Source organism: Homarus americanus, unplaced genomic scaffold (genome assembly GCF_018991925.1).
Source record: "Homarus americanus isolate GMGI-L3 unplaced genomic scaffold, GMGI_Hamer_2.0 scaffold18703, whole genome shotgun sequence".
NCBI lineage: Eukaryota > Metazoa > Arthropoda > Malacostraca > Decapoda > Nephropidae > Homarus > Homarus americanus.
The window spans coordinates 9,995,070-10,067,158 of NW_024749779.1; positions in this window are offsets into that span (position 1 = coordinate 9,995,070).

Below are 72,089 nucleotides of genomic sequence, written 5' to 3' on the forward strand. Positions count from 1 at the left end.
CGCACACACTCCCGCTCGAAGGCATTTAGATGGTAGGGACGCTGTCTGATTGGCTTGGCTCCCCTGGTCTCAACGTCATGCTCCAGCACTGAACAAGAGAGTGGGTAATCACCAACTATAATAAGATACTCCTATAATAGAGGCTTTATATTATTGGCTTGGTCACTAGAGAGATGGCACAACTTAGCACTGGGGTCCTCCAAGATAGTCGAGTTTTCCACTTTTATATTAGACCCATTCATTATTTCAGAAAAACACTGATCTTTATCATCCTTACACTCTGGCACAATGATACAAGTTGGCAAGGATTGATCAACACAAGCAACTGCTTTTCCCAGGGTTTCGTTACGAACATGATATGACTTTAAAAGATTGACATGGATAAGGCGTTTTTTCTTACGCCGTTCAGGGGTGCTAATCACATAATTCACGGACCCCTGTTTTTCTAGTACTTCATATGGACCACTGTATTTGGATTTAAAAGGGTGATCATGTAAGGGCAGGAAGGCCAACACCTGCTCCTCCACTTGGAATTCTCTAGGTTTTGCCTGATGGGCCTTATCAAAATGCAGTTTCATTTTCACCTGAGCACACCTTAAGTTGGACTGGGCAAGTTCTACAGCCAGACGCAACTTCTCCTTGAATTGGGCCACATATGAAGCTAAGGGCGTCGCGCTCTGATCACTCAACCAACACTCTTTTAACACCTTAAGAGGCCCTCGCGCCTCATGTTCATTGACGAGCTGGAAGGGCAAGAATCCTAGCGACTCTTGTTTACTGTCCCGAACAGCAAACAAAAGCAGGTCAACTCCCTCGTCCAAATCCTTCCCAGTCTCCAGACAGAAGGTGCGCAACATGAGTTTTAGTGTCTGGTGAAATCTCTCTACCACCCCCTGTGACTGAGGATGATAGGCCGAAGACCTCAACTGCCGGACTCCCAGGGTTTGCATTACCTGATTAAACAACCGGGAAGTAAAATTGTGATCTGACTGCACCACTGTAGGAAGGCCTACTTGAGTGAAGAAGTGGGTTAAGGCTTTGATAACATTCTTTGCTGTGATGCGGCGCAAGGGAATGGCTTCAAGATAACGGGTTGCACAATCAATAATGGGTAGCAAGAACTGATGACCACGAGGGGTCTTAGGTAAGGGACCGACACAATCTATGACCACCTTACTAAAGGGCTCTTCAATAACTGGGATAGGCTGCAGAGGGAATGGTTCAACACTGGGGTTCGGTTTCCCCACTACCGACAATCATGGCAAGTGCGACAGTAAGAGCTGACGTCTTTCTTCATCCTAGGCCAAAAGAACTGGGATAAAATTTTTGCATAGGTCTTCCTAACTCCTAAATGACCACCCACCCCATCATGAGCGATACTAAGTACGTCCTGCCGCAAAGGTTTGGGAATAACAACTTGATGATGAACTAACCAAGGGTGATTGGCAGGAAAATTGGAGGGACGGAACTTCCGCATTAATACACCAGACCTAGTGTAGTAGCAATTTGATTCTTGCTCAGCTTCTGTCTCAGTAACTGACCTATTGAGAAAACCTACTAGCTCAGGATCCCCTGCTTGTAGCTCAATAAACTTACTCCTAGTGATGGGAGAGGAACCAAAACTAGTGACATCTGGGTTCCTATCTCCATTAGAACTAATCTGGAGGTTACCTGGTTGTGGGGAATCCTCAAAAAATCCACTGAGACCAAGATCAGTATGGTCCGGCTGGACAAGATTATCCTCGGACTTCTCACAGTCCTGGAGGGAAACTTCATCAACTTCACTAGTCTCTTCTACCTCTGTACTGCGGCTCATGCTACGGGTCACAGCACACGCAGGGAACATCCCTGGAAAGTCTACTTCTAACTGCACAGTATTATTCTCGGCAGTGGGACAAGATGAGATCACAACATTAGGGAACATCATGTCGCCAACGAGGTTATTTCCTATCAATAGAGAGACCCCTTCTACAGGTAAGCTATCTACTACTCCTAACGTGACATAGCCTGACTTTATGGATGACCGCAGGTACACTTGACAAAGGGGAATACGCGACCCACCGGTCAAACCGTTCACAAGCACCCAGCTACCAGTATAGCATGAATCCAGGAATGGAGCAGCTTCTTTAGTAACAAGAGATAAGGCTGAGCCTGTGTCTCTAAAGAGTTTAACAGAAGTGGGTTGACTGAATTGATCCAAAGCTAAGGAACCAGGAGAACAAAATGGTTCAAAGGTTGATGTCATAGAAGAGGGGGAAGCATCCAGGGCAACAGTCTGACTGAGGGCAATGACACAGGGCTCCAATAATTTCTCCGATTGCTCGGCCACCCTGACCAAAAGAGCGGGGGATCCTTGGTGAGAGGAATTTCTTTTCTTTAACTTGAGACAGTCGCTGATGACATGTCCTGGCTTCTTACAGTACCTGCAACTAAAGTTTCTCTCACCAGTAGGGGTAGATCCACCTGTCCCATGGACCATGGGCTCACCCGGGGTAGATGATGCAGAACCTGAGGGTCGGGTCGGTATGACAAGAGGCAGGGACCCCGGTGTAGATGTTGGTGTGGGCCGCTTGAAGGAAGTGAAGGACTGGGACATGGGAGCACAAGACCTGGAATTTACATTTCTATTAGTTAAGGAATAATGGTCAGCCACTGGACCAGCATCAGCCAGGGTACAGATACCTCTCTGATCCAAGTGTGCTCGAATGTCTCCTGGGATACACTTTCTAACATCCTCTAGCAGGATTAGTTCAACAAGCTTGTCATGTTCTACATGGGCAGACTCACTTTCAATCCACCTCCGTTAAAGGACCTGTTTCTGCCTGAAGAACTCCACAAATGTTTGTTTGTCAGTCTTCCGGCAGTTACGGAACTGTTGCCGGTAGGCTTCAGGAACAAGTTTATAAGCGCTCAAAACCGCGGACTTAACAAGGGCATAGTCTAGACATTCATCCTCAGAGAGGGCAGAAAACACATCTAATGCTTTACCAGTGAAAGATCTACAAATAAGTTGAGACCATTGAGAAACAGGCCACTTGTTAAGTCGGGCAATTTTCTCAAAAATAGAGAAGAACTTGTCTGGTTCTTCCTCATTAAATTTAGGAACACTATTGAGACATTTGTCTACACTGAATGTTGAAGTATTACTACCCTGAGCCAAACCTCGTTTTTTGAGAGTTTCCAGCTCCACCTAGAGTCTCTTGAGTTCAACTTGTAAGGCCAAATTACTTGGTGTAACAATTTCCTCTGAATTTCCCAACGGTTGGGCTATGATTTCATTGTCAATAAGGTAGTTGAGGGCAGCCTCTTCTAACCTAGCCTTATTCATGGAAGAGCGGCCTTCTACTTCATAATAAGCAGCGAGGGATTGCCACTCTGCCTTAGTAAGCCCCTTCAGTACTTCGGCTGAAGGTGAAGCCAAAAAGCTTTTCAGGTCAAACATGTTGAACTCAAAATCGAGTAGCGAAAAAAAAGTAACCGTTGCAGCTACGCTAACTAGCTAGCTAATTAATAATATTAAAATACAATCAACTGTGAAACACAGCAAGGGATTAACCAAACACCTGGTACACAAGATAAGGGTTAACTCACCAGTAGCTTAAGCAATAACAGGAGCAATATAAATTAACACTGTGAACACAGCAACTTGCATCCAAAAATACTTAGCGATAAAACAACACCTGGCGAGTAACAACACTTGATATGACACAACAATGGTGGTTAGCTCCGGGACACAGGCCCCCACTTGTCGAGATCCCAATATCCTTTATACCTGGGGAGTGAAACCTACCCCAAGTTATTAACAAATAAAGGAACAAATAGGGAACACGGCAATAATTATCCCCACAAAAAACCTACTCAACTAATGTACTTGAATAAGTATGAACAAATTGAAGTAAGTAAGTCACAAAAGGGAAGATAATTAATTAATTCAATTTATGTTCTAAAGGGAGTACTGACTATAGCAAACAAGAATTTAAGGGAATAAGTAATTGTATATAAAAATAAGAGTGATGCCGGAAAGGTGAAAATATACCGTAAGGAGTTAGACCAAACGAATACTACTTAACATAACTATATTACATAGACATACAATAAATATATATATATACAGCAATCACTACAAAATGATTATTTCCTACCAAACAGGAGATTCCTTACCACCAGGATCCCTTCCTAGGCCTAGCTGAACGTGTCACTAATACCTGATACCACTAGGGCATTGCAGAAGACTGGACAAAGCACTAGACAAGGGTCAAGGCTAGAGAACGAATGGACACATCTACACCCTATGCCACGGTTTTTCTCTACTGGGGAAGCGTCACCACACTGTAGAGGAGAGCGTCTCATATCACGTGATCCAGGACATTTGATGGATAGTTTATATAATTAATTAATACTACTCTTGATTTGACTTAACAGAGTAACACAATGATGCATAATAATAACATACATAAATATACAATTAACCTAAGTAACTAAGAACAACAATAATATAATAAGTACAATTAACAAATTATTAATAGCTTGTGTGAAATGGAAGCGTGAGCATATGCCTCACGCCACGCGAGTTCCCGAGCGCTATAGGCACGTGACAATCCACCACACCATACCTCAGAATGCTGAGACCATCTCTCGTGATCGGAGATGTGTCATCCCTGGTGGGGGGGGGGGTGCTGGGGTGCTGGTAACTGGGGATTACTCACGCCATAAGAATTAATTTTGTTGACAAGATGTTGATTGATGACTAGACACCAAAACTGTAGTCACGTCCTGTCACACGCTGGGCAGTGAACGAATCATTTGCAGAAACTAATGTTCACTTCAGCCCACAGGATTGTTGCCATATTTCAGCAACTATCAATAACTCAATATTGGTTATCGATATAAAAAAAAAGATTTTGTACATCATCTTTGGATGACAAAACTCAAATCACTCAACGTATAACGTCTCACTACGGGATATTATTATTATACACTTTGGGAGAATATATCACGTCACTTTTTTTGTTTTTTTCTGGTTTCGTAAAACACTTATGATTTGTTATGTAGAATGTGTATATAGACCGGAATGTTGTTATCCGTTACTGATTTCTTTGATTGTTGTAACAGATGTAACATTAGTATAACGGTTTCTTTGTAGATCCTCTGCCAAGTATATAGCGATTCTTCTTCCTTCTAGTTGTAAATGTAACACATATAGCAATATCTTTGATTGTTATTTCATATTTACGTTTACGTTCTTCTTCTTTACCAGTATGCCACAGTAATGGGGAGAACCTGATATCTTTACCTTTACCAACTGTGTATATGGTGAGATGACTGTTAGTGTGGTATAACAGTTACCTGTGAAACTGTAATATATGCAACAACCTTCCTGGGTTGTCACCACTTGTAACAATTAATTGAGAAGATATTTCGGATGCACTTCCAAGGTGGGTATCGCCGTAAGTTCACCTCAGTCTCTATGGAAGTTAAGAGAAGGGCGGAGGCTATGTAAATAGCTCTGCTAAGTACGTTCTGACGATATGATAATTGAATGAGGGTGAGTAGTGACCCATAGAGGGAGAATGGCAATATATCCGCCATCCTCCCTCGAGGGAAGACGGAACCATCCACGATGGCTCTCAAATAATGTCTTCCTCTAGTCAAGGATATCAAACTACTGCCCGCATTAAGTGGCCAGGGAGCCGGTTACTTAATGCCTTAACTCAGGATAATACTACGCAGCTTCCCGTGGGCACACCTTATCACGTGCACTGAACATGTCACCTCATAGCCAGTGGAAAGTTACAGGGGATGAATCAGTATATAAATCAAATGTAATTAACCCATTTGTATAATCCTTCTGTTTATGTAACAGGGGCCAATATAGGTGTATCTGCAGGTTTTTGTCATAACAGTGTTGAGAGTATCCCATTCGGCACTGGGATTCGCTTTGTTTATTGTTGGGTTGTTTATAAGCCCATATTCGAGCTGCTCTCTGAAAGCATGTGCTACTGTTGGGTCCTCCAGACGCTTAGTATTAAAACCTCTTCTGGAGGAATCATTTATCACTCTGCAAACTTGTTTTTCTTATCACATGTGTGAAGAACACACAACGAGAGACTGCCCAGAAAAAGAGAAAAAGTACTGTTCAGATTGGGCAGGCGACTACCATACCTACACTGAATGTAAGATCTCACATGTTGGCTGTCTCAATTGTAAGAAAAACGGGAATGCTCATAAAGGACACAGGACGTTAGCAATGGCATGCCCAATAAAAAAAGCATATGATAAGGTACAAGGAACAAGAAACAAGGAAAAAGGAACGAGAAAAGAAAGTCACGACGTACGTTGAAATAGCCAAGAGAGGTGTCCAAGAGGCTCACAGACCAGAATCCACCATCTTAAACTTAAGCAAACCAATACATGACAAGGTTATGATCAGTATGATCCACGCACATCTGCACAATATCATTGCACCCGGATCATACATACAATGATGAGTTAAGGAAAATGTTTAAACTGGATAACCTTCCGGACATGATATTCCCAGAGAATCAGGGAATCCGAAAAAAAATTTCAGGTAACATACTCAAGTGAACTGAAAGAAATACTACAGCTAGGAAAAGGGTATGAGCAAGGAACAACAGCTGATACATAAGAAATACAAGCGACTGATAGAGACCCAAGACAAATGACTAAAAGTGACAAAGAGAAGAAGGAATCATCAAAAGGACAGTCTACAAGACAAAGGATAAAGTGGAGAGAAGAGAAGATGGAGACTGGTCATAACAGACAACCTGAATGTGCTGAAGATATTGGATTAAAAGTGATCACGACACCAAAACGTGGAATCCCACCATCGTGACTAACAGGAAGGACAATAGCGAAAAACTGTGAAGGGGGATATACAAGTGGATATATCACGAAATATCCCTAAACGAAGAAAACATTTGGACACTAATCATTATAGAAAAATTAAAGATTACGACCAATGACTTTAAAATACTAGACACGTCAGAGTTTAGAAGAGTCAGAAGCGAGAAACAAACCAAGTTCAGGAAATAATGGACAACAGACAAACAGTAAGAACCTTAAGAATACTACAACACAACGTAAAAAACTGGAAGACTGAGGGAAAAAGTAATATATATCAAGAAATTGATCCTGACATTATACTAATAAACAGTCACGGTGAGAAAGACCAGAACAACATGTAACTCTACAACTATTATGTAAACCAAAGAAATAAATCGGCTGAGAACAATGTCGGAGAAGCTAGAGCGGTTAAAAGAAACTTAAAATATAAACTAATCGATGACTTCCAGAATGAATTTCTAGCAATAAAAAATAAATAAAACTCAAGGAGACGTAATCATTGCTAATACTTATCTGCCACCGAGACGACCCTATTAACCTATAGAAGACCTATTGAAATTGGTTAACAATAGTCACCCTTTGTATATCTTAGGAGACTTTAACGACAGACAGGATTTTCGACAATACAAATAATAACGCCGTGGGAAACGCCCTTAATCAATAAATAAACCTAGGGAAAATCAATCATCTAGGTCCTAACTTTTCAACCTGGAGAAATCACAATACACAATCGATACCAGACAAAATTTTTATCAACAACAAAGCCTTTTTCAATTACTTTATAAAACAAGGACCTCTCACAGGCAGAGACCATCTACCAATTATATTAACAGTGTCAACAAGCCCCATACAGATACCAATAAAAAAGAGACTGAAAATGAGCAAAACAGATTGGGACAGCTACAAAGACGACTTACAGTAGGTAATCATCATTCGATTAACCTACAAGGGAAAACAACAGAAGACATAGACTCAGAAATTGACATACTGCACTCAGCAATAAAAACATCTATAACCAAACACTTTCTTATTTCACACTTCAGAACATTACCCAACAATAGACTAACAGAAGAAGTAAAATTAATCCAAACCCATTACAATGAAATAAAAGGTATATGGAAAGACACGGTAGTAACAGATGGCTATATTCGACGCAGACAGCACTATCCGATAAAATTCAGAGACGCTTGTAAGGAAACAAACTAGAAAAAATGGAATGATATTATAATGGCGGCCGACAAGACTAAAGACACAAAAAAATTTCGGAATTACATAAACAAGATGATGGGCATAACAAGTAAAAAACACCATACATAACAGACCATAATGGAACAAAAGTGTATGAGGAAAATGAACAAGAGTCAGCATTCAAAAGGGAATGGGTAAAAGTTTTTTAAAATATCATATGAGGAAAATGAGGATTTTGATAGTGAACACGAAGAAAGGATAGAAGATGAAATGGGAAGACACATACATAGTAATCACCCTAAAGCAATATATACTGTAGACTATAACTTAATACCTAATAATCAAATAATAGCTATGGGAGAAATGATGCACTGTGTGAGGAAGTTTAAAGAAAAGACGGATATTACAAGAAATATGATCATAAATTTACCGGAAAAACTCTTAAAAACGTTTTGAACATCTATAAAGCATGCTTAATAACGGGTTACTTTCTAAACAAACTAAAATATGCTAAAATTATCCTTATTGCCAAGGAGGGTAAGGACAATAAGGAAATATTAAACTACAGGCCAATATCTCTATTAGAAATTACCGGAAACTACCGGAAAAAAAATTAAATTCAAGACTTATAACGTTTTTAACATAACAGGGAAAAACAAACAATAGACAACACGGATTTATGCCCAATAGAAATACCCTAACTGCAACAGCTACAATAACGAAAATAATTGCAATAGAAACAAGAAAGGGGAACCCGATCAATATAATTTTAGGGGACGTTTCTAAGGTTTATGATAAAGTTTGGCATTTGGGCTTAAATTATAGAATATTAAAATTAGGATTTAACGAACACTTGCTAAGAATATTGTGTGACTATTTAGATGATAGGAGAGCACAAATTCAAATTGGAAACTTTATGGGAACTATGTTTAATCTCGAGAGTGGAGTACCGCAAGGAGGATGCCTTTCCCCAACACTATATACAATTTATACCTCAGACACACCTCAACCAACCCCGTTTAGCGAAATTGTACTGTTTGCTGATGATATCACTCAAATAGTATCATACCCTGGAAAATCAACCTAATTTATGACACGGTACACGGCAACAGCGATAAAAAACAGTAATGACTTTGATAAAAAATGGAAAATAAGGACAAATATGAACAAATTTAAGATAATACCAATAGCCAAGAACAAAACAAGTCCAGTAATAGTCGACGAGGAGCTATACCCATACGACACTGAAGGCAGAATGCTTGGACTAAAACTAACAAAAAGAGGATATATAACATACATAAACGATAATGAACGACAGGCAAGAATAAGATTATAAAAAATAAAACGTTTTAAGAACCTTAGCATAAATAACAAAAGAAAGATATATATGGCCCTTGTCAAATCAATTGTGGACTACCCACCCATCCCATTGAATACCCTGAGTAAAACGAGCATTAAAAGGTTACAAGCAGTACAAAATATAGCCCTTAGATTTATTTATAACATAAAATATACAGACCGCATCAATGATGAACAGCTTCACAAGAAAGCAAACCTCCTAGCAATCAATGTAGAAATACATACAATGCCGCAAATGTTTGGAGCAAAGTGACTGAACTCAACACAGAAACTTACTAAAACTGAATAAATAATAAAGGTAATTAGGAAATCCAAGAACACAGTTGGTTTAAATCTGCAGGAAAGAAAGTAACTGAACCATCTCCTGCCCCAATATACACATAAAACATTAATAGAGAGAATAAAAGATGAGAGTGACCTACCAGCTCCACAAGAACCTGGCAGGCCTCTCCATACAGTGCACTTTTAGACTAACACAACTAACATTTAACTAACACATTAGAAAAAAAATGACTACCCTCCCAGCCACACAAGGACCTGGGAGGGCTCACTAACTCCATCACATTATATATATAAAAAATAAGCTAAAAGTATAATAGGCAGCATCATATACATAAACCAATACTAATACAAAGGTCTGACGACCCAAGAGAGCAAAACGAATATAAAAAAAAAAACAATAAAAAAAATGAAGCGATCTGGTTGAGCCCAGATTCTTTCTACTCCTCGTGTATTTCAGTTTCACCACTTTTCATCAATCCCTAATAATCTTCTTTCACCTCATAACTCATGAGTCCTAAGCGAAGCTTGCTGCCTTCTCCGTTTTGGGGTGACTGAAGTGAGAGCTTGGCTCTGACAAGTCGATGATCAGTGTCACAGTGGTCTGAGCCACGCATGGCACAGGTGATGAGGACATCTCGCCGATCTGTTTCTCTGACAATGATGTAGTCAGTAAGATGCCAGTGTTTCGATCCTGGATGTTGCCACGAACCCTTAAACTTGTCTGCCTGCCGAAACAACGTATTGGCAAAAGTGAGGCTGTGTGCAACACACTTGCTGAGGAGGAGTAGGCCGTTGGCATTACACCTGCCAAGTCCATTTCCCCCTATGTCTCCCTGCCAAATGCTAGCATCTCTGCCAATTCTGGCATTGAAGTCGCCAAGGAGCACAACCTTGTCTTCTCTGGGAATAGAGTCTTGCACTCTGTCAAGGTCTGCGTAAAAGTCCTCCTTGATATCATCCTCTGTATACAGTGTTGGGGCGTATGCACTGATGAAAAAGGCATGGCTTGAGTGATTCAGTGGGACTCGAAGCATCATGAGGCGCTCGTTGATTCCAATAAGCATTTCAGTTACCCTGTGTAGGATGCGTTGGCGGATGGCAAAGCCAACTCCATAAATGCGTTTTCCCTCCGCAGCAGGCTTACCCTTCCAGAAGAATGTATAGCCAGACCCCCGTTCTATGAGCTGGCCCTCATCTGAGAGCCGGGACTCACTGATGGTTGTTGTGTCGATTTTATACCTGCCAACTGTTCTGCCACAGGGGCAGTTCTTCTTTCAGGACGCTTATTTGTGCCAGTATCCAGAAGGGTCATGACATTCCATGCAGCGACCATAAGAGGTTGTATGTTTTTTTTCTTTATCTGTGACTTTGACTGTGTTTTCCACCGCATAAGGATACCTTACTGGGTGCGGTTGCCCAGTCAGGATGGGTTTTTAGGCAGGCTATGAGGGACGCACTAGGGGAGAGCATCAGGAGTGTATATAGCCACCGCTATATACTTGTCTTACCTGCATGCCTATCACATGAATATGGTTCATCTAGGTTCATCCTCGAAACGTCTCGAGGTGACACTAACCAAGAACGACATTGCATCTGTTGAAATAAGCGACGACGTCCCCTTAAAAGAAATCATGAATGTATTAATATTGATATTGAAACAGTTTATTTAGCCAGAAAAACACAGATACAGAGTCGATAATCATAACAAAATTAACATGGCTGAGTTAGTTGAAAGCCTGAACTCTCTTGAAGACACCTGGTATATACTGTACATTCATCTCAAGGAAGTATTATGCCACATTTAGTACCATCTGGAATAGTACACGTAACATGGTGGCAATAAAAGCATATCAGAAAGTTACCACAGTTAACACTTCGTTATTTATTTATTTTATTTATTTTTTACATTTATATTATAAGTATATACATAATTTACAGTGATGTTGATATACATACAGTAAATATGATAACGGAGGGAAGCAGTACAACATGGCTTGTATTACGGTGGAACAAGAGGACAGAGCTGTTAGTATCATGTCTAGTCGGCAAATATAATTTTTGCAATTGTAATTTATATCTATCTACATGACAGTTTATGATAAAATGGCTTTGGTGGTATAATAAAGGCAAGAATAAAAAGTAGGTTTTACAATAATATTAAAACTTAGACAGTAGATTTTTTTCTTTAGAGATGATTTAAAAGAAGGGAGCGCTGTTTTTGCTCGGATGGGTAGGGGTAAGTTGTTCCACACCTTCACACAATGATATATTTTACGGAGGTCTGGCATGAGGGGATCGTATTAGGGGGGGGGGTGGTCTTAGTAGCTCTGGGTGTCTTAAGTTGTATCTCTGATTATTCCGGAACTGGAAATAATTATTGTCAATCAAGTGATTGACAGATTTGTAAACAAATTGGGCATAGCAGTGGGTGTTAGTATCCTCGAAGATAAACATTTTCAATTTAGCAAATTGTTCGTTAGTTTGATCAATTTTTTTTTTTAAAGTAATCATTGTCTGCACAACTCTCTTCTGGGCAGTAATCAGGGGTGATTTTGAAGTGCCAGAGGCTTTCCCCATAGTATGTGACAGTGTATCAAATGTTGGTAAATAAGATTATATTAGATTTCTTTCATTGCTGCAAGAGTGAGCGGCTGACTAGTGTGACACAGGATACTGCACTGTTTATTGACTTTACTGTGTATGGATGTATGTGATTTCTCCAGTTAAGTTTCTCTTTAACAATAACCCCAAGGAATTAAATATTTTGTTCACGCTTAGGGGTGACCAAATCTGGGGGCAGATGTGTCCTTCTATGAAAGATTGTGTAGTATTTGTTTTCCTGGTTTTAGGTCAGTTTATTACCTTATTACACAGGTAATAGTATTAATTAAGGAATGGAGATCTGAGTTTCTGGCATAGAGATTACTATCGTCTGCAAATAAATTGTAACATATGAGTGTGCGTGAGTGGAGTATATCGTTCATGTACAATAAGAACAGTTCAGGACTGAGAATGGAGCCATGAGGGACGGCATGCAAAATTGGTGGGGAGTCAAATTGATGATTATTATAGCAGACATACCGTTTCCTGTTAGACAGATATGAGGTAAACCAATTGTGGAATTGACCCCTAACGCCGTAATGTTCAACCTAGATAGGAGGATGGTATGGTCGACAGTATCAAAGGCTTTAGAGAGGTCAAGGAATGTTCCGACTGTGAACTGACTGCCATCAAAGGACTTTAAGATGTCACTAGTACAGGATAGCAGAGCACTCTCAGGTGATCTTCTAGCTCTAAATGCAAACTGAGAGTCTGTAAGGCTGTTATTGACACTGCAGAAGGAGTTTAATATACTACATGCTAGCTTCTCCAGTATCTTACTTAAGGCTAGGAGGACGGTAATTCTTGAAAAGACTTTTATCCCCACTCAACGACTACACGACGACATCAACTCACGCCAGAATTGGACCATGACCTCCCTGACTTAGGCTAAATTCAGCTTAATCGTAGCCTCGATGTGTCCAGTCAGTTCCCCTGGGATCACAGCTCCACCAGCGACACCATAAATCTCCATAATCCTAAGACATGTACTCCCATCGACGACAACGACCATCGGGTTGCAATTACAGTCAGTGGTTGCGACCAGGTGATGGCGACACATTGGAACGACACCCTCGAGCTGCAGGAGCCAGTAGATGACTTTGATACGCAGGCATAGGCCCTGAACATCTCCCTGTACACGGCTGACGGGAAGTTCGAGGGCCCTTCATTAGCTAACAAGTAGATTTTCGAAGGTTCTGCTAAGAAGTTCCGGCCCCATAGAAATGGCAGAAACCAAGCAAATACTTCAAGCGACGTCCCAAACTAAAGTCTCCGAAATGGCAGTCGTTAGCAGGAATAAAATTTTCCAACATAATGTCCTACAATGGTCCCATAATAGACGTAACGAACTGTCTAACTCAGGGGTATTGAATTACCATAAGTAAAGGTCCAGTCACACCAATTGTCTAGATGGCCAAGGTCCGGATGAGACTTCATTTAATATGAGGCAATAGCAGACAAAGGAAGAGTACACATATCAGTTTATTTCCATCTACATTTTATTTTTTTTTGGGGGGGGGGGGGGGGAATTAGCCCAACCGAGCACTGGAAGAACGACCCACAACGGGGCCTAACGAGGCAAGAAATAAGAATATAAATAAATTAAAAACAGAAAATAAAAAGGTTATATTAATCTACACCACGAAGATGCTTGAAAACGAGCTTTTTAAAGTGAGACAGAATGTATGAGTGTGGAAACACAGAAGAAGGCAGAGCATTCCACAGTTTGGCTGTGTGAGGAAAGAAGGATGTACTACAATGGGTTATTCTAGTATGACCGACATCCACAGAGAAATAGTGGGCATCGCTGGCAAGAAGAGCGTTACGAGCCCACGGCCTAGCCGGCGGTACACAGGATGCCAAATCCACCCAACAATGCCTGTTAAAGTACCTGTAAAAGAGAGAAAGTAAAGCAACATTGCCGCGAAGAGAAAGAGAGAAAGATTGTCAACTAAAGGAAGAGAGTTAATAAGACGAAATGCCTTTGATTCCACCCTATTTAACAGTTGGGCAGTGTCACGTGCCTGAGCGCACGGGAACTCGCATAGCGTGAGGCATATGTTCACGCCTACATTTCACACAAGCTATTAACTTGTTAATTGTACTTATTATATTATTATTGTTCTTAGTTACTTAGGTTAATTGTATATTTATGTATGTTATTAATATGCATCATTGTCTTATTCTGTTAAGTCAAATCAAGAGTAGTATTAATTAATTATATAAATTATCTAGCAAATGTCCTGGATCACGTGATATGAGAAGCGCTCCTCCTACAGCGTGGTGACGCTTCCCCAGTAGCGAAAAACCGTGGCATAGGGTAGACGTGTCCATTCGATCTCTAGCCTTGACCCTTGTCTAGTGCCTTGTCCAGTCTTCTGCAATGTCCTAGGGGTATCAGGTATTAGTGACACGTTTAGTTAGGCCTAGGAAGGGATCCTGGTGGTAAGGAATCTCCTGTTTGGTAGGAAATATCTATTTTGTAGGGATTGTTGTATGTATATATTTTGTATGTCTGTGTAATATAGTTATGTTAAGTAATATTCGTTTGGTCTAACTCCTTACGGTATATTTTCACCCTTCCGGCATCACTCTTATTTTAATATACAATTATTTATACCCTTAAATTCATGTTTGCTAGTCATTACTCCCTTTAGAACATAAATTGAATTAATTAATTATCTTCCCTTTTGTGACATACTTATTTGAACTTGTTCATACTTATTCAAGTACATTTAGTTGAGTAGGTTTTTGTGGGGATAATTATTGCCGTGTTCCCTATTTGTTCCTTTATTTGTTAATGACTTGGGGTAGGTTTCACTCCCCAGGTATAAAGGGTAGTGGGATAGCGACAAGTGGGGGCCTGTGTCCGGGAGCTAACCACCATTGTTGTGTCATATCAAGTGTTGTTACTCGCCAGGTGTTGTTTCATCGCTAAGTATTTTTGGATGCAAGTTGCTGTGTTCACAGTGTTCATTTATATTGCTCCTCTTATTGCTTAAGCTACTGGTGAGTTAACCCTTATCTTGTGTACCAGGTGTTTGGTTAATCCTTTGCTGTGTTTCACAGTTGATTGCATTTTGATATTATTAATTAGCTAGCTAGTTAGCTTAGCTGCCACTGTTACTTTTTTTTTCGCTACTCGATTTTGAGTTCAACATGTTTGACCTGGAAAGCTTTTTGGCTTCACCTTCAGCCGAAGTACTGAAGGGGCTTACTAAGGCAGAGTGGAAATCCCTCGCTGCTTATTATGAAGTAGAAGGCCGCTCTTCCATGAATAAGGCTAGGTTAGAAGAGGCTGTCCTCAACTACCTTATTGACAATGAAATCATAGCCCAACCGTCGGGAAATTCAGAGGAAATTGTTACACCAAGTAATTTGGCCTTACAAGTTGAGCTCAAGAGACTCGAGGTGGGGCTGGAAACTCTCAAACAACGAGGTTTGGCTCAGGGTAGTAATACTTCAACATTCAGTGTAGACAAATGTCTCAACAGTGTTCCTAAATTTAATGAGGAACAACCAGACAAATTCTTCTCTCTTTTTGAGAAAATTGCCCGACTTAACAAGTGGCCTGTTTCTCAATGGTCTCAACTTATTTATAGATCTTTCACTGGTAAAGCATTAGATGTGTTTTCTGCCCTCTCTGAGGATCAATGTCTAGACTATGCCCTTGTTAAGTCCGCGGTTTTGAGCGCTTATAAACTTGTTCCTGAAGCCTACCGGCAACAGTTCCGTAACTGCCGGAAGGCTGACAAACAAACATTTGTGGAGTTCTTCAGGCAGAAACAGGTCCTTTGTCGGAGGTGGATTGAAAATGAGTCTGCCCATATAGAACATGACAAGCTTGTTGAACTAATCCTGCTAGAGGAGGTTAGAAAGTGTATCCCAGGCGACATTCGAGCACACTTGGATCAGAGAGGTATCTGTACCCTGGCTGATGCTGGTCCAGTGGCTGACCATTATTCCTTAACTAATAGAAATGTAAATTCCAGGTCTTATGCTCCCATGTCCCAGTCCTTCACTTCCTTCAAGCGGCCCACACCAACATCTACATTGGGGTCCCTGCCTCTTGTCATACCGACCCGACCCTCAGGTTCTGCATCATCTACCGCGGGTGAGCCCATGGTCCATGGGACAGGAGGATCTACTCCTACTGGTGAGAGAAACTCTCGTTGCAGGTACTGTAAGAAGCCAGGACATGTCATCAGCGACTGTCTCAAGTTAAAGAAAAGAAATTCCTCTCACCAAGGATCCCCCGCCCTTTTGGTCAGGGTGGCCGAGCAATCTGAGAAATTATTGGAGCCCTGTGTCGCTGCCCTCAGTCAGACTGTTGCCCTGGATGCTTCCCCCTCTTCTATGATATCAACCTTTGAACCATTTTGTTCTCCCGGTTCCTTAGCTTTAGATCAATTCAGTCAACCCACTTCTGTTAAACTCTTTAGAGACACAGGCTCAGCCTTATCTCTTGTTACTAAAGAAGCTGCTTCATTCCTGGATTCATGCTATACTGGTAGCTGGGTGCTTGTGAACGGTTTGACCGGTGGGTCGCGTATTCCCCTTTGTCAAGTGTACCTGCGGTCATCCATAAAGTCAGGCTATGTCACGTTAGGAGTAGTAGATAGCTTACCTGTAGAAGGGGGTCTCTCTATTGATAGGAAATGACTTCGTTGGCGACATGATGTTCCCTAATGTTGTGATCTCATCTTGTCCCACTGCCGAGAATAATACTGTGCAGTTAGAAGTAGACTTTCCAGGGTTGTTCCCTGCGTGTGCTGTGGCCCGTAGCATGAGCCGCAGTACAGAGGTAGAAGAGACTAGTGAAGTTGATGAAGTTTCCCCCCAGGACTGTGAGAAGTCCGAGGATAATCTTATCCCGCCGGACCATACTGATCTTGGTCTCAGTGAATTTTTTGAGGTTTCCCCACAACCAGATAACCTCCAGAGTAGTTCTGATGGAGATAGGAACCCAGATGTCACTAGTTTTGGTTCCTCTCCCATCACTAGGAGTAAGTTTATTGAGCTACAAGCAGGGGATCCTGAGCTAGTAGGTTTTCTCAATAGGTCAGTTACTGAGACAGAAGCTGAGCAAGAATCAAATTGCTACTACACTAGGTCTGGTGTATTAATGCGGAAGTTCCGTTCCTCCAATTGTCCTGCCAATAACCTTTGGTTAGTTCATCATCAAGTTGTTATTCCCAAACCTTTGCGGCAGGACGTACTTAGTATCGCTCATGATGGGGTGGGTGGTCATTTAGGAGTTAGGAAGACCTATGCAAAAATTTTATCCCAGTTCTTTTGGCCTAGGATGTCGCACTTGCCATGATTGCCAGGTAGCGGGGAAACCGAACCCCAGTGTTAAACCATTCCCTCTGCAGCCTATCCCAGTCATTGAAGAGCCCTTTAGTAAGGTGGTCATAGATTGTGTCGGTCCCTTACCTAAGACCCCTCGTGGTCATCAGTTCTTGCTAACCATTATTGATTGTGCAACCCGTTATCCTGAAGCCATTCCCTTGCGCCGCATCACAGCGAAGAATGTTATCAAAGCCTTAACCCACTTCTTCACTCACGTAGGCCTTCCTACAGTGGTGCAGTCAGATCAGGGTTCCAATTTTACTTCCCGGTTGTTTAATCAGGTAATGCAAACCCTGGGAGTCCGGCAGTTGAGGTCTTCGGCCTATCACCCTCAGTCACAGGGGGTGGTAGAGAGATTTCACCAGACACTAAAACTCATGTTGCGCACCTTCTGTCTGGACACTGGGCGGGATTGGGACGAGGGAGTTGACCTGCTTTTGCTTGCTGTTCGGGACAGTAAACAAGAGTCGCTAGGATTCTCGCCCTTCCAGCTCGTCTATGGACATGAGGCGCGAGGGCCTCTTAAGGTGTTAAAAGAGTGTTGGTTGAGTGATAAGAGCGCGACGCCCTTAGCTTCATATGTGGTCCAATTCAAGGAGAAGTTGCGTCTGGCTGTAGAACTTGCCCAGTCCAACTTAAGGTGTGCTCAGGTGAAAATGAAACTGCATTTTGATAAGGCCCATCAGGCAAAACCTAGAGAATTCCAAGTGAGGGAGCTGGTGTTGGCCTTCCTGCCCTTACATGATCACCCTTTTAAATCCAAATACAGTGGTCCATATGAAGTACTAGAAAAACAGGGGTCCGTGAATTATGTTATTAGCACCCGTGAACGGCGTAAGAAAAAACGCCTTATCCATGTCAATCTTTTAAAGTCATATCATGTTCGTAACGAAACCCTGGGAAAAGCAGTTGCTTGTGTTGATCAATCCCTGCCAACTTGCATCATTGTGCCAGAGTGTGAGGATGATAAAGATCAGTGTTTTTCTGAAATAATGAATGGGTCTAATATAAAAGTGGAAAATTCGACTATCTTGGAGGACCCCAGTGCTAAGTTGTGCCATCTCTCTAGTGACCAAGCCAATAATATCAAGTCTCTATTACAGTAGGGTGTGTCATACGGAGGCGAATTTTTTTTTTTTGAGTTTGAAAAATCGGCCCATGGTATTAATGATGTAGTTCTATGTGCAGAATCATGTGATATCTTCAGATTTGAAAAGTTTTCATTTTTTGCTAGGTAAATTGTAACTTGAAATCTTATGAAAATTCAGTATTCCCACCCTTTTACCAACACCACTAAATAGCTTATTTAAAGTAAAGTAAATGTATCAGGTTAATTTATTAGGATGAAAATGATCCAGAATAGTGAGACGAATGATCTTGACACATTTATTAAATTTAATATTCCTTTAGAAAACAAAATCATCAAATACAAAAACCGGTTTTACTACTACGACCCGGTGTTGCTGCACACCATAGAGAACATGTCTTTCTTGCTTCTGTTTCTACTCATCACCTCCCTGCTGACCACCTGAGCTCGGATGTAGCCTTCCCTTCTCTCCTGGCTGTACACGTGACTGCTAGCCTCGCTCACTTGCTGTACACAACGCTCTATACTGGGTGTGCGAGGGCCAGGCAGGGACATGCATGGGGTTGTCCAGGAAAGCTCTGACTTGAACTATGGTGAGGCTGCAGGTAAGAGGGGGCTCACTGCCAGCCTGGATGTTATCCAGATCTATGAGATCAGTGAGGGTCTTGGCACCTAGATTGACTTCAGGAGTCTTCCTGACCCTGAAGGAATCGTCACCAACTGATTCGTCATGCCCAGATCCTCTCATAAGTCTCATATCCAAGATCTTTTTGACTGCCACTCTTCTCTCCTCCTCATCCTTACTACAGAGCATTGTCTGCAGAACTGCCTCGGGATGAGCATACCAGGAAGATCTCCTCACAGTCTGCTCCACAATCTGAACAACCTTCCTTGGCTGACTCCTCAGGAGCTCAAGCTGGAAGAGAACATGCCTCGGACTTTCGGAGAACGATGACTTGACCTTGGTGTTGAACCAATTTGGCAAGTAGACACTCACGATGAATTGGACAATAAGTCTCAGGTTGTGAAGCTGGTTCCCTTTCAGTTTATGATGAGCGACCCAAATTCTGCAGAACCCGAGAGCCGTTGTGAGCCACCTAGAATGTGAGACTGGACCTATCTGCAGGTAAGCAAGTCTATCAGGCATGACCCCAGTTTTGATGGCACTGTAATCATGTAACCATAGTACTGGTCAGTACTCAGGTCGTCAATGACAGTATGTGCAAGCTCAACGAGTGGAGGGCCAACTGTGATTTTTTCAAAGCTCGGATTTATTTCTAACTCAGTGGCAGAGTCCAGCATCTTGCCAAGAGGACCAGACCATCTGTTGTTTGAAAGAGTCTTGCCATCCAGCTCCTGGATCAGATGTCTGAGTGGCAACTCGTTGGTGTGGAGGTCACAAACAATCCAGACCAGCTTCCTCCCAATCTTCCGCTCTATCCACTGTATGACCCCCCCTTGCCACCCTGTGTTCGTGTTGGTGCTGTCCCCTCCAATGGCCTGCAGTGTCTGGTCTACGTTCCTCTCTCTGAGCCAGTTCACAATGTTATCTGCCACTATCTCAGCTGGTTTCCTGATGTCATCTTTCTCTGGAGTGAAATGCCCCAAATACTTCCCTCCTGGTTCACTGCAGCAGGAGTAGTGTTCCTCCTTCACCATGGCAGGGAACAACTTGTCAGAATCTCCAACTTTCATGAACACTTTAGTGTCATCCCTTCTCCCATCAAAGAACAAACAATTGATTCCATTTTCTCTTATCCCTTATCAAACTCCTCTTCTAGGTTACTGACAAGTTTCTCCTGAGCTCTCCTTACTTTGTTATGATCTATCACCAGGTGAACATCATCAGGTGTTATCAAACCACCGTCAATCCAGGCAGCTGTTGCTATCTCTGCAGTTTCTCTGAGACCAGTGTGGTGTCGCATGCTGGCCAGAGCTATGCTCGGGATATCTTTCCTATTTCGAATCTTATGCCTGGAAGGTTTGGGATCATTATTTTCTGGGTTAGGGACAAAGTCACCATTCTCCTGGTCAGCACTCGGATCAGCCATGGGGAAGTCATTAAACTCTGAATCAGCTTGACTCCAATCATCGGCCTTTTTTACCTCACCCTGGGCCTTCTCAAGTCTCTTTTCCTCGGCAACTCTTCTCCTCTTCTGTCTCTCTGTGGCAGCCTCCTGTCTCTTGGACTCCGGAATATCTTGGCTAGAAATCATGAGAGCCCCTATACTGCCAGTCTTCTCTCTCTGTGCTTTGACAAATGCCAGTTCGATCACAGGAATCTTCAGTTCACGCTTGCAAATACAGGAGATGTGGGCCTCGGATTTACAGTCACGATCGCATCCAAACTCAGGACAGAGAACAATTGGGCACTTGCAAGTAATTATGTCAAATAACTGGTCCAGTTGCTTGGCAAAGCTGTCCTAACTGCAAGTTTTCCTCTCCCAAGAGAGATATCTCTTGCCTTTTCCCAACTGGCTAGCAGTCTCTCACTAATCTTCTTCTGACTTGTTATGACTGGAGGCTTGAACTGAGCGTTAGCCAGAGTGTACTGTGCCAAGACAGCTTTGGTCATATCACTGGCAATGTCTTTGTTTGTGTAAGTTCTTTGGTTCTTTTCACTGATTTGCCTGATTAAAACACCGTATCTCAAAGCATCTCTCAATGTAGGCAACTCCGACTTCAGGAGCTCTCTCCCAGACCCAAGATAGTGACTGAGATGGCTGGATTTTTGGTTCCTCGTCCTGACACAAGCAGCCATCGCAAATATTTTCAACTTATAAATGCATCAGAATCTGAAACAGAAAAAAATATTGTTAGTTGGGTTGTTAAAGAATGAAGTCAGAAAGCAATGTTCACTATTTAATTGTAATGCACTAATGCAGCTGTACGTTAGATTTTCGATAAATTTCACGCTAAAATTTACCTAGCAAAAGGTTGCAAAATATTGAAACTGAAATTATTTTCTGTTTATATACACTAAAATCTACCAAAAAAGTGATGGGCCATTAGTTTTAGCTGATCTTCCCTCCTATGACACACCCTACTATTACAGGAGTATCTTATTACAGTTGGTGATTACCCACTCTCCTGTTCAGTGCTGGAGCATGACGTTGAGAAAAGGGGAGCCAAGCCAATCCGACAGCGTCCCTACCGTCTTAATGCCTTCAAGCTGGAGTGCGTGCGAGCCGAGGTACAGCGTCTTCAAGAGCTAGGCCTCGTCGAACCCAGCATCAGTCCATGGGCATCCCCTGTTGTTCTAGTTCCAAAGCCGAATGGGTCAATGCGGCTGTGTGTGGATTATCCAAGGTGAATGCTGTCACTGAACCCGATGGTTATCCCTTGCCACGCATCGACGACGTGATCGACGATCTTGGACAGGCAAGGTACGTGACCAAGTTGGATCTCCTCCAGGGCTACTACCAGATAAGACTGACTGAACGCTCCAGGGCCATCTCTTCTTTTGTCACTCCTGAGGGGTTGTACCAATTTACAGTCCTTCCGTTTGGTATGCGGAACGCCCCTGCAACCTTTCAACGCCTCATGAATTTCATCACGTCTGGTCTGGAAGGTGTCCGCTGTTACCTAGACGACCTCATCGTCTTCAGCAGTTCCTGGGAAGATCACACGAGTCGTCTACAAGCCCTCTTCTCCGTACTGGCTGCAAGCAAGCTGACGGTGAACCTCATCAAAACTGAGTTCGGCCATGCCCACGTCACTTTCTTGGGCATGTGGTCGGACAAGGGGAAGTCCAGCCTATAGCAGCCAAAATTGAGGCAATTCAACAGTATCCAGTGCCAGGCGATAAGAAGAGTGTGATGAGGTTGCTGGGTATGGCGGGGTACTACCGCCGTTTTTGTCCAAACTTCTCCTCTGTTGCCTCTCCCATGACTGACCTGCTGAGTGGCAAGAAAACCTTCAAGTGGACTACGGCTTGCCAGGAATCTTTTGAGAATCTCAAATCCCTGCTGGCAAATGCTCCTGTACTACTTGCACCTGACCTCCAGAAACAGTTCACTCTCCATGTCGACGCCAGTGAAATTGGCGCGGGTGCTGTGCTTCTGCAAGAGGGTGAGAGTGATCAAGTGCTTCATCCACTGTGCTATTTTTCTTGAAAATTTAACAAATATCAAAGAAACTAAGCCACCATTGAAAAGGAGGCTTTATCTCAGATCATGGCACTAGAAAACTTCAAAGTATATATTGGTAGCACTGCTTTTCCCGTTCAAGTGTTCACTGATCATAACCCACTTACTTCTGTTGACAAGATGAAACATACCAACCAAAGACTTTTGAGGTGGGCTCTATCACTTCAGCCCTATAACTTGAACATTTCCCATATCGGCGGAAAAGAGAACGTGTTGGCTGATGCACTTTCTTGAGTCTGATTATATAGAAACTATGTCTATATGCAAATTATTTTTTGTTTTATTGTCATTGAGTACCTTGTGTTTATATTATGAATTATTTTCCTTCATATTGATTTAAACTGATTGTGTTAGTTATTACTTTCACTGTGTAGCTGTATATCCATTTTCGCTTCCAGTTAGTTGTAAGCTCACTTTTTTGGGGGAGGTGTCACGTGCCTGAGCGCTCGGGAGCTCGCATAGCGTGAGGCATATATTCACGCCTACATTTCACACAAGCTATTAACTTGTTAATTGTACTTATTATATTATTATTGTTCTTAGATACTTAGGTTAATTGTATATTTATGTATGTTATTAATATGCATCATTGTCTTATTCTGTTAAGTCAAATCAAGAGTAGTATTAATTAATTATATAAACTATCCAGCAAATGTCCAGGATCAAGTGATATGAGAAGCGCTCCTCTACTGCGTGGTGACGCTTCCCCAGTAGCGAAAAACCGTGGCATAGGGTAGACGTGTCCATTCGTTCTCTAGCCTTGACCCTTGTCTAGTGCTTTGTCCAGCCTTCTGCAATGCCCTAGGGGTATCAGGTATTAGTGACACGTTTAGTTGGGCCTAGGAAGGGATCCTGGTGGTAAGGAATCTCCTGTTTGGTAGGAAATATCTATTTTGTAGGGATTGTTGTATGTATATATTTTGTATGTCTGTGTAATATAGTTATGTTAAGTAATATTCGTTTGGTCTAACTACTTACGGTATATTTTCACCCTTCCGGCATCACTCTTATTTTAATATACAATTATTTATACCCTTAAATTCATGTTTGCTAGTCATTACTCCCTTTAGAACATAAATTGAATTAATTAATTATCTTCCCTTTTGTGACTTACTTATTTCAACTTGTTCATACTTATTCAAGTACATTTAGTTGAGTAGGTTTTTGTTGGGATAATTATTGCCGTGTTCCCTATTAGTTCCTTTATATGTTAATAACTTGGGGTAGGTTTCACTCCCCAGGTATAAAGGGTAGTGGGATCGCGACAGGCAGAAGAAGGGCCACCCCAGATATGAGAGCAGTACTCCAAGTTAGGACGAACAAATCCCTTAAATACTTGAAGGAACTGCTCCGGAGTGAAGTAGCTACGGCATTCCTAGTTTTCCAGAGGCAGCCTTAGCAACGTTGAGGATGTATGACTTCCATGACATATTAGAGGAAATGGTGAGGCTTAGCATATCTATTTTAGAATTTGGCAGAATGATAGAGTGCTGAAATGTAATTGGTGGGAGATCATCTAATTTGTAAAGGGTAATTGATAAATACTGACTTTTATTCCTATTGAATTTAGCCAAGTTTTTATATCCCCATTCGGAGATGCTGCACAGATCCGCATTGATTGATGTAATGATATCAGCTCTAGAAACAGATCTAGTTTGTGAGTTGGGGGGGAAGGGGAAAATGTGAAGAAGAATGAAGAGTAGAATCATCAGCATAAGAATGGATAGAATTAGTTGTAGCGTGAAGAGAGTAGGTGAAAGGACATAACCTTGTGGGACAACACTATTGGTAGAGAAATAGCGAGAGATCGATCCCTCGACAATAACTGCCAGGGATCGGTTCTTAAGGAAACTAGAGATTAGAGAACAAAGTGGGGGGGAGAAACCATAAGAGGAAAGTTTAGAAAGCAAAGACGTGTGCCGTGCCCTGTCAAATGCTTTGGAGATGTCGAGGGCCACGACGAAAGTTTCCCCATAATACCTAAGAGAGGATTACCAAAGATAGGTGCAGTAGGAGAGCAGATCACCAGTAGATCTCGCCTGACGAAAGCCATACTAGTGATCCGACAAAAGAGGATGGAGTTCAAGGTAACGGGGAAAATAGAAGTTCAAGTTAGTTTAAAAAATCTTAGAGAGGGATGAAGTTAGGGCAATGGGGCGTTAGTTAGAGGGATTTGAATGGTCACCCTTCTTCCGGATTGGTTGAACCAAGGCAATCTTCCAAGAAAGAGGAAAAGTTTGGATTTTGAGGCAAAGGCAAAATAGGCGAGCAAGCACAGGATCCAGAACTTCAGCACACTCCCTCAGAACACGAGGGGGTATTCCGTACGGTCCATGCGCCTTACTCACATCCAACCTACGAGTGGAGATTTTAGGAAAGTGCATAGGTTCAGTAGGAAACAGGGGTAGGAGGGATAGAGTTGGAGTCGTCTAAGGTGGAGTTAGAGGAGAATAAGTTGCCAAAGATTGGCTTTGTCAGGGGGAGAGTTGGCAATAGAGGTATCAGGTCGGAAGAGAGTAGGAAAAAAGGAGTGCAGAAGTTATTGCAGATGTTTTTGGTTGAGGACCAGAAGGATTTATTAGAGGAAGAATTAATCAGGACATCGGTCTTTCTTTTTATAAAATTCCGTTTGGCCCTACGAAGAATAGTCTTACAACGATTCCTAAAAGTAATGAAAGAGGAGTGGGTAATAGGAGAAGGAGATAGTTTCATAGCTTGATATGCCCTATCTCTCTCCCTGCATGCAAGAGAGCAGGAGCGATCAAACCATGATTGTGAAGTGAAAGTTTTGGTAGAAGATGCACTCATACCACCCTGTATAAACCCAAAAATGCTGTCAGCACATACCGAGGCGTCCCGAGTGGAAAGGTAACATTCATCCCATGGAAAATCGATGAAAAATTCTCGCAAGGATTGACAGTTTGCCCTCCGATATTGCCATAGTTGACGTTTAGAGGGGAGTGGGGGAGGTGGTCGTGCCCAGTTTGATTTAATAGAAATAAGATTGTGATCAGGAGACCCTAATGTGGCAGAAATTGAGTATGAATAGTGTGAGGGGTTAGAGGTAAAACAAAGATCGAGAATGTTAGCAAGTTGATCGTGTCGATCAGGAACGCGTGTAGGGTGTTTGATTATTTGTTCCAAATCATTAAGTAAGGAAATAGAGAGCGACTCAGCTCCACCTGGGTCATCCCTTGCAGAGCCAAGCCACTCTCTGTGAAGTACATTGAAATCCCCTAGGTAGAGGAGCTTTGGTGTTTGGGTGTGTGGATAGCAACGACTCATGGCAAGAAGTGAGATAATCAAAGATTTCCAAGTAGTTAGTAGCGTTGGGAGAACGGTATAGGAAACAAAGAAAAATAGTCATAGTTGGTAGAGATATTCTGAGCCAGATAACATCATAAAGGGATGATTAAAGATCCGTGAGTCGGGCAATCGGTGTACTTGTTTCACAGTAGGCTCATATACCTACCTTATAACGGAAAGAGGTATAAAGGTTGTAGTTGGTCAGTAATTATCTGCAACGCAATAAAAACTGCAGCTAATATACATATTTTTGTAGTCAAAAGTTATCATACATTCTACTCTTGTTGAAGAATGAGGGATGGTGAATGAAACCTAATAAACTAATTCTCTGTAGCATACACAGAAAATCTTGCAAATTATCGAATGTACCGTCTGGTTCAAAAGCAATTATTCATCCTTCTTTGTTGAATTGGAAAAGGGGATGACTAGTATTGACCCTGAGTGTACATGTAATTGTGGCTGTGGGCCTTTAATTGAGTGATTAATCATCATTAGTGTGACAAGTGACACTTCGTGCTTCTTCGAGCGGTATTTGTTTTTCACTAAATTCATGACTGAGAAAGCAGACTCACACTGGTAGGTGGCGCCAAACATTGTGGGGATATGCAATGCGACTTTGTGAAGATGAGGGGAACTAGTTTGACACACCTTCTGTGTCCAGAATGTGACGAATTCACAGTTCTCAACCTTTTCTTTGAAGGCCACCCTTTCTTGGAGATCAATTAATTCCATATGGATTGATGCGGCAAATACATTTCAATGTCTGTTTTGCTTCCTCTGATAATTCGGAGACGTTTGTGACTAAGAGTCAACAGCAGTAGCTGTCTTCCAAGAGAGATGTCATCAAAACGAGCCTTGAAATCATCAATAAGTTTCTTGATGAACTGAACATGCATATGGTTATGATATTTCCTTCATTTGGTATGATCCAAAAGTTTGGGGAAGTGGACAAGTTCTCCCTGAAGATCGTGCTTGAAAAGTTACAGTTTCTTCTGGAGAGCTCGAATAGTTGATATCAGATCAACCACTGTGTTGTTTCCTCCTTGCAGCTTGACATTGAGAGCACTGAGATAAGATGTAACATCTGCTAAAAAATGCTACAATTTCCATTTTCTTTTCATCTTGCTAAAACTCCAATAACTGATTTGCCTTGGCGCTCGTTTGGTTTTTGATGAGATGCTGGGGTGCGCACCAAAGATAACCCGGACCGCGGCCCGCCAAATGAGTACACCTGGTCTAACCTACTCTATCAGTTAGACTCAGACATTATCCTACTAAACAGTACCGACATAAAGGACAAAAGTTGAGCGATGTTGTCGCTATGGCCATTAGGTCACGGCTGAGTCACAGAGTGTTGCTGAACTTCGAGGATTCAATTCTAGGAGTGCAGGTGGAGACCATCAGAGGACTCGTTCTCATATGCACGATGTGTACCTACCTCCCAGATGTCCTTACCCGAACAAGACCTCAACCAGCTGCTGGGCCACAATATCATATTGATATTGATATTGAAACAGTTTATTTTGCCAGAAAAATAGGTACAGTGTGGATAACAATATTGACGTGGCTGAGCTAATTGTAGTGCCTGAGTTCTCATTGTGCCACCTTATTTATCTTGAGGAGTTATTATGTAACATTTAATATTATCTGGAATAGTACACGTAACATTGTGTTAGAAAATATATATGAGAATGCGCGTCACACCATTCTCAGACACGGCAATGAGAACAACGTTGGTGTGGCGGTTTGACAACATTAGCAGGGGAAAACTTCAACAAATGGGCCAGATTTCCCGACACTGACACTAGGCCGTCCCTGAACAGGCAAATTTCCTGCCGGACCCATCACAATCAGCGACCACCTGCCAGACGTCGTGACGCTCTCACCCAATCCCATTATGATCCCCCCCAAAAAACAGGTCAAACCTCAAACGGGCAGACTGGGACTCCTTCAAGGAGTCTCTCAGTCTCAAGCAGGGGAGGAACCTGGAAGAGGTTAGCCACAATGACGTAGTCGACATGGTCGAGCAATGATACACTGATGTGATGACGGAGATGGACAAAAACATTCTGACCACCACCCACAGGATAATTCCCCACCCGCTCACACTAGTCACCAGGTGAGACAGCTCAGTGTACAGTACGATCACGTGAGACACCTAGCCAGTATTTGCGGGTGGACGCAAGAGCTGAGAGACCGGTACCGAGAGCTACAGACAGACACCCAGAACGAGAGCAAACCTCTACTTGAACAAAAGTGGGCCGCCTTGGTGTGGGAGGCAGCAAACAACTACCGCGACTCTGCAACCCTCTGGAAGGGAATCAAGCAACTCAAAGTCTACTATAAAAGAGGAGGTCAACACGCGGGTAGACCCCTGCACTCCCTTCTCTAGCTCTCAACCTTTATAAACAGAACATTCCATGGTTCCAAATACTGCAGTTTGTTATCTTAGTATCTCACATAGAAAAATAATGCTAGTAGAGCTTCTAATCTTGTACAGTATATAACTTTAGCTAAGGACACCAATCAATGCCGTGAGTGATACAGAAAATACTGTATATGCAATGCCAAAGAAAGAAAGGTTAAAACAAAAACAATGAATTTCAGTTCTATCTATGTATTTAAATAAGTGTAGCTTACGATAGGTAAATTATAACTACAGTAGATGTACAATTGCCTACAGGAGATCCTTTCCTCCCTGTTGTGCTCAATACATTAATATTGTAGACATGAGGTAACAGGAGTTATGGCCTCACATGAAAAGTGTTACCATCACCGACACCAGATTATAGGGGGGTAGGGGAGTGGTAGTCAGGGTAGGTGATCATAGGTACTGTCTCTGCCTGCAGGTGTGAGTTGAGGAGACAGGAGTTATGATATCACATGACAGGTGTCACCCTCACTAACGCTTGTTTCATTAAAACAAAACACGTAGACGTTGACGGTCATCCATAGACTCACATTTATGGTATAACAGCTGCATGCAATAGACTGAGCTTAGAAATCCAACGATTCCGATAGACGGGAATGAAAATTTGCATTTATGAGGCAAGTAGCGAAAGGCTTTCGGGCTTAAGCTGCGAAGGGTCATTGCTTGACTGATATCCTCCTCAGACCAGTATATTACAGGGATACCAGTCAAGTAAAAATTCACTTCTGAAGAGGAAAAAAATAACTACTAACAATATTTTTAATGCCCAGTTTTGCACTTTACTCTCACTACTTTTCAGTATATTTTCAACAGAGTTCAAAACTCCAAACAATTAAGTATAATTCTAACCAGTTTCACAAAAAGGAATAACATTAAACAATACTCAAGAAACGCTTAATAACAGTTAGAGAAAGTGTGTCTGAACAGACATTTTATAAAAATATGTGAGTCAATAGAGCAAATAATAAAAACACTGATAATATTATAATATATACACTGTAACATTATTGAAAACGGAATGCCGTACTGCTAGAAGACACCAGCAGAACCGTAGGTGACTTTGTGTACCTCAGCTCCGGTATGTGAACAGTGTACTTCAAGCCTCCCCGTTTAACCATACGTCGTCGTCGTAACAGACATATCTCAGATGAGGAAAAACGACGACTTATTGAAAGATACGAGGCTAACGGGGACTTCCTTATCCCAGTAGTTGATCTGGGCATAAAGGGGACAACCACCTATAGTATTATACGAGACTTTCTTAGAAACGGACATGTACAAGATGGGAGGAAAAGGAAACTTAATGATCAGTCCATCGGCTTCCTGGTAATGATGATCGAGGCTGTGCCAACAATAACTGTGAGTGAGATAAATAATCACTGCGAGAGACCTTTACCAGATAACCTCCAGTTTATAATGACACAGTGGGAAAGGCATTACATGGTGAATTAATAACAATAAAGAAGTGTCTCAATATTCCACAGGACTGTAATTCCCATGTAGTGAAGGACACTCGAGTTCAGTTTCCACGTTACATGTATGAGACAGGTCTCCATCAACACAAAATATATATCGACGAGACTGGCTACAACTTGTACCCAAAAAGGACATATGGCCGCGCAGCACGATTGTAGCAGGGCAGCGTGGTGGAAATACTACCCTGATAGCTGCTATCTCAGATGGCGGGGATTGATTTACCACGAAATGCACGTCCACAGCGTTATGATGGAGATGTTTACGGATTTCCTTGCTTCCCTCGAGGCCGTTTTGGAAGAAGAAACAGCTGCTTTGATTATGGATAATGTTCCGTGTCATCGTAGAATTGTTGCCGCCATGGACAACAATCAAGTGATGTTCCTTCCTCCTCATTCACCATTTCTCAACCCAATTGAGAATTGCTTAAGTGTCCTCAAAAGCCCCCTGGAGCAGCACATCAATTGTGTCGTCGATGTGAGTAACTGTACTGCAGCCAAGAGAGCGGGCCTATCGCGAATACATTCTCCAGACCAAGACAGAGCAGGCTCTAACAGTCATTGCACCTCAAGGAATCCAGGCTAATTACACAAGGCTAATTCTTTTTTGATGAAATACATTCAGAGAGAGGATATATGGGATTAATTAACTTTCATAATAAAAGGTGTATACCGGTAGGGAAACATCCCAGGCATAAATTTTATGTCCATGTACTGCCTACAAATCACTTTGATTTGACTCAAGTTACAAATATTTTGACGGTATTCTATCTATGTATTATATAATGCATAGAGTCTAGTGAAACATACATTGGTATTTTTTATGCATGTACCAAGTCCTTCAAGTAGATGTTACTATGTTACCAAGCTTGTTGGATTAAATATATGACCCTGTTTGTTGGTATTATGTGTCTGATTGTCCTGGATAATTTAGTATTTCTCTGTATTTTAGTGATTTTTCGGTGTAATATCTACAAGTCTGTCGAATTAATCTGATGGATTGCCTATTTATACTGAGATGGTGTTAAAGGTGATATGATGGAAAATATTGCGTCTGTATTATGGATTTCCGTGGGAGTAGAGTGCAAAAAGGGGTAGTCGCAGAGCCTTAATAAAAAAAATTTCTATCTGCTTATGCAAATAAATATTCTCCTTCTCCCATCCTCTTTTTTTTGTGATAAGAGCATCTGTTTCCTTCCCTATATCATCCAGTTGACGTTGTAGATCCTCAGTGAGCATACCTGGACTTTCTTCCTCATGTTCATTCTTCTGCAGTACATGAGTGTGTATGTGTGTGTGTGTGTGTGTGTGTGTGTGTGTGTGTGTGTGTGTTTTGCAAGTTTCATATGTTCTTTTTTTATTGTTGTAGTCGTTGCTATTATTACTGCTATCATTATAATAATAAATATTATTACTGTTATTAATGGTAGCATCCATATTAATTTTATCATTATCCTTTTTGCTCTATCTCTCTCTCTCTCTCTATCGAATAATAATCTTCATAAGAAAACTCGCCGCCAATATGACATAATCTCGAGGCCTTGTTCGAAAACAAAAATGTAATTAGAGTTTTAATTCGGGTCTTTTTTTTTTCAATTTGACTAAGACATCGAGAGAGAGAGAGAGAGAGATTGTGTAGCGGGGTATAGTTTTCGGTTTTATCTAAGCATCAGTTCGAGGTTCTTTCTCTTTTATTACCCAACTTGACTCATACATTTCTTCACCATAGTCTTTTCATTTTATATTTGTTTATGTGTTTGTCATAACATTGCTTGATTCTGTATATTTTCAGATTAATTAAAAACAAATCTCTTTTTTTTTCATATTTCGGATATGATTTTCACGGAACCTCTTGAGCAGGGATTCGAAACGATGATAATTGTATTGTCATGTTAATCAATAACCAACCTCTGTTCACCGTACCATTCAACCCCCTTTCAATCATCCAATCATTTTTGGGACAGGTTGTAAGGACAGGCTGATGAGGGTTTTGCTATGATTTGGTGTTTCCTGTTTCTATGTAAGACAAAATTTGGTTCAGGTGAGAGGAAAAAAAAATTGGAGGGAAAAAAGTGTTCTGTAGAGATTAAAACAAAATAGGCTCTAAAACTGGGTTCTTGAGAGAATTAAATTAGTTTCTGGGAATATGAAAAACAGATTAGGTTATGTGTTTATAAAATATTGGATTCTGGGGGTAAAATGGGGTCTGAAAAGGTAAACAAAATTCGAAATTACCTGAAATGTTTTTATATCACGTATTGTGTAAAACAAAACAAAAGATACTAAATTGATGACGTTTAATAAAGGGAAATAAAGGCACGAAGATAACTATGAACCTAAGAATGGAGGAATAAGAAATTAAGAAATAATGTAATAATTGCGTAAATGGAAAAAATGAAGATAATGAAAGGGTGAGAACTGGAATGTGAGGTGTGCGTGTTTGTGTATGCCCCTGGTTCAACCACACCTCCACCATCCACTCAGATTAATGGCACTGCCCTCTCTAACGTTACCCGCTTTCAGTACCTTGGCCCCATCTGTCCACCAAAACGGACATCAAGAAGAGATTCAAAATCGAATAAGATGTGCATCTCAAACCTTTGGCAGACTCCGTACCCGTGTCTTCAGCTCCAAGGAGCTGAAATTTTCTACAAAATTGCAAGTATATCGATCAGTGATCCTCCACACCCTGCTATATGGCAGCGAGACATTTCTAAAAAAGCAAGCACCTCAAGGCACTTGAAAATTTTCACCAACGGAGTCTACGTTCCATTCTCCGAGTTCGCTGGGAAGACAAGAGAACAAATGAGTATATTTTAGCTGAAAATAACTGCGTTGGACTGTCCATGTTACCCGCATGGACGATAGTAGAATACCAAAACAGCTGCTTTACAGTCGCCTAACGAAAAGTAAGCGTAACACTGGCTGGCAACGGAACACGTATAACGATAATCTTAAGACAAACCTGAAAAAGTACCAAATCTACCCCCTCACCTAGGATATGATAACTCCACACCGTAACTCTTGGAGAAGCACCACACGAGAAGATGGCAATACTTTCGAGTTAACACGACTGCTTACAGTACTGCGGCAGACAAGCGCCAGCGCTGGAAAGATGCTTCCGCCGCCCCTCTCGAGCTCGATGTAGCCCTTCACTGGTGCAAAATCTGTGGACGGCGTTGCCGGACTTGCATTGGCCTCTCGACTCACCTCAGAGCTCATCAACGATGGTGACATCTTTAATAATTCTTATCATTGTATCATAGCCGGAGGAGCGTCATGGCCGATTTCGAGTGACAGTAAAGTAGTAGTGGTAGTAATTTTCTCCGAATGAGACCAAAGCAGATGTCAGTGGCAGACATTCCTGTTGCCCGAAGCGTAGAACATTATGCCGGGCAACTGCTTTTGCTGCAACTGTGCTAGCCAGAACCAAAATTGCACAAGCTGTAAAAGTGCGAGAAACAACCGCCGATGAGTGGGGTGCAGGGAGGGGAACAATAGTCGGAATCCCCAGGGCAGGGAGCCGTCACAGGAGGACACAGTGGATATCGCCCGGACATCGCCGCCCGATGATATCCTGAATGATAGCAGTGAGTCCACTAAGTCTGAAAATGTAGTGCCAATAAAGGCTGCTAAGACATTAGCAGATGTCCTTTACTACTACTACTTTGTTGTTACTCGGAAACGAGTACGACGATTATCCGCTATGATACAACGATATGAGTTATTAGGGTTGTCATCCATTGGTGAGTTTTGAGGTGACTAAAGAGGTTAATACAGGACCGGCAGAGTTGTTCACATTCGTTGCACATGTGGAGGGCTACATCTAGTGCTAGAAGGGCGGTGGCAGCTTCGTTCCAGCCCTGGCGCTTGTCTGCCTCGGTTTGCTGTCGGGCTAACTCGAAAGAATTTACACCTTCTAGTGTGGTGCTCCTCCAAGCGTTACGAAGTGGAGTTATCGACTCCCAGGTGAGGGGGTCGATTTGGCACTTTTTGAGGTCTGTCCTAAGGCTATCCTTATACCTTTTCAGTTGCCCGCGTGCGATATGTTTAATATTCGTTAGGTGACTGCAAAGTAGCTGCGGGTAACACGGCCAGTCTAGCGTAGTTGTTCATGGATAATGGTAGCCTCGATGCTCTTACAGTTGGTGTCAGCAAGAATACTGGTATTTGTTCTATTGTTTTCCTAGCCAACACAGAGGATGGAAGGTAGACTACGTTGGTGAAAGTTTTCAAATGCCTTGAGGTGCCTCCTGCATGTGACCCATGTCTCAGTGCTATGTAGCAGGGTAGGGAGAACCACTACTCGATATACGTGCAACTTTGTAGACAATTTAAGCTCCCTACAGCTGAAGACACGATTTCGGAGTCTGCCAAAGTCTTGAGAGTGGGTAGTATCGTTAAGCTGGATGGATGGTGGAGATGTGTCAGAACCAGGTGCAGGTTGAAAGAGAATCTGAGTCTTACGTACATTCACCTCAAGGCCGAAGTGTGCATACGCATCTGCGTAGGTATTCAGGATCTCCTGTTGGTCGTGTTCAGTGTGAACAACAAGGTCGTCTGCATATTGAAGTTGAGTAATGGAAGGTGGCAACACCTTTGTACTCGATGTCCACCCCGCCGGCTAAATTGGCACTGGCACGAGTAAGGAAGGTAGCCAAGAAAATGGAAATGAGTGTTGGTGCCAGTACACACCCTTGTTTAACACCCGTTTGGATAGGGGAGAACTAAGGCTGGGTACCATTGTGCAGGACACATCCGTTCAACCCATCGTGGAGTTGCCTCTCCATGGCGATGAATTTTGGTGGGCAGCCAAAACAGCTGAGGGTTCACCAGAGGGCTCCCCTGTTGACCGAATCGAAGGCCTTGGTTAGGTCGATGAAAGCCATGCACAGGTCACGACATTGTTCTTTGCACTTTTCCTGTATCTGGTGGGCAGCAAAGATCATGTCAGTGGTGACACGTGATGGTCTAAAGCAACATAAGCATTTTGGGAGAAAGTTTTCCGCCTCAGGAAGAAGTCTGTTTAGGAAGGCAGCAGCGGGATCCCGTGGTAGTTGCCACAGTCTAACCAGTCTCCCTTGTTCTTATAAATATTGACGATGGAGGCATATTTAAGAGCTTGGGTGATTTCCTCATTTTCCCATATATTCTCCAGGAGAGACTGGAGACAGCTGGTAAGCAGAGGTCCTTCTGCTTTATACACCTCGGCCGGGATTCAATCAGGCCCTGAGGCTTTGTTATTTTTCATCTGTTTGGTGGCAGTAACTACCTCATCCAGGGATGGAGGAAGGACAGCTGAGGTGGATCAGCTCTCGATGCCGAGGGACCTGTTGGGTCGTCAGGACATCCACATCGGTGTTTCGGTTGAGCAGTGAATGGTAGTGCTCTTTCCAGCGCTGAAGAAGGCCTTTATCATCTTTAATTATGGAGTTACTATGGGATGAACGGAGGGGAGCTGCGCCACGAGTGATTGGCTCATAAAATGTTTTAGTGGAATTAAAAAATTCGTGCATCTTGTGCGGATAAGTAATTTTTTTCTGTTTCTCATGCTATATTTTTAATCTTGTCGTTCTTTAGATTGCGAAGTTTTCCCTGGGCCGCCGCTTTCTTCTTGTCGAAGGTATCAGCTTTGGTCCGAGACTGTCAGTTAAAACAGGACGTTTATCATCGATGAGTACATTGATTCTCGGGTCATTTTCATCAAACCAGTCCTGGTGTATTCTTTCGATCTGGCCGAGGGTCTCCCTGCAGGTTTTTATCATTACAGTGTGGAGAATATCCCATTCGGCACTGGTATTTACATTGTTTGCTGTTGGGTCTACGAGGTGAATGACAGATAGCCACCAGAATGGAATTGCATGTCGATGGAAAATGCGGATACATGGGTTAAAGAAACCTACTCAGAAGTTGTCAGGTTGTCGCCAGCTAACCTCTTTGAACCACCCAAGTCTTCGACCACCAAAGAAATGATTCGGGAGATGACTCGCCTCATAATCGAGTACACTGAGGACAATCTTCATTGCCCCATTAGCTCTTCAAATACTGGCAATTATACCCCATCTATTCTGCCAGAGCACACACGCAAGGACTAAGTGCAAAGAAAATGTAGCGGCAATGAAGAGAAAATTGACAATATGGCAGAAAGGGGCCCTTAATGATCTTCTACGTGAAGCAAGAACACTGCACGAGAGAATAAAAGCCATTGGAGACGGAAAGCAAGCTAGTAACCTCGTGCTGCCATCAACTTCATGCTCTGACGGTCTGCCGCCTCATTCCCCTGGATAAAAATCCAGGATGTAGGCCTATAGGAGTGGGAGAAGTGCTGAGACGGACCATTGGAAAATGCAAAATGGAGGTGGTAAATAATGATGTCAGGGCAGCTGTAGGAAACCTGCAAGTATATGCTTGCCACCAAGCCGGAGGGAAGCTTTCATTTACACCACGAGAAAGATATTTGAGCATCGTGATTAGCAGGCAGTACGCATGGTTGACGCTTCCAACGCATCCAACATAATCAACCGCAAAGCTACACTGCACAACATCAAGATCAAAGTGTCCAAGCTTTGCAATATATGTTGAAAACACCTATAGGAACTGGATCCATCCCTGTTCCACCGGCGTTTTGCTTGTCGTTTCAAAATCGCGCCAAGGAATTTCAACGGCCGGAAAGTGAAATGAAGAGTCCCAAGCCTCAGCCCGATATACCACCCTATGAAAGCTATCTGGAAACCGTTCTATACCATCCCCTGGATATCGGTCCTCCTCCAACCTCCTGCAGCAGTTGTCACGTCAAAATCAACCTCTGTACCCACCCAGACTGGAGAAATGATCATCAACCCATAGAGCCGTCACCAACATCAAAACCCCAGTTAAACGTTGAAGTACACCTGTCCACCACCGTTTTTCACCACGCAAGCAAACCATAAACCGTTAGTGCCCAAACCGCTAACTACGTTACTGATAAGGGTAAATGGTTTCCGTCGCAATAAACAAGAATTTACAGATGCCATTGCTCTAAGGTATGGTAGGCCAGTAGAAGGTTTGCCCTCCCAATGTGTGTATGGCTTTTCCTATGACGTCGATCACGCCATGGTGTGCAAGAAAGGGGGCTTCATATGCATGAGGCATGACGAAGTAAGGGATCTCACAGCAAATATGTTGAAGGAAATCTGCCGTGATGTCAGGATTTTGTATTCCATGGCCGCATGTCACCGTAACTTAGCTCTCGATGCTGCACACAGGGGGAACAAGAACGACAAGTTAAGGGACTACAGAGAAAGAATTCAGAACGTTAATCAAGGCAGCTTCACTCCTCTGGTGTTCACAACCTCTGGTGGGAGGGGACCAAGTGCAAGATGCTTCTACGCCAGACTCGCGGAGGTGATATCTGAACAGAAGCAGTAGCCCAGAAGTTATGTTACATCCTAGATGAGAAGTCGACTGTCCTTCTCTCTCCTTAGATCGGCTTTGCTCTGCCTCAGGGGAACGAGAGCATCGGCCCCAAAGCCGACAACAATTGCAGATATTGACTATGAGGCAACAGTCACTGAATGCGGCATAGATCTGCGGCTCATCTAACTCAACACAGCTAGGATAGCTACTTAAGTATTATGATATTTAATATTAAGGAAATAAAATGGTGGCAAAGGTATGGCTATTGGGGGAGGCTGGAGGCCATTAATAAGAAAAAAAGAAAAAAAGTAGTAGTAGTAGTAGTATTAGTGTGTGTGTGTGGGTGTAAAAATAATAATAACAATAACGGCTGAAAATATGCATTGGGCAGGAATGACTTATTAGACATAAAGACATGGGGTGAGTGGGTCATTTAACATTAGCTTTCATTACTAAAAGGAGAAAGAACTTGAATTGACCATACAAAGTATATGTTACAGTTAACGGTACGGGCTGGTCTCTTGTCCTACTGTGTGAGGTCAAGTACTCTATGTGGTGCAGTAAAGTCTCCATAGGTGTTGATATGAACAACCTCACGTTGTGTGGTGTCCATGTGGTGCAGTAACTCATGCTCGGGTGTTGACATGGCAGATCTCCCGTGGTCATGGAGACTCCAGGTGGTATGGTGTTATAGTATGAGACACCGGGTGGTATTGTGTCCAAGTTGTGCACTAACTCATCCTTGAGTGTTGACATGAAGGACCTCACCTAGTCATGAAGACACTGGGTGGTGTGGGGTTCACGTGGTCCATAGGTATTGATATGAAGGCCCTCACGTGGTCATGAAGACACCGGATGGTATGGTGTTACAGTATGAAACACAGAATGGTGTGGTGTGGTGTAACAATCCCTCACTCTCTGCTAAGTGGTGCTGTGATATCTCGTGGTCAGGTGTACAGCCGATCCCTGGTTGGTCCAAGAGTAGACTGATTAACACCCTATGCCTGGTCAGAAAATGGCGGTCGGTTCCCAGGGGTGTTTATCTATAGATGTGGACCTTACTGGTGGGTCACATTAGTGCTAAATTCACTTTGCTTAAGCACTTCATCACTACTCAACACTGATGTTATTTCTTTCCAAAAGGAATTTGTCACTTTTGGCGGGATTTTGTTGACATTTCAGTGAAGAAGAGGTGTTGAAGGGTTGGACTTGGGGAGTGGGCTAGCATTGGTCGGGGAAACTGCCACAGCAGGGGCAGCGTCAAGGATGTATTGTTTTTTTTTGTTTTTTGTTTTTTCATGAATTAGCCCACCCGGGAACAGGTCACTGACCCACATCGGGGCCTTGGGGGGGGGAATAGAATAATAATAATAATAATAATAATAATAATAATAATAATAATAATAATAATTACAACAACAACAACAACAACAACAACAACAACAATAACAATAACAATAATAACAATAATAATTATAATAATAATAATAATAATAATAATAATAATAATAAATATAATAATAATAATAATAACAATAATAATAATAATAATAATAATAATAATAATAATAGTAATGTATGTATATTGTGTTGTCAAAGTAAGAGAAACAATTGGGACCCTGCAATTGTGTGTAAATGAGGCAGAAAGTCAGTTTAGCAACCTGGGACTTGGTCATAATTTTTGTGATGCCATATGGCAGCAGGGTCTACCATTAGACATCACATTGTGCTTCCAGTATCTTCCTAGGTGGTAGTACCTCTCAGCATGATAGCTGCCTACTACCTACTACCTATGTGTGTAATAGTAATAATATTATAATAATAATAATAATAATAATAATAATAATAATAATAATAATAATAATAATAATAATAATAATAATAATAATAATAATAATAATAATAATAATAATAATAATAATAATAATAATAATAATAATAATAATAATAATAATAATAATAATAATAATAATAATAATAATAATAATAATAATAATAATAATAATAATAATAATAATAATAATAATTATTAATGGTTTATAGAAAAAAGTTCTGCAGCCAAATGCTGAAAATATACATGAGACAAAAATGACTTATTACATATAAAGACATTGGGTAGGTGGGTCGTTTTATAAAAGCTATCATTACTAAAAGGAGAAGGAACGTGAATTGAACATACAAATTATTATAGTTTGCAGTTGATGGCCTGGGCTGGTCTCATGCCATTATGTGTGAGGTCACGTAGGACATGTGGCTCCGTAACTCGTCTGTAGATTTTGACATGAAGGACCTCACGTGGTCATGGAGACATCGGGTGGTGTGGTGTTCATGTGGTACAGTAACTAGTCCATAGGAGTTGATATGAAGGACCTCACGTGGTCATGGAGACATCGGGTGGTGTGTTGTTCACGTGATGCAGTAACTCGTCCTCGGGTGTTGACATGAAGAACCTCATGTGATCATAGAGACACCATGTGGTGTGGGGTGGTGTCATAGCACTTCACTCTCTGCTAGGTGGTGTTGTGTTATCTTGTAGTCAGATGTAAGGCCAGCCCACTGTTGTTCCCAGGGTGGACTGATTAACACTACCTGGTCAGAAGATGGTGGTCGGTTCCCAGGGGTGCTTATCTCACTGGTGGATCACGGCTCTCGGTGGTACTGTCTAGTGCTGAATTCACTAGCTTAATCTCTGTTCATCACTGTTCAACACTGATCCCACTTCTTTTCGAAACGAAATTGTCACTTTTGATTATGTGGATATCCCGGTGGTGAGGATGGGTCGGGGATAGGGGCTTGAGGAATGGGTCGAGCATGGCCAAAGGGGGCAGCTCTGCAGCAGGAGTAGCGCCTGATAGGTCTTGACCCTCCGGTGCTCAAGGATATTTTGTGTTTGTGTGTGTGTGTGTGTGTGTGTGTGTGTGTGTGTGTGTCTGTGTCTGTGTGTGTGTGTATGTATCCCCGCAACAGGGAAACGCGTTTACAGAGCTCCAGTAAGACCCCAACGGCAGAATAGGCAGAAGAGGTGACCAACATGGGAAACCAACGACTATACTGGCGGTTGAAGGCAATGCATGAAGGACAAACTACTAAGGCAAAATCCAACAAACTGGGCTATCGGCAGTCAAATGCAACTACTCTCTCTTTCCCCAGTCGTTGCAACTGCTTGCACTACTGGATCAGGAAAAGGGAAAGCCAAGACGTGTGGTTGCAGCCCGCTCTCCTGCCTCACCACATAAGCCAACTCACGCGCAACCACCATCCAGCTTATCATACTTCTCATCATCATCAAAACCCCAAAAGTCCTATGCCTTCAGACGAGTAGCGACGGGAACAGGCAACGATGTCTGCTGGGAGTCTCTAGTCACAACTCTTCTCATGGTCACAACTTTGCACATGGGCGACATAGATAAGATGGTCGTTTATGCACTGGGATCTAGGCAACAATAGGCAACAGTTCAGTCCTGTCAGTACGAAATGAGTAGCACTTTCGAAGAGTCACTCTGCTCACCCAACATGCGGAGGGGGCTAGAAAAAGTGTCCTTAACTAAGCCTACCTAAAGAATCAACTTGACTGGGTAAATGCACTAAATAAGGTCATCCTTGTGCGGTCAAAATCTTAATCACAATCACAGATCAAAGTAAAAACAAACTAAATAACCTCTTATGGTCACTGCGTGAAATATCATGACCCTTCTGGATACTAGCACAAATGAGCATCCTGAAAGAAGAACCGGCCCTGTGGCAAAAGACCTGTCAAGGTATAACATCGATATGGCAGCCTTTAGTTAGTCCCAGCTCCCACACGAGGGTCTGCTCACAGAACCTGGGTCTGGCTATTCCTTCTCCTGGAAGGGTAAGCCTGCTGTGGAGAAAGACCTAATTTACAGAGTTACCTATGCCATTCGATAATTCATACTAAATAGGCCAACTGAAAGTCCTGTTGGGATCAACGAGGGCCTCATGACGCCCCGAGTCCCACTGAATCACTCACGTCTTGCCTTCTTCATCAGTGCAAACGTCCCAACACTGGATGCAGATGATGACATCAATGAGGCCTTTTATGCCTAACTTGCCAGATTATTATCCTCTATCCCTAGGTTGTGCTCCTAGGTGATTTCAATGGCAGAATTAACAGCGATGCTGACATATGGCTGGTAAGTATAATCCTAACGGCCTACTCCTCCTCAGCAAGTGTGCTGAACACAACCTCATTATCACCAACACCTTGTTTAGGCAGGCCAACAAGTTCAGGTGTTCTTGACTATACCCACGATTAAACGTTGGCATCTCATTGACTACATCATTGTCAGAGAAAGAGATTGCCGAAATGTCCTCATCACCCGAGCTATGCGTGGTTCAGGCCATTGTGATACAAATCATCGACTCTCCCTTCAAGTCGCCATAAAACGGCAAAGGCAACACGACTCAAGAAGAGGATTTAACACCAAGAAACTGGAGGATTTATTGGTAGCACATGCGTTCAGAGACCACTTCAATGATTGGCTGATAAACAACCCAACAACAAACAGCCAAAATCCCTGTGCCTAATGGGGTCCTATCAAAGAGGTCATCATAACACTTCATACATATATTGTTATTATTATTATTATTATTATTATTATTATTATTATTATTATTATTATTATTATTATTATTATAATTATTATTATTATTATTATTAATTATTATTATATTTTCGCCCCCAGGCCCCAATGTGGGTCAGTGGGTGAGCTAATCCAGTAAAAAAAAAAATAAAATAAAACTGCAACTTCTAACTCGGCTCGATGAAAAAACCCACCTGGATTGGTTCATGAAAACGACCCGGAAATTGAAGTACTTGTTAATAGTAAATGTGTTGTTGCTCTTACTAACTAGCAGAACAAGCTTATCAATAGTAAATGTGTTGCTCTTACCGACTAGGAGAACAAGCCTAGTCTCGGACAAAAGCTGACACCTTCCACGAGGAAAAACCGGCGGTCCAGCATGATCTTCTCAAAGAAATGAACAGATGATGGAAAAATAGAGCATGTGAAATGCAAACATTTGCGAATCAACACAAGATGCGTGAATTTTTCAATTCCGAAGCATAATATATGGTCTGATTACTCAAGGAGTGACCCCCTCTCCACTCATTCGATGGTAACTCCCTAATTAAAGATGAAGAAGGCATCAGTCAGCGCTGGACAAAGCATTACCTTTCAGTGCTCAACCAAAATCCCAATGTGGATATCCTGACTACCCAACATGTTCCTCAGCACCCAGAGCTGACCCACCTTAGCTATCCTCCAACCCTGGATGGGGTAGCTACTGCCAACAAGCAGATGAAAAATAACAAAGCCACAGGGCCTGATGGAATCCCAGCAGAGGTGTATAAAGGAGGAGGGCCTCTGTTTACTAGCCATCTCCACTCTCTCCTGGAGAATATAAGGGAAAAGGAGGAAATCCCCCAGGATCATAATAATGTCTCAATTGTCAAAATTTATAAGGACAAAGAGACTGGTCAGACTGGGGCAACTACAGCTGGATATCACTGCTGTCCATAGCTGGCAAGATTATCGCCCGAGTCCTCCTCAACAGACTTTTTCCTTAGGCGGAAAACTTCCTCCCAGAATCCCAATGTGGCTTTAGACCATCATATAGCACCACTGAGGTGATTTTTGCCTCCAGCCATATGCAGGAAAAGTGCAGAAAACAGTATTGTGACTTGTACATAAAATTCATTGACTTTGCTACGGCCTTCGAGTCGGTCAGCAGGGAAGCCCTCTGGTGGACCCTCAGTCGTTTTGGCTGCTCACCAAAACTCACTGCTATTGTGAGGCAACTCCAAGATGACATGAACGGCAGTGTCCTAAATAATGGCACCCAGTCCGAGCTGTTCCCCATCCAAACATTAGTAAAATAAGGATGTGTACTGGCTCCAACTCTCTTTTACACTATCTTGGCCGCCTTTCTTACTCGTGCCAGTGCCAATTTAGCCGGATGAAAGGACTTTTCAACATAAGACGACTCCAGGGAGAACAATAATGTCGGCTGGTTCCATCACTGAACTTCAATATGCAAATAACCTCACACTCGTCGCTTATAAAGAACACAACCTACAGGAGATCCTGAACACCTTTGCAGATGCATATGCACCCTTCGGCCTTGAGATGAATGCCCCTGGGTTAAATCCACCTCCACCATCCATCCAGCTTAAAGTACAACCTCTCGGCTCCCACCTCTCCACCACCACATATAGTGATGAAGAGATTCAAAATCGGATCAGATGTGCTTCTCAAGCATTTGGCAGACTCCATACCCGTGTCTCCAGATTTTGGGAACTGAATTTATCTACGAAGCTGCACGTGTCTTGGGCAGGGGTCCTTTCCACCCAGCTGTATGACAGCGATACCTGTGAACTGGCCCTTTAACCGTTGATTCCTTCTGGGTTAATGGGGCTGGAACATGTAAATATATAGGGTTTTAGTAGCGAAACCCAATTGTCTGTTATCGATATATTGAGGAACTATCTCATATACAGTTCCAAGTGTATATCACCGTAACTTAATCACTGTAACTGTGAGTGTTAAGATGAGGACGGAGGCTCTATTAAAGAGCTCTTCTAAATACGTCCGGTTGGTGTGAGGTGTTGAGTGACAATCCACAGGCAACCGGCTTTTAAATGTTGACGTTAACAGTCTTAGGGCTGCGCCTCAAGGAACTTACCCATCACATGATGTGATCATGTCACCTCAGAGCCAGTTAAAAGTTACAGGTGGTGATTTGATTATATAAACCCAATGTACTGCCCTGACATTTATATAAGAACTAAGGTGCTAATACATAGCTTGGTCACCACCTTCCGAGCTTCCATGAGGAATAAACTAATCTCGTAGAATACATCTATATATATAAAAAACAAAGAAGTATGTGTGTTTGTGTGTCCACACGAGAATCTCGGAACCTACTTTACCGTTCTATAGTGATGATGGATGGTGTTATATGTAGAGATGATGGATGATGTTATATGTAGTGATGATGGATGTTGTTATATGTAGTGATGATGGGTGGTGTTATATTTAGTGATTATGGATGGTGTTATATGTAGTGATGATGGATGGTGTTATATGTAGTGATGATGGATGGTGTTATATGTAGTAATGATCTATCTATATAAAACAAAGAAGTATGTCTGTAAGTGTGTGTGTTTGTTTGTGGTGTGTCAGCACGAGAATCTCGGAAACTACTTTACCGATCTGTAGTGATGATTGATGGTGTTATATGTAGTGATGATGATGGATGGTATTATATGTAGTGATGATGGATGATGTTATATGAAATGATGATGGATGTTGTTATATGTAGTGATGAAGGGTGGTGATATATGTAGTGATGATGGATGGTGTTATATGTAGTGATGATGGATGGTGTTATATGAAGCGATGATGGATGATGTTATATGTAGTGATGATGGGTGGTGTTATATGTAGTGATGATATGCAGCAATGAAGCCCTATGGAGAATTTTAAATTTTCCCATACACGATCGATGTCCAACAGTAGTTCATCTGGCTGTTCACCTGGAAAATGGACAAAGAGTATATTTCACAGAAGAGTCTCTCCAAAATCTAATGGTAAATCCTGCTGATACGACCCTCACTGCATTCTTCAAACTTTCACAGGAAGATGAGTTTGCTCAAATACTCCTGTATGTTGACCTACCCATGTTCTACATATGGCAGGCTTCAATGAAAAAGTTCCAGAGAAGAGCTCAAGGATCCGATGTTGAAGAATATCCAGGGATAAAGTCAGGCAATGCTTTGGGACGTGTCTACACGGTTCACCCCAACAACTTTGAATGCTATTGTTTGAGACCACTTTTGCACCACATCCGTGGCCCAACATCATATGCAGCTGTTACGAGTTGGGGATTTAGAATATAGTTATACGTCTACCCAGATCCCAACAGGTAACAACAAAAAAACAAAAAACAAAGACAATCGGACTATAAAAGGGTAGACAAAGGATGAGAGCTTTCGTTGTGTATAATGAAGTACCATAAATCCCTTAACAAAATATTCAGCTTATAAATTACCCTTAACCAAACTTAACCTAAACATTAACAGTATATACATATTAATAAAACATAAAACAATCGTGAAGGTGGAGGTGGGAGAGGCAATACAAGATTACAAATACTTAAGTGAGGAGCTGAGATGGCTGACGAGCAAGGTCGAGTATTGTAGAAGACGGTAGGTAGTCACTGTGCCGTAGGTTTCCAGGATAGGTGATCCTGTGGTCACTTCCCAGAGTGTACTGAACTCTCCTCGAACTCGAGCTGACAAAGAAGACTTGGAGGAAGTGACGCAACAACCAGGATATGGAGAAGGGAAACCCCGGAGTGGTAACTAAGACGAGTCATACTCGTGTCTCGTCCCTAGATGGCGTTGCTCGTGGTGCTGGGTAGGTAGATCAGGACAATAGATGGCGTGGTTCGTAGTGCTGGGTAGGTAGATCATGACAATTGGTGGAGGGGTTCGTAACACACCCCCCCTCCAAAGACCTCCATAGCGCGGGCGCGAAGGAGGTGATCACCTGGTGCGTCTGGAGAGTAGCTGCTGCATTTCCACCGGAGCTCGGGATAAGGAGTCTGCAATCAGGTTGTCCACCCCCTTTATGTGCCGCACTTGTAGATTATAGGGCTGGGTGAGGAGAGCCCAGCGGAGGATTCGCTGGTTGGAGGTCTTGTTGGTTTGGATGAACGTGAGTGGGTTATGGCCGGTGAAGACTAGGGTTGTTTGTGGGCAAGACTGGAGGTAACATTCAAACTTCTTTATTGCCAACACCAGAGCCAGGGCCTCCTTCTCTATGGTCGAGTAGTTGGTCTGATGTTTTTTCAACCTGGCGGAGTAATATGCCATAGGGTGAAGGACATCAGTGGTTGGGTCGGGTTGTAGGAGCACAGCCCCAACTCCGACACCACTAGCATCGATTTGCAGATGGAAGGGCAAGGTGTAGTCAGGGGGGTGGACTACAGGCTTAGAGGCAAGGAAGGCTTTGAGGCGGTGGAAAGACTGGTCGCACTTCTGGTTCCAGATGTAAGGGACCGCAGAACTGGTAAGGTCTGTGAGGGGTCCGGCCACGCTGGAGAAGTTACTGCAGAACCGACGGTAGTAGCCGTACATCCCCAGGAAGCGCATGAGTTCCTTCCTCGTCCTTGGAGTGGGGAAGGACAAGATGGCTCTAACGTTTGCGTTCTTGGGTCTCACCATACCATGCCCAACGATATGTCCCAGGTAAGTCACTGAGGCCCGGCCAAAAGCAGATTTAGCCAGGTTTATGGTGAATCCAGTCTCTTGCAGTCGTGCAAACAGTATCTCCAAACGCACCAGATGTTCGTCCCAGCTGTCCGACACCACCACCAGGTCATCCAGGTAGGCGAACGTCCCACCTAGGTCCTGAATAAGGTAGTTGATGGCCCTCTGGAATGTGGCCGGAGCATTAGAAAAGCCAAACGCCATAACCAAATATTGAAAAAGACCAAATGGAGTTATAAATGCCGAGATTATTTTTGCCCTATCCGTGAGTCCCACTTGATAATATCCTTTCAACAGGTCCACGGTACTGATAAATTTGGCACAGCCTATGCTGTCTATTATATCTTCAATCAAAGGTAAAGGGTAGGAGTCTGAGACAGTGACCTGGTTCACTTTACGATAATCGGTACAGAAACGAAAAGTGCCATCGGGTTTTGGAATGAGAAGGCAAGGTGAAGCCCAGGGGGAGGTACTAGGCTCAGCTAAGTTATGTTTTAACAAAAAATCTACCTCCTTTTTCATAATCTCTCTTTTTTGTGGATTTAGTCGATAGGCTGATTGCCTAATGGGTTGTACATCATCTGAGATTAGCTTAATATCATGTTTAAGTATATTGCAAAACCCTGGGAGGTCTGATGTGACTTTAGGAAATGTTGATAATAACTTAGTGAGATCTTTTGCTTGAGATGGATTCAGAACAGAAAAATACTCATCCAAGTTGTTGAGTATGTGACTGTTAGCAGGGTTTTCTTTAGGTAGAGGGAAGTCTAAATTCTCCAATAGGTCCATGTCATCTGTCTCCGGCTCCGGCCCTGACAAAACCGTATGCAATACAGGTTGGCTTATAGCCTCTGGGATGTCTTCCTCTGACTGCCTGGAATGGTAAAGTTTCATGAGATTAATGTGAACAAGTTGTGAATCTTTCCTGCGATCAGGAGTATGGACTATATAGTTGAGGGGAGATAGTTTATTAGCATTGATTTGAAAGTTTTGATGGAACCGTTCCAAGCAACCTTGGGACGGTGGGTGGTAAGCCGAAGATGTACAATGGTCCACACTGAGGTCTTCCATCACCTGTTTGAACAAAGATGGATCAGATTGTTGGGCTGTAATGAGCTCATCCTTACTAATGGTCTTATTGTACAGATCTTCTGTGGGTAGTAAGATATTGGAGGTGGTTTTAGATGAAGAGGGCCCATTTCGCACACTCTGTGACCGGGTGACAGCACAAGATGGGAAAAGATGAGGAATAGTTTCTTTAAGGTCAGTGGTGGAGTTGACAGGTAAGGGAGAGTCGACTGTCTTTATGTTGGGAACCACTAGATCTCCTACCAAGTCATTACCCAATAATAAATGAATGCCGCACACAGGCATTGGGTCTTTCCTAATGGCTATTTGCACTTCCCCAGTAATCAAGGGACATTGGAGGTGCACTTTAGCTAAAGGATAGGAAGAATGGGATGAGAGATCTGAAATTAGAACACTCTCATTAGTAAATGCGGTAGATATATCAGGAATGACGTTAAACAGGAGGATAGATTGTGCTGCACCCGTATCACGTAGTATACGAATAGGGAAAGAACGAGACCCCTCTATGATTGAAATTTTTCCCTCATAGGTGAATGAAGAGAAGAGATCCTGATGGGGCCTTTCCACATTGGTATTTGCTATTGGTTTGGATTTGGGATCCAGGTAACTACTTTTAGCAATTCGACACTTTGGGTGTTTACAACTCTGGATTGTATGGCCTGGGTTTTTACAGTAAGAACAAGTAAGCTTGGTTGCATCGGGGGGAATAGGTGTGGGACCTTTCAACCTACCACTCACGCCCCAAAGGTTATCATCAGAGGAGGACCTAACATGTCGGGAAGTACCACGTTCTCTACTGCCCAGTGACTTCACCAGCAAGGCGTACGCATCAGCCAGCTCAGCAGCACGCCCTAAATTAACCTCTCCACGCTCCTCCACATGCTTCAAGATGTGAAATGGTATCTTGCTCTTCCACTCCTCCAGGACTACCAAATTTAAGAAATCCTGAAATGTGGAGGTCTCTGTAGCCTCTAACCACTTCTTAAAAAACCTAAGCTTTTCTTGAGCAAACTCAACAAAGGTGTGGGAAAATGGTTTGGTTAGTTTACGAAACTTCTGCCGGTATCCATCTGGCGTGATAGCATAAGAGGTGAGGACATTCTTTTTTACGTGATCATAGTCATCAGTCTGGTCTAAACAGTTATAAACTCTACGAGCCTTACCATATAATTTAGGAACTAACACTGACACCCACTGGTCCTTGGGCCACTCATTCTTCCCGGCTATTTTCTCAAAAGTCCTAAATGACCCGTCCATATCGGATTCATCAAACCCGGGAACAAGGGAAGAAGCAGTAGCAGGGTTAAAAGCAGCTAGTTTCTCTTTTAATGCCACTTCTTTTGATTTAAACTCCGATGTTAAGGTGACTTCTATCTCTCTCACCTGTAGTTCTTTCAGTCTAACCTCCTGCTCCAACTTGGCCTGTTCCATCATTTCCTCATGCTCCAACTTGGCCTGTTCTAACCTTCCCTCATGCTCCAACTTTTGCTCCAACTTGGCCTGCTCCAACTTGGCCTGTTCCAACTTTTCTTCATGCTGCAACTTGGCCTGCTCCAACTTGGCCTGTTCCAACTTTTCTTCATGCTCCAACTTGGCCTGCTGCTCCAACTTGGCCTGTTCCAACTCGAGTTCTTTCATTTTGATTTGGAACTCGAACCTAGCTCGTTCTAGTTCTAAGGCGTCTATTCGTTGTGTTTCTTCTTGAGGGCTAGCCAGACCTGAGGCAACTTCTGAGTGAGGAGGGGTGGTGGATAGTGGTTGAAGTTTCTTGGACATGGGCGTTAATCTGTCAACAGCGGATTCTTTTAAAACTTCTTGTTGAACCAACACTTCAATCACATGATTTTTTAACATTTCCTTAGTCAGTTGCTGTGAAAATGGGATATTGAAATAGTTGGCTATTTCTTTCCATTCTTTCTTCAGGATATTAACACGTAATTTAGCTACGGAAGGATTTTCAATAAAATCCTGGAGATCAAAACCTGAGGTGGCCATTGTTAAGAAAAATAGGATAAATAAATTAATGATCAAAATATAAGATAAGTGGATTACCCTAGAAAATATCACGGCAGTGGATAACCAGAAAGTCCCGGAAACTAACCAAGTTATACCTAGGGAAATTACACTTATGATTATTGTTCTTCTGAGAAGATCCTTAGATAAGGATAAGAGACTTGAAAGAGGTAGGGCGTATTACGGCATTAATATAAAGATCCGGATTAACAACCCTGATATACTTGAAAGAGGAAGGGCGTATTACGGCATTTATATAAAGATCCGGATTAACAACCCTGATATACTTGAAAGAGGAAGGGCGTATTACGGCATTAATATAAAGATCCGGATTAACAACCCTTGAGTTTGGTATGATTGACCCCGAATGAGATAATGAGAAGAACAATAATGGAGGCTTTATAATCATGGGGTCCTGGTAGAGCGGTGCGTCCCAAGATATCACTTCACCCTAAACTAGTGACTATGGAACAGCCTACTCTGGAGTGAGGGTACGGCATTAAACAGATTCGGATTCTTCCCTACACTCGATAAGACTTACTACACGACTGCCACGTGTAATAACAGGTAAGCCTTATGACACTTGGAACCTAATATCCTACGTCTGTCACTCTTACTGTACGATAATACCAATATATGCACACACATATGAAGGAAACTTTAAACCACCGTAAAGCAAATGTGAACAGAAGTGACTGGGAGGAATAATTAACAATGAGTAACAAAGGAGGAAGGAATATGGTACTTAAGGTCGGGTCCTGTCACGGTCGCCATTTGTTACGAGTTGGGGATTTAGATTATAGTTATACGTCTACCCAGATCCCAACAGGTAACAAAAAAACAAAAAAACAAAGACAATCGGACTATAAAAGGGTAGACAAAGGATGAGAGCTTTCGTTGTGTATAATGAAGTACCATAAATCCCTTAACAAAATATTCAGCTTATAATTTACCCTTAACCAAACTTAACCTAAACATAAACAGTATATACATATTAATAAAACATAAAACAATCGTGAAGCAAGGTGGAGGTGGGAGAGGCAATACAAGATTACAAATACTTAAGTGAGGAGCTGAGATGGCTGACGAGCAAGGCCGAGTATTGTAGAAGACGGTAGGTAGTCACTGTGCCGTAGGTTTCCAGGATAGGTGATCCTGTGGTCACTTCCCAGAGTGTACTGAACTCTCCTCGAACTCGAGCTGACAAAGAAGACTTGGAGGAAGTGACGCAACAACCAGGATATGGAGAAGGGAAACCCCGGAGTGGTAACTAAGACGAGTCATACTCGTGTCTCGTCCCTAGATGGCGTTGCTCGTGGTGCTGGGTAGGTAGATCAGGATAATAGATGGCGTGGTTCGTAGTGCTGGGTAGGTAGATCATGACAATTGGTGGAGGGGTTCGTAACACAGCACTCAAGACAGTGAATGGACAAGTCTGCAGAACCTATCAGGAAGCATGCAATCTCCTTGGCCAACTGTAAGATGATGGTCAGTGGAATGACACATTAGAAGAGACAGCAGCTACTCAATCGCCAATGAGAATGAGGAACCTGTTTGCCATCATGATTGTTACATGTGGACTTTTTAGCCCAAGCCAGCTCTGAAAAAACCACCAAGAAAGTCTTTCAGAGGATCTTCTTCATCAAGCAAGAAGAGAACATCCTGGTCAAGAGATTGAGTTCATGGATGACATGTTCAACAGGGCTCTGATCATGCTGGAAGACAAAGTGATGGAGCTATGCGGAAAAAACCTGACTGATTTTGGATTGCCTTCCCCAAACCGAGAAGAACCAGTAGTTGCAAACAGAGAGTTGCTCAGAGAGACAGACTACTCAGTTGAAGTTCTGGTGAATTTTCTTGAAGAAAATGAGCCTCACCAGGTGCCTGATCAAGCAGATGCTTATGAACAGATCTTGCCAGCGATACAAGCGGAGCAGGGAGGTATGATCTTTCTCGGTGCACCTGGCGGGACAGGAAAAACATTCCTGATAAAGCTTCTGTTGGCCAAAGTACGTCATCAGGGGAAAATTGCTCTTGCTGTGGCATCCTCAGGCATTGCTGCAACACTACTAGAAGGAGGACGTACTGCACACTCATCTTTTAAACTGCCTCTTAACCTCGCTCACAATGAGAATCCAGTGTGCAACATCAAAAATGGATCGGCAAAGGCAAAACTCTTAGAAAAATGCAACCTCATAGTCTGGGATGAATGCACTATGTCTCACAATTTAGCGTTTGAAGCATTGTACAGGACCTTGCAAGACATACAAGAAAATGACCAGCTCGTGGGTGGCATAACAATGGTCATTGCTGGAGACTTTCGCCAGACCCTACCTGTCATTCCTCGAAGCACTCCAGCTGATGAACTGAATGCGTGCCTCAAGGCATCATAACTTTGGAGAAGTGTTCAGACACTCACCCTATCCGCAAACATGAGCAAACCTTCTACTACAGATTGGGAATGGAACTTTCCCTGTTGATTCAGAAGGACAAATAATCATTCCTCAAGGATGTGGAAATGTTGTAAGTCCTCAACTGAGCTCGCTAACATGGTCTACCCAAACATTATCATCCACCACTACAAGGATCACAAGTGGCTGCGTGAACGCGCAATTCTGGCACCAAAGAATGAAACAGTGGCTGAAATCAACATGAGTCTACTCAGACAGCTTCCAGGCAGTGAGACCTTATTCAAATCTGTTGATACAGTAATCGACCAGGACCAAGCAGTCCAGTACCCTGCAGAATTTCTTAAATCTTTGGAGCCCGCTGGAATGCCTCCTCACCACCTCACTCTCAAGATTGGAACTCCTATAATGTTCTTAAGAAATCTTGAACCACCAATCGTCTGCAATGGCACAAGACTGGTGGTGAAGAATATGATGCCACATGTACTGGAAGCTGCAATACTGACAGGAAAACCTAAAGGAGAGGACATTTTTATACCAAGGATACCTCTCATCACCACTGACCTGCCATTTGAGTTGAAGCGACTTCAGTTTCCGGGTAAAGTGAGCTTTGCCATCACCATCTACAAAAGCCAGGGACAGTCCCTAAAGATGGTTGGCCTAAACCTGGTGTTTCCTTGCTTCTCTCATGGACAGTTCTATGTTGGATGCTCCAGAGTGGGAGCTGGCAAAAATCTTTACATACTTGCTGCTAATGGCAAAACCAAAAATGTGGTCTACGTTAGTGTATTACAGTGAGACAATGTGGAGCCTCCCGGAGAGTGGCGTCCTATACATAAACCTAACCATGTTACAAACATATGTGTAGACACTAAGCTGGGGACTCTGGAACCGTAGGCTCATCAACTACTGGGGTCCCAGACTTAAGTGTCTTACGGGCTAGTATATTATATACAATGTTCAACTTGTAAGACACTGACTTATAATAACAAAACAAAAATATCACTGACAGAATTAACACAATAGTGGGAATGGTTAAACTCGGTATTGCAAATCCCCGTGCAAAATAAAATGGCAGATGATCTTCTAAATTAGCAAACTGTGACTCTTTCAAGTAATAAATAACTTTCAACTTCTCTGAGACAATATTAAGTTCACCAATAGTTAAGTTAAGGACTTGAAACAAAGGAATTAAAACTGAAGCAAGATTTAAATTCAATGAAAAATGCTGATGAGAAGGCAAGTTATCTCACAGTAATCCGAAGCCTCATAATAACCTTTCACAACTAACTGTTTACCACCATCATGGCACTTTAAAATGACATTAGTTTCATCAGGGAAGAAAAAAAATATGGCACATTATGCAGATGCGCATGAAACACAGTTTTCCTAGTAATTGGCCTATAACTACATTGTGTTAGCGCTGTGCGTACGTTAGTTTGTATGACTGCCAATTCACATATCCCTTCTGCAGCAGGAATAAATGCGAATACATAGGCTGGACATACGTGTAAAAGACATACGTGTAAAAGTAAATATGACGATTTACACCTTGATAATACCCTAGGATCATCCAATGCTAGCAAGGTATATTCTTCATCTAATAGCAGAAGTTCTTGTGTTCTATCCAGAGTATACAGTGTGTCATTAACATACCAAGGGAAGGGTTCCAAATGACATGCATTAAATTTATGTTGCCCTAGCATAGGTATGTGGATAAGAATAGCATTGTGAGTGAGAGTTGACTACAACAGAGGGTAATAATATTCTTGTAAGGCTTCAAGAAGAGTCTTCACAGGCACAAGCTTTGCATCCACTCGTCCTAACCCTGCATCCACGTTGCTTGCGATTAGATCATTTTTATTAGTAATTAGATCTTGAACAGAATCTTCAGCTGCATGCAAATACTCAGAAAAATAAAGGAGCCACTCCAACGTAGGGACTGAATTCATCAACTTATAAACAACCCTAAATAAATGGTTAGACTCAGAAATGATTCATTAACTTTCGATTCTAAGGCACTAATTGCATGAAAACTTTGAGTAATAAGACGATTTTGTTTAGAAACAACTTGATCGACAGTGTTCATGCGGTCTCCTAGTTTGGCTACATCCACGGCAGTCGCTGTGCCAAGTAGAGTGCTTTGTATAATACCAACAAAATTAAACAATCCTTGCTTTCTTCGTGTTTGCGGACGCACTTTCTTTGCAAGATCATTCTGAGACGCTGGAATAGTGTTTCCGACAGCAACGAGAATATTGTGAAGGGTTCTGAGACGAAGCAACTGATGCTCAACAGTTTGTGAAACCATCGTCGAAATGTTTGGAGTCGTACGGAGAGCAAGGACAGTCAAAGCCGTCTGCAGTTGAGCGTCAATGGTTTCCATCTGGCGCGGAAGCTTGAGCAGTCCGTGCAATTCATATTTTATGTTCACTACGTCCTCAACAATGAGAACGCGTCCAAGGGGTGCAAGAAGCGCACATTGCTTAAGGACATCTGTGGACATATCCGTCAACACAACGGTGCCACACAGCAGTAGGAGCAGAACACTGATGATTCAAGCCATTCTGTAAAAGTTTAATGTATTTTAATATTTGTTTGCAGAACGAAGTTTCAAACGATGCTCATTAGGCACACTCTGCTTGTGTACTGTTTGAAAAGATGTGTCTATGACATCATTAACAATCGTTTGAAAAAATGTGTCTATGACATCATTACCATACTTAGGTAGTATATCCTTATGGCCCTTTTTAAGACGATCCGCATGCACTACATCTGCGGTCTGTGCATTAGGCTTCCAAATTTTAAACTTATTGCCCGCTTCTTTGGCGATAATGCGGAATGGACCAGAAAATTTGGCTGAAAGCTTAGAGTTCCTTTCAGGTTCTCTCACCATAACAGCATCGCCTATTTCTAACACGACAGCCATAGCTTGTTTATGTTGCTTAAAAATCATTTCAGCGCGTGACGCTGATCTGTTTTGTCGCGAAATCATCCATATTATAAAGAGGGCATGGCTTGTCAGTAAGTACATCATAAGGCAGACGTTTGTCTATGCCATAAACAATAGCGTAGGGTGCTTTGCCGGTAGAGCTATTAATCGACCCATTAAGAGATGCTGCAACTTGTGATAACCAATCCTTCCATGTGTATTGCATATCACACACAATCATGAGAAGTATCTCTAGGAGCTTGCGATTGGCTCTCTCAACAAGGCCATTAGCCTGTGGATGATAGGCTGTAACAAAACTTTGTTGTATTCCATATTGTATACAAATTTGTGGTACTAGCTGATTCTTGAACTCTATTCCATTGTCAGAGAGAAGAACCTTGGGCGTAGTGAAAGGACATATAAGATTCATCACTAAGGCATAAGCCACAGATACGGCTTCTTTATCCTTCAGTGGGACTAAAATCACAAATCTAGAAAAGTGATCCACAAACACACACACTAGGACGTATGAGGATCCCTGATGACTCCTCGGAAGTTGTAACAAGTCTATCGCAACTGTGTCAAACGGACGTTCTGGTGTAGGATATTGTAGAATTGGAGCCAGTGACCTTGTAGTACCCCTTTGTTGAGCACATGTCAAACACTTAGCAATATGTAATTCTATGTCTTTCTACATAGTTTTCCAAAAATAGTTTTTTTCTCATTTCTGCAAGGCATTTGTCAAGTCCTTGGTGACCTGCTAGAGGAACATCGTGGAACAACTTTATAATCGTTTCACACAATATGTCAGGTACGACTCTTTGTGTAACTATACCCACAGACGTCTTCTTAGATCGATGGAGTATGTTATGTCGTATTTCAAACTGACTGAGCGGAAGAATCAATTTAGGAAGCTTAACTTCCTCTCCCGACTCTAAAGCATAAATGACTGTAGACCACGAAGGATCGCGTCGTTGTTCATCCTCTAATTGTGAAACAGTGAATGAACGTAGATACAGGCATCACTGGTGCAATATTTCTAGACAAAGCGTCGGGGACCACATTCGATCTTCCTGGTAAATACCTAAACTCGGGTCGAATTCTTGAATTGTCAGATACCAGCGTGCTAATCAGCCTGATCGATTCTTGCCATGGAACAGTTCTGTTACTGCCGCATGATCCATAAAAATAGTTATTTTATAACTAAAGATGATGTCTTCAAACTTTTTCAGTGTCCAAACAACAGCTAACTTCATTAAATGCGTTACTGAATAACTTATTTCGGCATCATTAAGTTTACGACTTGCAAAAGCAATCACTCTAAATTTTCCTCTTGAGTCCAACTGCATGAGTACAGCTCCGATTCCTAGTCCTGAAGCGTCGGTACACAGAGTGAAATCTTGAGATTAATTAGGAAATGCTAAAACACGGGCACTGGTAAGTGCCGTCTCCAATGCAACAAAACTATTTCGTGTTCAGCATTCCATACAAAAATTGCATCTTTCTTCAGTAACTTAGTTAAGGGTGACGCTAATGTCGCATAGTTCTTAATAAAATAACGATAATATCCAGATAAACCAAGACAACTACGCACCTTATCAACCGATGTAGGACGTGGAAACTGAGCTACAGCCTTAACTTTATCATCAACTGTATGAATGCCGTCACCGTCAACTACATGACCAAGGAAATGGATTCTGGATTTTAAAAACTCATATTTAGAAAGTTTAATTTTAAGAACTGCTGTGGAAAGTTTTTGTAACACTTCAAGCAGTTTGACAAGATGGGTATCGACATCCTTACTGACTACTATGAGATCATCCAAGTAAGTACAAACTGTTTTACCTATCAATCCGGCAAACAGGGTGTAGATCATCCTTTGAAAAGTCTGTGGGGCATTTCTGAAACCAAAAGGCATTCGCAGAAATTCAAAATGGCCCAAAGGAGTACTAAAAGCAATAACCTCTCGGGATTTCTCATCGAGCGGTATTTGTCAATACCCGCTAAGCAAATCAACAGTAAATTGCTGAACACAGCGTTATCTTTCCCTAAGGACTGTAAAATATTACTCAAGACAGGCATAGGGTACATGTCTTGGATCGTATTTTCATTGACGTGCCTAAAATCAATAACTGGGCGCCAACTGGCATCCTTCTTTGGGACTAAGAACAAAGGGCTAATGGAAGGAGATTTAGAATGTGTGATAACCTTCTCATTCAACATATCCTGAACCATATCCTGAACTACAGCGCGCTTGCTATGTGGTAGTCGGTAAGCTGGTATGTAGATTGGATTCGTGCCCTTTTTTAAGGATATGTGATGTGAGGTTAAATATGTGTGCCCCAACTGTTCCCCTGGTAAAGCTACAACGTTTCTGTAGTCGGCAAGCAGCTCTAAGAGTCCTGTCTTGCCTTGAGGATGATGAGTCACCTTCACATGTGGTGATATTTGAACTGTCCTCTCCTGCCTAGTTTGTTGAGGTTGAGTAAAAAATACTACATTAAATGGGAATTGCATAGGCTGTGATACAACAATGTTATGATAAACTAGAAAATCACACAAATAACATCCTTCTTCAATATTCTAAGAGCGCCTGTTCTGTTAAGAACTAGAACGTCTGTTAAACCACTAGGTCTAATCATGCTCAATGTCGATTCGCACGATAAATCCTTAACCTTGAACGTTTCCGGTAGACATACTACATCCATCCCCGTGTACACGTCAGGTAAAACTACAGTGGCCATGGTGATTTCCTCATTCTGATCGTGGAGAGTACCCGTAAATAATGCAAGTACAATCTTCCAACTTTTGCTGCTATGACTCGTTATCCGCCTTCCTCCTAATGGGAATGGTGCATAACACTTTCAACTTTGCGGAGAGCAACGGTACAGAATATTACTCAAAGCATTGTAGGAAATGTATGTTATGTATCTATGCTACTGTGCCGAGTAGCAACCTTGTAAATAAGCTACTGTGCCGAGTATCATCTATATATGTAATTACGTGGCAACACTGCACGTGTTATGTGGCAACATTGCCTCGAGGCTGCCATATGGCAAGGAAGTCTCAGTCTGACTCCGTGCCTCATGCAAAGCACACGCTAGTCACCACTTGTATTTCTCCTATCCGTTAATAAATGGACTTCAATGTTACCCGGTGTTTCCCTACCCATCACTGCCTTCTTCAGGGAACATTTGAAACCTTCATGGCACAGTGAGTAGTAGGGAGTGACAGTTTGGCAAAAGTTTTCAAAATCTAATTGCTTGGGTTGGATTATTTGTCTATCGGCCACGCTAATTCTGAATATGTTTGAGTTTTTTACATCATTGCATTAAAAGGTTTGTGGATATTTTTGGGTTTGGCATGAAAAACGCGAAAAAACTGTAAATGATAAAGGGACTGGCAATGTGGCACAACCTGTTAAAATCAAGTTATTGAATTGGATTATTCGACTACTGTGTACACTGGTTCATAATATGCTATTGTTTTACAACTCAATGCGCTACAAATTATGCCGATATTTTTGCTGCAAGTCACCACATACGTATATTTCGAAAACCAGGGCCCAATATTACCAACGGCGTGGATAGATTCAGTGGAATGAATTCAGGACATTCCCGCTCATGGAACATTACCAAACTCCGTATATGTGCCAATGGCAGGCCAATGGCAATATTTACAGAGTTTGTTGAGGCTCCCTGGACGGGAATGCCCTGAATTTATTCCACGGAATCTATTCACGCCGTTGGTAATATTCGTCCCAGGACTGATCAACGAATTCAGCCCAAGTAGCTTGACTTGGACAGTTAAGGACAAAATCTCAGTCCGTACTTTTGAATAAAATATTGTTCAATAGGTGGTGATATTGAAGTGCTGAAAGTTGTTTTTTCTGTGTTGTTTTGCAGTTAGTTCAAAAGGCCGCCACCAAGATGGGTCGTCCTAAGATTAGCAACACTCAGCTGCGCCAGGGTAACGATAAGGTGTTTGGGGTTCGGATGCCTCTGCCATCTAACAAGTTGCCTCTGAACAAGGAAGTTGGAAGTGCCCTGGCTTATGAAGCAGAAAACGAGAGGTTAAGGAGAAGAACAAATGCTTTTGATTATATGGATGCCACCAACAAGGTGACTGAGAAGGTACTGGATGTGTATAGGAAGGCCACTGTCCCCACTATCTCTGAAATCAGGGTGAAAATGAGAGTCCACGACCTGTGGAGGATGCGGAGGGAGACGATGATGATGAAGGGAAATGGACAGAAACAGAAAAGGAAGAAAACGAAGAACGGGAAGCTGAAGATGAGGTTCGAGGATATAGCTGAGAAGTTGTTTGATGTGGCAGACGACAGCAAAGTGCACGAACGAGAGAAAAGCTTCCTGGCAGCCCAGAGGAAACCGGGAAGGGAGGGCTGCATTGATGGCGTTGACAAAATTGTGACTGCCAAGCTGAAAGAAGAGAGGGAGAAGGAAGCGAAGAGGGCAAAGAAAAGGGCTGAGGAAGAGAGGAAAACTGAGAAGATGAGGTCAAAGAGTAAGGAGGAGATGGAGAGGATGTCGTGTAAAGTGTCGGCAGTGGATGACAGTGCTCAGGAAGAAGATAGTGATTATAAGGATGTCAATGACAATGAGTTCAAGGCTATGGTCGACAGGAGAGCAAGATCAGAGAAAAGGAAAAGGGAGAAAGAAGCCGAGGACAGGATCGGAGAAACTGCTGACAGGTTCAAGGTATCCAATGATGCAGTGGCTCACATCGCAAACACCATCAGAGCTGCAGACAACATCATAACTGAAGGGGACAAGTCTAAAGTGACTAACTGGAAGAAAGTGGAGAGAGTCAGGAAGAGGTCACGAGAACAGAAAAAAGAAAAGTTCAGGGGATTCAAGGTCAGAGGTCTCATGGTAGATGAGAGGATCAATGAGAACAAGATAGTGACTGGTGTAGGTAATGTTCCATGAGCGGGAATGTCCTGAATTCATTCCACGGAATCTATCCACGCCGTTGGTAATATTGGGCCCTGGTTTTCGAAATATACGTATGTGGTGACTTGCAGCAAAAATATCGGCATAATTTGTAGCGCATTGAGTTGTAAAACAATAGCATATTATGAACCAGTGTACACAGTAGTCGAATAATCCAATTCAATAACTTGATTTTAACAGGTTGTGCCACATTGCCAGTCCCTTTATTATTTACAGTTTTTTCGCGTTTTTCATGCCAAACCCAAAAGTATCCACAAACCTTCTAATGCAATGATGTAAAAAACTCAAACATATTCGGAATTAGCGTGGCCGATAGACAAATAATCCAACCCAAGCAATTTGATTTTGAAAACTTTTGCCAAACTGTCACTCCCTAGTGAGTAGGATCTGTGGACTTACAAGTGTGTGAACAATGGACAGTTAGCCGGCGATGTGCGACTGCCGGCGATGTGCGCGTCGACTAGTGTGTTGTGATGTGTTGCATTGTGTTTCGCCGCGACGTGCAGTGTTGCGCCGTCACAGTGCGTTTTAGTGACGGTGGCAGTGTTAGTGTCAGTGTATTAGTGTGTCTAGAGCTGAGAGTTGAGCATTGGCCTCTTTTTTGTGGTACCCCATGGAGCACGCAGGCGTACACCCTTCTCGTGTGACATCCAGGGAGACACTAACGTTCTCGCCTCTGCAGCGGCTCCAGCCACCAAGGCCACCACGATCTGGTCTCTGAGACACACACATACACACACACATGCACGCACGCACGCACTCACGGACAGAACAGTGGACTCTATGCGTTATTTCTGCGCTGTTTATGTTATATATATGTGGTTCAAGCTGATGAGGCGCCACTTTATATACTAAACAGCGCAGTTCAAGCATACTAAGATGGGCGGTAAGAAGGGACAACGTCAAGATGGGAGACAAGACTCCCCACCACCGGGCGCAGACTCTCATCCTCCACCTCCAGCGAGGGACATTGCCACAATTCTGAGGTGGATGGACGACACGGACGAGAGATGCAGAGAGATGGAACTTCAGAGGGAGGAGACACGAAGAGAGGAGGAAAAGTCGCGTTTTGAGGCACTATTGGCGACCCTGGCGCTTACCCACCCTCCCTCACTCGCAGGTTTCGCGCACCAAGGCGCCATTATCCTCCCTCCTCCACACTACATCCTTGACCACCGAAGGGTCAAGACGTACCTGGCGCTCCTCTCGGAGCAGCCAGGTCAACTGTTATGTTGGCCCATACCAACTCCCTCCCCTGAACCCTCCTCCCCACCGGAATATCAACATGTTCTCGCCAGAAGTTACTATTTCATTTAGGAAAGGAATGGAACCAGTGTTAAACAGAGGTGAACAGTGGTGAACAGTGCTTAAGTCAGTGAGAACAACTCAACAGTAACAGTGGTACCCAAGTTGACCTTCACACAGTGAGGTCCCAGGTACCCAGTGATAACGGCCCGTGAGACCCAACAACCAGCGATGTGTTAATCCGTCTACGATAGGAAGGCCTGGAACCACACCTCACTCATATAACACCATCTGTGAGGGAATTACTACACCACGTGAGGCCCCTCATAACACCATATGTGAAGGAGTTACTACACCACGTGAGGCCCCTCATAACACCATCTGTGAGGGAATTACTACACCACGTGAGGCCCCTCATAACACCATCTGTGAGGGAATTACTACACCACGTGAGGCCCCTCATAACACCATCTGTGAGGGAATTACTACACCACGTGAGGCCCCTCATAACACCACCTGTGAGGGAACTACTACACCACGTGAGGTCCCTCCTAACACCATCTGGGAGGGAGTTACTACACTACGTTTTTGCTGTTGAACACCTACATTAATCTGTTTGTTCACTGTATGTTCCTTTACCTTTCTCTAATGAAGGCTTTTGTTAAACCACCAATGTATGTAATAAGTCATTTATGTCCAATGTATATTTTCAGCCTTCGGGCTGCAGAACTTTTTTCAATAAACCGTCAATTATTATTATTATTATTATTATTATTACACCAGCGTCCTCCAGGCACTCTTGCTACTCCATCAGCTCCCAAGGCATCTGTTCAACCCCCACCCGCCCTCTCACCAGACGTCACGTTTCAGCTTTTTCGTGAGTGGACAGATTACTCCACGATGGTGGACCTTGACAGCATGCCTCCAAACAAACAGCTCATCCAAATGCGGACGTGTTTGTCGCTGAAGACCCAGAGAGTTTTGGAGCACATGTTGCAAGTGCCTCCCGATTCTACATCTTCAGTGACAGATGTGCTCGACCTTTTACAGGAGCACGTTAAAGGTCGGTATAACGAGGCCTTGCGTGGCCGCGCCTTCACCAGCTGCAAGCAGGCGGAGAATGAATCCTTTGACGACTTTTTTGTACGTTTGAAGAGTTTGTCGGAGGAGATCGACGTCTGCAAGGCGCACAGCCGGGAATGTGAGGAAGCCTGGATCAAGCACGGGATTTTGACAGGTGTCAGGGAAGAAGAGTTGGTGCAGCGACTCATCCCCCTGGACGCTTCCTCCACACTCCAGGTGGTAGTGACTGAATGTCGGTCATACGAGGCCACCAAGTCAGCCACCTCTGCCTTACGGGCCCCACCTGCTGTGAGAACTAGCTCACAGTACAAGAAGGGTAAGAAGGCGGCCAACAACATGAAGGCTACCTCACGTTCTTCCACGCTTCCGCCTAGTGCTTCCTGTGGCAGCTGTGGAAAGCAGCATGCCCCCATGACATGCCCGGCCGCCGACGCACTGTGTCGTGGATATGACCGTAAGGGCCACTGGTCTAACACAGACAGGTGCCCTGCACGAGGCCACAAGTGTCAGGCCTGCGGTCGCTGTGGACACTACGACAAGTGCTGCCGCCAACCCAAGCCCAAAAGCCCGAGACGTGGAGGAAAGCAGCGCACTTCCCTCGGGGTGGTTCGCACGCAGCCCCCTTCAGATGGCCCACGCAGCCCCAAGCAGCAGCTGACTCACATCAGGAGGGTGGAATCGACCACACGCCCCAGGGCTACCCCTTACCCTACCATCCACGTCGCCGTCACACACGGTGATGTGTCGGGTCACATCGAGGTGATACCGGACAACGGCGCTAATACTACGTTGATAGGCCTGAAGCACCTCCAGAAACTGGGCCTCACCAAACGTGGCATGGGACCACTGCCGCAGCTGCAGTACTACAATGCGGACGGTTCCCAGATGCCGGACGCTGTGGGCTCCTTTCAAGAGGAGATTACTTTCGGCGACAGGTCTTGTCACGGATGGATCGACGTGCAGCCTACTCTCGCTACACCCTTGTTGTCGTGGGAGCACTGCAAGGAGTTAGGCGTGGTGCCCAGAGAATTTCCTGAGCAAATCCCAGCTGCTCGGTACACCGCCAGCAGGGTGCGTGAATCAACGAGCGACGCGCCTGGCGCTGCCGCACAGAGCTGTCCAGAACCCGCGTCCACTCCCGCCCCGCCTCCACCCAAGTCACGGCTGCTTCCTCTTCACAGCGAGACGTCTCCTTCAGCCACAAGGGCCTACTTCCTGAAGGAGTACTCAGATGTGCTGGTGACGAAGGAGGCCCTACGGACCGCGCCACTGAAGGCTATGGCGGGTCTGCCTATGAGGATACACCTGCGGGAAGATGCACAGCCATTTGCCATACACACTCCCCGGTTGATCCCTCTCGCCTTCAGGGATTCAGTCAAGAAGGAACTGGATTCCATGGTGGCCCAGGGTGTCATCGTACCCGTTGGTGACGACCTGTCCCCTTGGTGCCACCCTCTAGTTGGTGGCTAAGACTAACGGTGGAGTGCGGATTACCACCGACTTGTCTAAGCTTAACAGCCAAGTGTCCCGTCCCGCCCACCCTACACCCACACCTTTTGCAGCTATACGGAGTGTGGACCCGAAGGTACGGCACTTCTCGACAATGGACGCCCCCTGTGGTTACTGGCAGATCCCACTGAAGAAGGAGGATCAGCCGATGACCACTTTCATCACACCTTACGGACGCTTCCGCTACTGCCGTGGCCCTATGGGATTCGCTGCTAAGGGGGACACCTTCTGTCTCCGTGGTAACATGGCACTTCAAGGCGTGACTAACTGCGTGAAGGTAGTGGATGACGTCCTCCTCTACGATGAGGACTACCTGACGCATCTTCGCCGCATCGACGAGGTACTGACTAGGTGTAGGACACACAGCATCACTCTGAATGCCGAGAAGTTCGTCTTGGCCGCACCTGCAGTGTCTTTCTGCAGCTACCGACTCTCAAGGGATGGCATTGCTGCAGACCCTGAGAAAGTTCGAGCCATAGCGGACTTTGCCAAACCTGCCAACCTTACGGATCTCAGGTCTTTCATGGGCCTGGTGAACCAGCTGGCACAATTTTCTCCTGACGTCTCCGCCGCTGCCGGGCCTCTCCGCCCCCTGATGAGCCCCAAGAGGACTTTCACGTGGACCCCTGACCACGACCTCGCCTTTCATAAGGTGAAGGAGGCCCTGTCAAGTCCACCTATCCACGCTTCTTTCGACCCAGCGCTCCCCGCCGTCCTCCAGACAGACGCCTCGCGCCTGTACGGGGTTGGTTACACCCTTCTCAAGGATCAAGGTGGAGGAAAGTACAGGCTCGTACAGTGTGGCTCTTGCTTCCTCACCGATGCTGAGTCTCGCTACGCTACGATCGAGCTGGAGCTGCTGGCAGTGGTATGGGCCTTATCGAAGTGCAAATTTTACTTGATTGGCCTACAGCACTTCGACCTCATCACAGACCACAGGCCCTTGGTCCCCATTATTAATCACTATTCGCTGGACGCCATCGAGAATCCCCGCCTCCAGCGCCTGAAGGAGAAGATTTTGGCCTTCGTCTTCACCGCGGCTTGGCGCGCAGGTAAGGAGTTGTGCATCCCGGATGCCCTCTCCCGCTCCCCAGTCAGCCGCCCGACACCTGAAGACGAGATGCTCAGCACCGAGGCCGGTTTCTCCTTCAGCAACATCGTCACTTTGCAGGCCGTACAGTCCCTCGCCAGCACCCAGGCCTCAGTGTCGCCACCCGACAGTGATCTGGCCCTTGAGGAACTACGGAATGCAGCACTCGACGACCCCTCCTACACTCAGCTCTTGGAGACTGTGAGGACTGGGTTCCCTCGCGACCGTTTTGTCCTCCACAACGCCCTACGCCCATATTGGAAGATACGTGAGGACCTCTACGCAGATGGGGACCTCGTCCTGTACGGTGCCCGTGTGGTCGTCCCTGCTGCTCTCCGTCGTCGCGTTCTGGCCTGCTTACACGACAGCCACCGTGGAGCAGAGGCCACCAAGCGCCGCGCAAGGCGGGCTGTGTACTGGCCCGGCATTGACGCGGATATCGTCAATACGGTCCGTGCCTGTGAGCCGTGCCAGATGATGCAGCCCATTCAACAGCAGGAGACCCTCTTGTGCGATGACGAACCCACCAGGCCCTTCGAGTCCGTGTCGGCTGATTTCTTCAGCACAGCTGGGAAACATTTTCTAATTGTCGCCGACCGACTCTCTGGTTGGCCTTTGGTGGTAATCTGTGGCTCGGACACGACGTCCGCGGCCACCATTCGCCACTTCCGGCACCTCTTTCGTGACCTGGGCGTCCCCGTACGTCTGCGGACGGACGGTGGGCCACAGTTCACCAGCCGGGACTTCACAGGATTCCTGGAGCGTTGGGGAGTCCGCCACATCGTGTCAACACCCCACTACCCACAGTCAAACGGCCATTCAGGCTGCGGTCAAGACAGTCAAGCACCTCATCCTCAAGGTGGCCCCTTCAGGCAACATAGACTGTGAGGCGTTTGACAAAGGACTCCTGGAGTTACATAATACTCCCACCCACACAGGGCGCTCCCCTGCACAGGTCCTGTATGGTCACCATCTCCGCTCTTGCGTTCCTGCACACGCCAAGGCCTTTGCGAAGGAGTGGCAGACCAGAGCCGAGAGCTCCGACCGCCGCGCCGCTATACGTGCCCAGGACGCCAAGGCTCGGTATGACTACTGTGCCCGCCCTCTTCAGCCACTGGAGATTGGTGCCCTTGTCCGCGTCCAGGACCCGACGACGACACGTTGGGACAAGGTGGGCATAGTGATGGGCGTCGGCCGGTCGCGGGACTACAAGGTCAGGATGCCGAGCGGCCGTGTCTAGTGGAGGAACCGCCGCTTCCTCCGGCCAGTCCCACCCCCTGCTGCTGGCTTCCTGACCGAGGACGAGTCCCCTACACCTCACGAGGATCCGCAACACTGTGCACCTCGACGCTCGGAGCGACTTAGGACTAAGAAGTCCGCTCAAGACAAAGACTATGAGCGTGAGGGGGGGGAGGGTGATGTAGGTTATGTATCTATGCTACTGTGGCGAGTAGCAACCTTGTAAATAAGCTACTGTGCCGAGTAGCATCTATATATGTAATTACGTGGCAACACTGCACGTGTTATGTGGCAACATTGCCCCGAGGCTGCCATAATATGGCAGTGCCATATGGTAAGGCAGTCTCAGTCTGACTCCATGCCTCATGCAAGGCACACGCTAGTCACCACTTGTATTTCTCCTATCCGTTAATAAATGGACTTCAGTGTTACCCGGTGTTTCCCTACCCATCACTGCCTTCTTCAGGGAACACTTGGAACCTTCAGGAAACTCCCTTAAACATAATACTATTATTACGTGGACGAACATCTATAAAATTTGTTCTAAGTGTCTGTAGACCTATCAACCCGTCAGCTGGTAAATTAAATTGCTGGACAACATAAAATCTGCATAAAAGGGAATACCACGTCTAGAGAATCGTAGTGGTAAAGTCACCTTCCCTGCAATGTTCAGCTGTATCCCAGAAACTCCTTCGAGATCGGTGTCAGTAGGTCGAAATACAAAATCTCGGTAAGGGAATCTACGTTGTTACTATTAATAGGATGCCAAGGCTAATACACTTGCGCACGCACCCGTATCAATATTCAGAGCCAATCTGATAGACCCAACTTTCGCCGGAATGGACAACACTTCCGCTCTGTTGAGCGCCGCTATTAAAGAGGCTGCCACAGAAGTGCTGTTGGGCGTTGGTACTGATTTACCTATCCTTCTTCGCTTTTGGACTGGCGCTGGTCTTCCCCCGACTTCTTATAATGATAACGACGTGCTCTACCCTGCTCTGTTACCTGGGGTGTTCCTGCGTCTACGTTCCTAACTCTTTGCATCATGGCACATTCATCCGTGTTGTGAGAGGCAGACTGGTGGAACCCACACCACATATAAGCTTTATGGCCTGTCATAGACGTAGTCTTTGCCGCCGCTGAATACGTTTTGGGTGATCCATGTCTTTGCCGTGGGCCGGTGGTTGGATGTCTCTTTTCTTTATTCTTGACACCACCACCCTGGAGCTGGTAACCATCATCCACTGAATGACCTTTCTTCTTACAATGGGTACATACTAAAGCCTGTCGAGGTCTGTTACCTAGGTTGTTAGGAACTTGTTGTTGCATTGGTGCTACAGGTGTAGTTGTCCTAGTTGGAGGAGTACTAGCTGACTAGGGAGCAAGTTTATTTGCGTAATCTATGATCAAATCAGTCGGTAAATACTCAATTTCCTGTGGACGACAAAATATGTAGGGTCGTGAACAACCATCAAAAAACAAATTAGTTCAACTAAGTTCTCAACATTTTCTTGAGACAATTTGCCATCATCATCATACCATGGCGATCCACCAAAATAGCACCCATGTCCTGCTTGACATCACCAGCAATGGCGACACTCTTCATCGGAGTTTCTGCGCGAACAACAGGTGTCAAACGGTCAAGCCACCTAAACAACCAATGTAAACGTCCTAGCAGTGAACCAGACTCAAAAATACCAATTAGAGCCCTTCTGAAATATTCATGCCTCGGGTCCGCGAGACCTCTGGCGTCCAAATGTTCACTTGCAAAACTATCTTGCGGGATATGAGAGCGAACAAATAACTTCTTCGCCTGATCTGTAGTAATCTGAACATTTCTCATGGTATCCTCACATGCTCTTAGAAATGTAGTTACCCTGTACCCAACTTCCCCCGTAAGATCACGGACCTGATCACCTCGCGGTACCAAGTAACACGTTAGCGGGGTTAGTAGACATGTCAGTGTTATTTGCAGCCATGCTATTTAACTTACTGAGGGATCATTTAATGGGGGAGGTAATAAAAAGTTTCTGACACACTGTCTTTCTGTGGAGGAGAAAGAAGAACCTGACCGTAATCAGGCGACGTATTATACTTATTACCTGACCTTATGGTTCGACGGTTTAAATCGTCAAATGATTGGTCTATAATATTTTCACTACTCCCGACAGAAATGTCTAGCTTTGATTGCACCTGTATATCGTGCTCATCTACTGAATCTATTTCTTCAGTATTGACTTTAACCTCATCAGCAATATCTGAATCGCTAATATAATGCTCTGCCAAATCAGTAATGTCCCAAGACGAAGACTTAGAAAAACGGTCCATTAATATGGAAATGGATCACATCAAAAGTTATAATATAAAAATAAAATTACTCTTGCCTTTCATTTATAGTAAATACGGTACCTGTAAAATGAAGAAATTATCACTAAAGAATAAGAGAAACTTACTACCGGACTTTAATTACGTCAGTATCTCCAGTATCAAAAGGAAGTAAGACTCTTATTATTATAGAACATACCCTACACGACGACTATCCATGTGTAGTTATGTCGTTGACTATATTACTATAGGTTTATTTATAATGTCCCTAAAAATACCTAGAAACGGAGGTCTGAGCTGTTGCAGGAAACGGAAGTCGTCAGACGCAGACGTCCCTTCCACTGTCACAGCTGACTCAAGGTCAGGGTGAGTCAGTCAATGGCCGCCGTGCTGTCAGGTGCTTATCTTCGTTGCGTAGCAACTGAATGATGCTTCAAGATGGCGACGGGCGAGTCCACTTCAACGCCAGGGAGTCCACTATCCACCAAAATTGCTGACTAGGTTGTGAGGTCGCTGGATACGTCCACCACGGATGAGATGGTGTCAAACTTTCGGAAGCTCTGTATATATATAGGACTTGCTGAGCACACACGGGGAGTAAACAATCTGCAGTCACAAACAGCCACAACACTCTGGTGTAAGGTGCACGTGCTGCAAAACCTCGTAGCACGTAGGTATGTGGCAACACTGTAGGATCCTTGTGCTGTCACTGGTGGTCCGCGCAAGCAGGATGCTGAGTGTTGACCTGGCAGATTCCTGACCGTCTCGCCTTGTTGCCAGACAGGGGTGTTGCCAACTTTCCACAAGATAGAAAGTCTTCAATAACTCAGAATTGGTTATTGAAAAAAAATGTACATCTCTTTGGATGACAAAATAAAAATCACTCAACATATAATGTCTCACTACAGGATACCATAATACACTTTGGAAGAGTATACACATCAATGTTTTTCGTTTTCTGTTTTCGTAAAACACTTATGGCTTGTTATGTAGAATGTGTATATAGATCCGATTGATGTTATCCGTTTCCACTTTGCTGCCACCTTATGAACTGGCCCTTTAACCGTTGATTCCTTCTGTGTTAATGAGGCTGGAACATGTAAATTATATAGGGTTTTAGTAGCAAAACCCAATTGTCTGTTATCTATTTATTGAGGAACTATCTCATATACAGTTCCAAGGGTATATCACAGTAACTTAATCACTGTAGCTATGAGTGTTAAGATGAGGATGGAGGCTCTTTTAAAGAGCTCTTCTAAATACATCCAGTTGGTGTGAGGTGTTAAGTGACAATCCGCAGGCAACTGGCTTTTAAATGCTGACCTTAACAGTCTTAGGGCTGCTCCTCAAGGAATACCTTGAAGCCCTGTGTTCTCAGCCGACAAGAGGTTCTCCTTTCCCTGGGCTTCAAGAAATGTCTCCAATTCCCTTCTCAGCTCCAGCATCTGCAGGAGTGTATTTCCCTCTGACAACCACTGCACCGAAGTGTGGTACACAAAAAATCCGTACACAACTTAGAGGTATTAGAAAGTGTGTTACGTGTGTACATAACTCTGTAATCCTTATAAGTTTATAGCGGATCAATTAACAGACAGTGCCCAGAAAAAATAAATAATGGAAAGATAATCAATTTATAGAACAAATCCATTAAGGATAACTCATTTATAAGATGACTCCAACAAATAAAATTCCTTTATAGGTTAATTCCTGTAACTATGATTGCTTTATAAGATAATTCTTCTAAATAATGCCTCTATTAGAAATAGGTTCCTTTAGATCAAGTGTTTATTTAAAAATTAATCAATCATCTATCTCTCTCTCATAATTCTAATCCGTGAGCCAGATAATATTTGACTACCATACGGGTGACATAAATTTCACTTTGACATTAAGTTAGTTCCATCTTCAATGTGTATGGAATCATGTGCTGAACATAATTTTCAGATTACCAGGAAATGCCATTTTAGCCACAAACTATGAAAATGATAGTAAGTTTCAGGCAGATTTTAAAACATGTATTTTATTAGGCTACATGTAACTCACTATTGGTTAATGCTACAATAATATATCATAAATAGAAAATTGTCTAGAATTACATTTTAAATGTATCGAAGTATTTGTATTCTGTTTTGAAAATGCTTATTTTGAAATATCGGTAGTAATAGAGCACAAAACAAAAAAATGTTTACGTTGAAAACGATGCAGCAACTCCAGAAATGTTTCCTTCAGTTGTGTCATCTCAGCATACTAAAAGGGAAAACATCTTTCTCAGTTAATTTGGTCCATTGTAAAGCAGGAGACATACACAGTATATGTATCAATCACCTTTGCGATTGACACGAAGAAGACTAAGATAGATCTCCAGACAGAATTATATGCTGTGTGATACTATTCTTACGAAGCTCATACACAGCACAACTCGATTAAATTTGGAAAGATATTCTAGCTAGTTGGTCGTAACCTACTCTGGAAAGCCTGTCCACGCTAACCTCATTAAGGCTTCATATATGAGTTTATGAAAATGGACAGGCCAGTTGTGTTGTTTTGCTTCCATTACTTTCTTAATAGACCCCTCAACAATGACTCCATACTAGATATATAAATTGCGATGTCCCACATTTCCAAACATCATACCTATTGTTGATATGAGGTGGCACACTATGTGAAAACTGCGCATCGTGAGTATAATGCTTCTAAACGTGTTTAAGTCATTCCAATGCTAATTCTGTAGATCAACCTTCTAACTGCATCTGCACTCACAACAGTTTGAAATGAACTGCACAGTACGTCTGCCTTCAAGTTGACAACTTCTTCTAACATGGCTGATGATAACGAAGAGGTTACACCGGAACTGATGATTCTTGTGACAGTTGTGATGAGTAAAATGATAAATACTGAATTATAGTGGCCAAAATCAGTTTGAAATACCTACTCTTCTTTGTTGTTTGTGTAATATGCTACAGTGTGTATATATTTTGTTTATAATTGTTCAATTGAGTAGCTAATCGTGCTGCCTTAACTGACTGGCTGAACAACCCTCAGCCTTGGACCAAATGTGATACCTTCCACAAGAAGAAAGCGGCGACTGGTTTGAAAATAAAGCGTGTGAAACGCAAAAACTTACAGATCAGCACAAGATGCGCGAAGTTTTCAATTCCACTAAAACATTTCATGGCCCAATCACTCACGGTGCAGCTGCCATCCACTCATACGACGTTAACAAGACAAAGAAGGCATCCTTCAGCGCTGGAAAGAGCAATACCGAAACAAGGATGTGAATGTCGTTACCACCCAGTAGGTCCCTCAGCACCACGAACTGACCCATCTCAGCTATCCTCCTTCCCTGGATGAGGTAGCTACTGCCATCAAACAGATGAAAAATAACAAAGCCTCAGGGCCTAAT